The 72,089-nt window shown below is 36.5% G+C and overlaps 3 protein-coding genes and 1 pseudogene across 3 annotated transcripts; 3 read left to right on the top strand and 1 right to left on the bottom strand.

Moving 5' to 3' along the window:
- The first annotated feature begins 10,693 nt into the window (after window positions 1–10,693).
- Window positions 10,694–13,163, top strand: LOC146138667 (ribonuclease inhibitor-like). The gene is made up of 6 exons (XM_083394647.1): window positions 10,694–10,705; window positions 11,325–11,486; window positions 11,875–12,036; window positions 12,269–12,430; window positions 12,569–12,650; window positions 13,024–13,163. Exons 1-6 carry the CDS (start codon window positions 10,694–10,696, stop codon window positions 13,161–13,163), a joined length of 720 nt encoding a protein of 239 aa, XP_083250773.1.
- Window positions 13,164–44,840: 31,677 nt separating this feature from the next.
- Window positions 44,841–56,089, top strand: LOC146138665 (uncharacterized). Its single transcript, XM_083394063.1, has 3 exons — window positions 44,841–44,982; window positions 45,641–45,752; window positions 55,160–56,089. The coding sequence occupies exons 1-3, from the start codon at window positions 44,911–44,913 to the stop codon at window positions 55,960–55,962; spliced, it is 987 nt and encodes a 328-aa protein (XP_083250189.1). The 5' UTR covers window positions 44,841–44,910; the 3' UTR covers window positions 55,963–56,089.
- Window positions 48,703–49,402, bottom strand: LOC146138666 (uncharacterized; annotated as a pseudogene).
- Window positions 55,932–62,233, top strand: LOC146138664 (NACHT, LRR and PYD domains-containing protein 14-like). Its single transcript, XM_083394646.1, has 7 exons — window positions 55,932–56,955; window positions 57,017–57,178; window positions 58,664–58,825; window positions 60,894–61,055; window positions 61,480–61,641; window positions 61,772–61,933; window positions 62,075–62,233. The coding sequence occupies exons 1-7, from the start codon at window positions 56,080–56,082 to the stop codon at window positions 62,231–62,233; spliced, it is 1,845 nt and encodes a 614-aa protein (XP_083250772.1). The 5' UTR covers window positions 55,932–56,079.
- Window positions 62,234–72,089: the final 9,856 nt, after the last annotated feature.

Below are 72,089 nucleotides of genomic sequence, written 5' to 3'. Positions count from 1 at the left end.
AAAAAGTATAGCAAACCATAGACGATAAATCATTTAGAGAGAATGAAAATATTGGCTTTTTAAACATGCTAGCTGACCAAAATGTAATAACATGGCCGTAAGCATTATCTACGTAAATTTTTATTGATCAAATATATGTTTCGATCATTTGCCAAAATCTACGCCATATTTGAACCCCTTTCGCTTCAAAGCCATAAGTTATTATATTATTATACACAACTTATAATTGTGTGTTGATATGTTGGATTGGAGTAACATTCAGAACAGGTGCAAATAGCAAATATTCTCCAAATACGATTTTTTAAATATTCTCCAAATCGTATTTCCTCGTATTGTCGCGGTAATACACAAAGAGGTAAGGCCGTGATTAAAGTTTCACCCACCGTACAATTAACGGAGGAAAGCATTGCGAGTAGAGATGTTCAAAGCAGAATATCGGCGACTCATTTATAATGCTTGCTTTCAATGCGGCGTTAGCTTTTTTTCGGGCGACCAATTACTTCGCGACAAGCATCGCCTAATAATTAAGTGTCAATAGGGTGTATTTACCGCCGCAAGTTTAAATGCGAAATCTTGAGGCAGTGTACGCCTCTCTGTTAGCACCTGTTGTGCATGTTGCTCCAACCAACATACCAATATCAGGCCTAAACAACTAGCAAACTTTCAATTTAATAGGTTGCGTATTAGGCACATAATAGTGTGTTTCATATTGTTCGAAACTACAGATTTAAAGTCTGTTTTAACAGTGATTGCTCGGACCAAGCCATGGTGAAAAGTTACCGAGTAAAAGTTTGCAAAAGTATTGCAAACCATAGGCGTTAAACCATTTTAAGTCTTTAGGAGAATGATAATATTTGCTTTTCAAACACGTGAGCTGGCCAAAATGTAATAAAATGGCCATACACATTATCTACGTAAATTCTATTTATCAAATATATGTTTCGATCATTCCCCAAATACTACGCCATATTTGAACCCCTTTCGCATCAAAGTGGGGAAGTTTTCGGCCCATATCTGTTTTTGCTTGCAGAAACAAGTTAAGGAAAATGAAAAACAAAATATGAAATATATAATATAAAATACACAATACAAAATACAAAATATTAAAAAATAAAAAGTATAAATCAAAAAATAAAAAATAAAAATTTAAAAATGAATATGAAAAACAAAAATTGAAAAAAATAAAAAATAAAAAATAAAATCAATTTAAAAAAAAAATTAAAACAAAATAAAAATAAACACTAAGCCCTGAAAATATACCCCCTGACAAAATATACAACAACCGCACCCCCGTCTAGTTCGTATTTAGTTCTCAATCTCTTAAAGTCGGATGGCGCGGTTAAAATACACATTGTTATGAGACAGTGGGATTTCTTACTAAATAACAACAATTACATTTTATCCCGCTTTAATGTGGATACTTTATGTCAAGTTATTTATGTGCTTATTGAAGTGAGGAAGTAGTGCAGTTTGAAGTGAATATGGTTGCCCCCTCCAAAATAAAAATACCGCCAACTTGCTTGTCGGTTTGCATATTTATATGGGCCAAAAAAGTATTTTCGGGACATATCTTGTTTTTGCCCGAAAATGTTTCAGACTGATTTTTGAAAGCTTTAAAGAAAAAGAGTACATCGTTGAATTCTTAACATTTCAGACAAGACATAGAGTGGTATGTAGGTGTGCATAAGAGGTTTATGAGTCTATACCCTTAGGCACCTTTGATTAGGGGACAAAAAACCTAAAATACTGTGACGTCATCGTTGTAGATTTCGGTAGCTATCGACTACCATCTATAGCGGTATAAAAACTCAATACAGAATTCGGTTACAGTGGCTTGCTTTGTTTAGCTCGCCAAGCGACAGGACACCTGCTGCGCTTTATTGTCCCGCGGTGCGTCTTTCATTGAGCGCAGTGTAGTAAGTCAAGTATACCATAGGCGTTGAACCATCTTAGACATCGTAGAACTTTTAAATTTTCAGACATGCTGTAGAGTGGCATGTAGGTGCGCTGTAGAGGTTTATGAGGCTGCACCCCTAGGTGCCTTTGATTGGGGGACAAAAAACCAATAATGTGACGTCATCGTTTTAGTTCTCTGTAGCTAGGCTTCATTTATATGACGTTGGTGAACTGTCACCAAAAAAGCTCGAAAGTTTTGTTAAAGGTAAAGCTTTAGGCGTCAAGTGCCAGTTTGTCACTGTCTCTGGGAATGCTTTTTGGGGGGATTTTAAGCGGCACAAGTTGAATAAATAAATAAAATATTTTGATTTCAAAATGATTCGGAAATTAGTTTTGCTTAGTCTCTACCAAACTAACGTATATAAAAATAATCCCTGGCAACTACCCTTTTCGCTTCTAAGCCATAAATTAGAGCGGGAAGTTTTCGGCCCATATCTGTTTTTGCTTGCAGAAACAAGTTAAGGAAACTATAGAACATGCAACGCATATGCTGAACCACAAAGTGAAAATAATAGTATTTAGCAATAACTCTGTTAAGTAACGCTATTTTTAACGACCCACTACCCCCCTCCCCCCACACAAAAAATAGAAATAAGCACTAAACCGTGAAAATATATCCACCCAAAAATGTACAACAACCGCACCCCGTCTAGTTTTTTTTACAGTCAAATTTTGTGGCTCAGTTTTGACAAAGAAAACAACTCAGTTAGCACATGAAATTTTCACAACTGTTAGGTATCCTTTCAAACTGTATTCTTATATAAAAATTTAGGCCCAGGATCTAAGAGGTGGTTTTTAGGGGGGTAAAACTTTCATTTTTCGGTAATTTTGGTTTTAAGCACTTTTCAGTGATAAAAAAATGTAAAAAAAATCTGATATATTTATGAATGATGGATACATGTCATATATAATATTAGGTAACAAAAATTTAAACCTTACCCCTGAACTGTTCATCCGGGGGGTTAAAATGCACAACACTTTAGGAAATTTCTATGATATATTTACAATACAAGGAAATGACATCAAAATCTCAAAATTTCACAAATGTAATTAAAACATTTAAAGCTAATGTTAAAATAAACATTTTACCTCTTGGAAAAAGAGGAGTATATTAGGGGGGCAAATATTAAAATTCGGCCGTTTTGGTGTTTGGAGGTGTCTAATAATTTAAAGAAAAAATTGTTAAATATTTTTAATCTATAAAGACAAATTATAGGTTTGCTTCGCAGCAAAATTGACTTTTAACTCAAAATAATTAACCTTTTGGGGTAAATAATTAATCAAAAATATAGAAATTAAAGTGATCTATTGATAGAATATGATTGCAAACAGAAGTGTACACTGCCTTCAGGTTTTGCATTTACCCTTCAGATTTTGCATCTGCGGCGATAAAATATGTTTTCTTAAGAGCAATAATTTATTTTACTAAGAGAAGCCTCTTTCTAAAAAGCAAGTCGCACAGGCCCAATCGCCCAATTTTACTAAGACGTGCCACTTCGCACAATAAACGTTGCACGCGTGGGACACAAAGGCGCAGCAGGATGCCGATCGCTAGATGGACTGAATAAAGCCAGCGATATGAACGAATTCTTTATTGAAGTTTTTCTGCCGCTAGATTGGGGTAGATAGCTGTAAAGATCTAAAACGATTACGTCACACTATTGACTTTTGTCCCCCAACTAGAGGCGCATAGGGGTGACAGAAAAAAATGTTGAATATTTTTTAATTATAAAGACAGATTATAAGTTTGCTTCTCAGCAAAATTTAGACAAAGACCACTGACAACCAATCTTGTAAAAGTTCACAATGTCCAACTAATAACACGCAACTTCGAGCCACATGCGCTTTTGCCTGCTAAAGCACCGAAACAGAAAACACAACATTTGGAGAATATGGACACTGACAAATACGACCCGTTGAAAGAATATAGATTAACTAGGGAATAACCCTGGTAAAATATAGCGGAACCGCACTATACCCCCTGGTAAAATATAGCGGAACCGCACTATACCCCCTGGTATAATATAGTAGAACCACAGTCGCATAATATCCCCCTGATATAATATAGTAGAAGCGCGCTGTACCCCCCTGGTAAAATATACAAACACCGCACACCCTGTCTAGTTCCATGTTTGGTTTTGCACTGGCAACCAGGGCTACAGAGTCGGTTAAAAACAATCCGAGTCCGACTCCGGCCAAATGTGCAATTTCACGAGTCCCGAGTCCGGCTCAGACTCTACAGCAGTGGTTATTAAACTTTTATTTATTTCGCAGCACAAATTAACAGAACAACAATATAGTAACTTTACTATCGTGCTATCTCTCCAGTGTGAATAACAGGTGTTGTTAGTGTGCAACACTTCAAAAAATTCAGTTGAGGAATGAGATATGTATGAGTAAAGAACAAAAGGAGTGATATACAATTCTGACATTGTATAGTAGGGGTTATTTTCGTGACGTCATACTGACGCTTGCAACGTCAAATATGTATCTTCCTAAGGGTTTTTCAAAGCGACGCTATGCTCAAATAGTAAGATAGGAAATTAAAAAGTTGAACAAAATTGGTCTTTTGTAGTAGGTGTGGTAGATCCATACCGCTAATCTATACAAAGTATGAAATCACTCAGAATTGTGTTTCAAAAGTATAATACCAATGATTAGAATGCGACAAGCAGGCATGATATGATTAGTTTCGTATGCTATACACTTTTAGCGTACCAGAAGGCTATAGTCAAGTTATGGACTGATCTCAATTAAAGGAAAACATGTCGTTAAACGAGGCATATCCAAACCACTTATTTAAAACTGTATTTTTAAGAATAATTTGACAAATTCAGACACATTTATCATTGCTGAATATTTGTTTTTCCAATATATAACAGTCCGGAAAAAGCGTACTATCTGACCCCCACAAATATAGAAAAGAAATTCCTTACTTAAAGGCACAGGATTTTATAACTGTCACCAAAGCATTACATTGTAATCTGTTCTATGCGTTGTAGATGAAACATTACGACAATCACTGATGGAAAACATTGATGTTGTCTTTGGATCGCAAAGAATCGAACCGGTTCTGCTCGATGTTATTCAAACAAAACAAAAAACTCAAGAAAAATTCGGCATCAGTGGGGGTTTATTACGTCACAAACACGTTACTAGTGACGCAACATTCCTTACCGTCGAAAATATAGTTCCTTCTGCAAAGCGAAACGCCGAAACACAGTCGGAATTGGAATGCAACAACCAATCTGCAAAACGTAAATTTATCCAAAAACATGGCAACGTTGTGGGCGTGGTTGGTATTGCTGGAATTGGCAAATCTACTTTTGGAAAGCAATTCTTACAGCACATTAAGAGCACACATGAGACGAATGGCGACTGTTATCTATTTCTTATCTTTCTTCGTGATTTCGACTTCAGCATCCCCATCTCCATTCTCCAGCTCCTGCTCCAATCTGCTCTTCCTGAGTGGGAACATATTACAGAAAGCGACAACCAACTTCTAAAACGTATCAGTAAATCGCCCAATACTTACATTGTGTTTGATGGTTTGGATGAAGCACGACTTCCAAATCTTTCCGAAGCTCCATCTGCTATCGGCTTGTTCGATAAGGCGACTCCTGACATAATCTTCAAGAATATTCAAAACGGTCGTGTGCTTTCTGATGCTCACAAGATGCTCATATCACGACCAGGATCATATGACGACCTCTATCATCTCTGCAAACCTATCTTCACAGGCTGTGTAGTTGGGTTGGGTGAAGAATCTCAAGATTTATTGATTCGCAGAAATTCACCAAACGAAGAGGAGTGTAATAAGGTTTTAAATGCTTTGGAGAAAAATCCTTCAGCGAATAGCTTGTGTTTTATTCCAGTGTTTACCAACTTAGTGGTGTTATACGCTCAGCATTGTGATTCGGATATGGAAGGTTTCTCCATTACAGATATATTTACTTCTTTTGTTATTCGCTGCTTTGCATATCCACATTCAGTTCTGGAACCAAATGATCTGCTTAAGCTTTCACAATTAGCACTAAATGGTATGCTTAACAACAAGCTCGTTTTCCAATCTAGAGATCTGATAAGTTGCGGAGTGAACGCTAAGGCTTGGGAAGAATTCATCAATCTTCAATGGAAATTCAGCGATTTAAATTATAAGATTCTGGAAGGCAATAGGAGCTATTTCTTCTCTCACCTTCTTTGGCAGGAATTCTATACTTCTTTGCACTTAATGTTTGACACAGAGATGGACGGATTCATAAGAATCCTTGAGGTTTTAGAGGAGGAAGAGTGGAAGATGGTTTTGCGCTTCCTCTTCGGCCTCATCAATCCAGCAGTCCTCGACAAACTCACATCTCTCAATCCTTCATTGGAAACATGTGATTTCGAAACAAAGAAAATCGTGCTGATGGAAATGTTCACTAGAAAGATTATCGAGTATAAAACTGTATGTTTCTCAGATTACCCAGTGCACATCGATGCTTGTTTTGATTCCGAAACTTTCGGCGTTCTGAAAAAATTTGAATCTCGTGACGACAACGATTCACTTTTTACACTTTGCAGTTTAGCTCACGAATCCAGGTGTGGCGAATTCACGAACTGCCTTGCCAGTTTTCTCCCAGATAAAATTTTAATCTCAGGTGTAATTCTTCCGAATCACGTGACAAGTCTTTGTTACGTGTTACGTGCAACTGACAGGCAAATATCGATCAATATTGGGGTTTATATGGAACGAGCAACTTTCACGGAAAATGGATTACGTCATTTTTTTGACGGAATATCAACAACACGTCATCAGGTTAATACGTTTGACATCTTTATTTTTGTTGTTTATGCAACTATTTTCTTGTTGATTCTAGGTGATTAAGTTTTGCATTGAAAACACTAAGATAACAACTCACGAAATCGACGAAATTATTTCTCATGTTCCACACATGAAAGAACTTGTGTTTGATTCATGCGAACTTTCATGTGAGAGCATCAGAAAAATACTGGAATCCATCAAACTACGAACAAATTCAGTACGTCTAGCCACAGAAGTACATTATAAATTATATTTTTCGTATTTGTATGATATTGTTATACTGTTTGCGTAATGGCATTTTCCAAAAGTCTAACTGGGGTCGCGGTAATTATTCGTTTGTCTGTTGTTATCTAAAAAAAGGCGAACATATGCAGGATATTGCAATTAAGCCGTTTTGTAAGACATTTACGACTGTTATCCAGGCGAAGACTAAACATTTTTTCTGGATAATTGCAAATAGCCTATATTTTTTTACATTTGAAAGGCAATCAAAATGAAAGCTTTGCTTTTTAAAGTAAACCTTTCAATTGGTCAATATAACTTTTAAACGCCATTTTGTTTATTAAAAACTTAGTTACATTGTACAGACTAAACGCTGCACACTTTGCATGATCATTGATGACTTTTGATGTTTTACCAGCTGCAAAGAAACTGTTCTAGCTTACCGATTTTAATTCTTGTAGTCTGTGCCTAAAAAGTGCATTAAGCCTTAATTATTTTAAACGCTTTTTCCATTTAGAAGCAGGTAGTGAAACCGAACCCAAACCAAATTGTAATTTTTTTCTTAATAATATAACCGGTTTTAAGCCAATTTTTTCCGAAACGTAACCGAACCTAAACCGTTTTGTAAGATTTTAGAGAACCGAACAGGAACTCAATCGAATATTTTAAAAGAACCTGAACTTTTATCGAACCCGAACCTGTAAGGAAATCGGTTCACTCCAGCATGACGTTATAACTTGTATTTTACAGAGTCAAGTCATGCTATGTTTGAACTTTCATGGAAAAAAATAACATTTTTCGAAACCACGTTGCTTTTTAATTTTTTAGGTATTTTAGTGATGAGCTGTTTGCTTTTTAATACGCCACGAAACTCGTATTTCATATAAGTTATAATCCAATAATTATTCTCCACATTTATTTATACACATTTTTGGATTTAGCGTAACTTAAATTGAATTCGAACCGGATCTTTATAAACCGGGTTTGAAATAACTGTGGTCCGCAGGGCTGAACCGGAACTTTTAAATTGCTCCGAACCCAAACAGGAACTGAACCGTATTCCGAAAAATCCTTGAACCCGAATCGAACCTGAACCTGAAAAGCCAAACTGTTCGATTCTCTGTTTAGAAGTCCTTTCAACGTACAAAGACAATAACCTACTTCAAATATATTGTTTTGTCACAATTGCTATATTTTGTTCACAATTGCAATCGTCCGACCGAATAGCTTATTTTTGTGTTTTGTTTTTCTGCGGTTTACTGAGACTAACTATCAAAAGGTTAGGAAAATAGTCCCATTAACAACATAGATCGTTGTATTATTATAACATTTGTTCCTCTTTTATGGAAAACAGACTGGTCATGAAATTGTTTTTCGCTGGTTAGTATGGTTCTATTGAACAGATGAATTTTTCACTTATAATAATACACCTACCATAGTTTCATCGCTTAGAAAGATGACAAAAGTATAATGCAAAATGCTTTACGTTTATTGTATTTAATTATAAAGAGGGTTCTTCCGACAATTATTTATTCTGTACCGACGTTTCGATAACCTATCCAGGTAATCTTCATCAGGGCATATAAACTTGTAACCTTGCAGAGGTATATATACAGTGAAGAAAAACGACGAAAAAACAAGGTGACAAAACGAGGCGTTTATTGTATTTGGAACCTTTTTTGGAAAATTACACACATTAAGTAAAGTTATAGCAAAAATATTTAATGTTTTCCTAAATGTTTCAATAGGAAATACGGATAAAAAAATTAATGGAACTCATTCTGTCGCTGAAATCCATTTGACTTAACTTAGGTCTTGTATCCAAAAGTCACGTAAAAATACATATCTCTGTAAATAAAACAGCAAAATGCAAAATATTTTTCTTTAAAAAATAAGGACAAATCTATTTAAACGATGACATATGGGAGCCCTAACGGAAATGGCATTGATTTACCAAAGTCATAAAAAATACACTATTTGTGTTAATCGGATGTGTACAAGACAACCCAAACAAGCCATTTTTTCCTGTTTCTCAACTGAAAATGCGACCCGCATTAATCTTTGTCCACCTTTTTCCGTCAGATTGACATCCTTGATTTGACTGGCCACGATCTGGGCGATGCTGGCGTCACACTCTTATGCCAATGCCTTGAAAAGATTGAAAGATTTGACCTGGAGCAGTGCAATATTACTGACGACCAAATTGAGTGTCTGGCAACGAAACTGCTTGAATGCAGAACTGCGGTAATATTATCTTACTCATTTGCAATCAGATATTCGTTTAATATAAACCTAACATACGGTACCAGTATGTAATTATTTACCGTAGCAAGACAAGAGAAACTATTGGTGAGGTTGTTATATATTTTGTCGGGTTGAATGTATTTTATTTTGTTAGCCTTGTATCGTTAGTTTGTCAGTGCCAGCGGACCGGTATAATAGCTTTATTTACAAGAATTAATTTTAAACATTTCCCATTAGTGTTGTGGTTTAAGGTTCATATAGTGCTTGATACAATTTAGCATGGCTTGTTTTTGCAAGCAAATTAATATTCCACAAAAAGTACCTTTTTATTTTTTATCCCTCTTCCCAAATAATCACCCCGGACCTCTGCACCCCACCAAAGAAATACAACTTGTATAAAAAACATATTTTAATTTGGATCTCCTGTCCAAAACACTTACTTAAGCCATACGACCGAAATAAGAACAACATCAACATCGGAATAAAACGCACTTCGAAATAAGCAAAAATAGAACAAATATCTAATAGTCGAAATCATGTCTCAATCGGAATAAGTCTTAAATCCGTCGTAATGAGACCTCAATGACCATATTCAGGCCTATGCAACTTTTTACCTGACCCCGAACCCCACCCCTAACTACATCACCAACTCGCCTAATAATTTAAACACAAACTCAATTTGTAACACGAAAACATGGGCGTACAAACGTCGACACAAAAACGGCCGATGCCAGACCGACAAACCCTGATCGTCCCATACCATCTCCATACAGTTTCAGGTGCTATTTTGGCCATTTAGGCCTTATTACGATTAATGAACGTATTCCAACTAGTTTACATCTTATTCTGTCGTAGATATATATTAAAAACATAATTTTGATCTCCAACCTAACAAAAAAACTAACCCCTATCACAAACTGCCCCTCGGTCAAAAAATCTCGTAACACCCATACGGAAAATAAAATAATGATAAATATTTTGAACCTCTCCCCTGAAAATAAATCATCGGTCAGTTAAATACAAACTATGATAGTAGTACAGGGGTTTACAACCGGTCAAAGATAAAAAGCTGCATTTTTTATACAAAGAGCCACTCCTTACGCATTTACAGAAATAAATGCAATTTCATTTTTTCCTTCCTCACATACAGCTTAACTTTGTTTCGCATTGAACTTATTATAAATGTTGCCCACTATCCAATATTGCGTATAGGCTACAATTAAGCGAATTTTTATTCACACTACATGACTTCTTAACTAAAGGCCGTTACTTTGTTAAAGTTTCTGAAATATAACTTTACTTTACAAAAAACAATAACTTCTGAGAAGGAATGAACCCAGTAATTTTGTACTATGGCCACTTAAATTTTCGAACCATGCCTCCTTAAATTCCTCTCACACAAAACAAGCATAAATACATTCAAGAAAAGGGAGACAAAATCCGCCCCTTGTAAGTTAGCAAATAACGATGAGAAGCACAGTTAGCAACGTTTTTATGCTGCAAGATTTCGTAAACCGTGCTAAGATATATTGCAAAGTTAAACGTGTTTCGCAAGATGCGCTTTAAATTTTGCAGTTAAATAATTAAAATAGGCCAATATTTAAGCACGCGAAAATTGACACTAAACATCCTAAAAACTTTAATACAATCTGAACGCAATAGCCAGGTTGATGACAATAGACCAGTAACCTAAGTCAATTATTTATTCACAGTTGCATAGTACTCTATTGTTTCTTCACAGTTAAAGCCATTTGGGAAATATCTATAATGCAAGCATTTTTACATAAAATAAATATATAACTACGACGTAGTTACTACGTTATACATTCAAACAACGTTAACTTTCAGACAATTAGCGCATCCAAATTTTGTGTCTTGGTTTTTGGGTCAGGTGTGTCTATTGCAGTTCTCCATATTTTTTACCATATGTGATCAATACGCTTTTGTCGCACATTTGTGCTCCCCTTTAGTTTTCCAAGTGGTATAGAAGGCGGCTCCCGCACTGTAATCTATACTTGACTTGACCACTTGGAAGCCGCATGCTTTTTGCGAGTCGCTTGTTGGCCAGCCCTGAATTAACACAACGTACTTTTCACAGATGAAATTTGTAAATTTGAGCCGAAACAAGATCGGGTCACGTGGCTTTGAGATCATTGCACAAGTTGTTCATAAAATCGAGCAACTTGAATTGGTCGATTGCGACATGAAAGACGACGGTTTGTCAAAGCTGAGCAGTGCCATCACAAATCTGCAACAACCCGTACGTGAGAATGTTTAACGATTGCAACATTTACGTAAAGTTGTTCTTATTTACGAAAACTAAGAGATTAGATAAAATATGCAGCATATTTATTTCTTTGCATAAATTTGGTCCTCAATGGACTCTACGATTTCTAAAAAGTTCCAAAATTATAACTAGCAGCCAATAAGTTTTTCTTTCTAGTAGCTCTTGAGGTAAATTTTAATTGACTACCAGTTTGTTTTGTATTTACTATATAACATCCATAAAAAGTTATATTTTGGCCTCATTTATAGGTTCTTTAACTCGCTTATCTCCTCCTTGGTGAACCTGCCTAGCAGTTTTCCCCGATAGTTTTACAATCAAGTCTTTTTCCAATTTTTTACTTTTTACCTCTTTGCAAATTTAGATTTCGTGGTTGATATTGGATGACAACTCCTTTGGGTCACGTGGTTTGAAATCCTTTTCCGCTTGCGTCAGCAACATTGAAAGTTTATGGCTCAAAAATTGCGGAATTGTTGGACTTGATTTGGAAGATCTTACCAAAGCAATCGTCAAATTAAAGAAGCCGGTAAACATTGTCTTACATTTTTAACTTATAATTTGTGCTATCATACGTTTAATAGTGCTATCATACGTTCTTTTTACTCAAATTACTTTAAATAACTACATTTTATAACGACATAAAGTTTAATTATCTAGGGTTATCATACGGTCGTTTTACATTTTTTTAAATTAAAATTCGTTTATAATTATTACAATATTACAACTACATAAAATGTAGTTATCTTTTTCGTTTAAAGATGCGTATGTTTGATTTATCTGGAAACGCAATTGGTTTAAGAGGTATTGAGTTCGTTTCGACTTGTGCACACAACATTGAGGATCTACGGCTTTACAATTGCGACATCACAGGCTCTGGATTAAAATATTTGACGAACGCGATTGCAAAACTAAAGAGGCCGGTGAGTTTAATATCTAAATTTATATTAAATACATGGTGCAGCAAAGTTTATTTTTTAAACGTGATCACCATCTTTTCTGAGCAACATTTTGTGCATAACTTGAGCCGAGGAAAATAAATATTAAAATGGTATTTACAGATGAACGTACTGGGTGTTGGTAACAACCCACTTGGAGATGAAGGAGGCGAACTACTGGCCTCATGCGCTCATAACATTCAGGGTTTGTCTTGTGATGATTGTGGGATATCGAATGACGTCAAGCAAAATATCATGTTACGCCTTTAAGCTTTGGTACGTCATTTCATACATCATGGCGCTTATATGATTTCTTATCTGCGATTTGTTTGATTTAAGGCTTAAAAAAGAAAAAATCCAGACACTATTTGAAAGAAAGAGAAAAAGTGCGACATCATGTGATTCATGTGATTCATGACATGCCGACTACGCCCCCAAGTGACTGAAAAAAACAATTTGTCGCACGAAAATTAACACCAGCAGCTTTCCAGCCTTTCCTGGAAAATATTGAGTGAAAGGTTCACCAGGACTTGTATTGTCATGAATGGCTATAACAAATATATGTATAATTATTTTAGCTTTTGACACCGTGGCTATCAGGTGGGAAATGAGACAGATTGACCTGCTAAGTCTCTCTTTCTTGCTGATCGCCATCGACCTCATTTTACAAAGTACCAGGAAAATATCACCATTTCAACCCCACAGCCCCTATTTGTAAATCACCCAGGCTTGCCGCCTATAAGCGTACGCCGTTACCTTAACCCTTTTACACCCCCTCTAATTACCACCATATTTCCAACATAATACTGTCAAAAAACATTGAACGTAATAAATAAACATGACCAATGCTAACCGAAATTACTTGCCTTAAATTCATACCCTATACCTCCGCCTTGCAACCGCGTAACTAAACTCCTAACCTAATAACAGTCCACTGTGCGTTGTTGGCAATAGCCTACTATTGTGGTTGTTTGCGTCGTCTTCTGTCATAAGAACTGTTGTGTCCATTACAACTTTGCCCATGCATGGAGCATTTTACGACGTTTGTGTCGCTTTTTCGGCGTGGAACAGACCGCCATATTTTAGAATCAACCCTCCTAGTTGTCCCTTTGCCGTTAAGAGAAATAAATTATCTCTAGTTTAATCATGTTAGACGTCCGCTACGGTCCCTGTGTTGTGAACCCTGGCCATTTGTACAAAGCGTCAAATCACACCTCGCATGTGCATATTCAGTTGAAAATAACTTTTTTCGATTTGTTTTGCAATGTTATGGTAATTCTTTGCTGTCTCACTTTTACATTGTCTCTGAGATGAACTATTCAAGTTTTACGCGCCTCAAAAAATGTTTTGGAACCGTCAATGTATATATTTGTGTGAATCGTTTGTTGTTTTACTTGGCGCCTTTTATTTTACAAAATAATGCTGTAGTTCGATAATCAACGAAAATTTTTTAGTTTTCTACTTACCGTTGTAAATATTATGATTACGATGTTTTGTTAAGGTTTGTTTATCTTGTTATGTAGGTTTGTAGGGGTAACTTTAGTATTGGATAAAATCGTTTGACTTGCTGTTGATTTTGCTTTGGTCTGTGTTATGCTCAATTGATTGCTTGTTCATTCCACAATAAAGGACTCATGTTTTAAAGAAACAGTCACTTGGGCTATATCAGGATTTCACACTTGAATGTGTTTTAACTGTGACTTAGCATAAGTATAGGATACTTGCTCTCTATACTCTATTATTGCGATTCACACGGAAACTATACGTAGCAGATCTGGACAACTGGAAAATTCTAGTTTTCTAATCCAATGAATTAGAGCAAAATTCGGCTAATTGTAATTCCAATCTAGTTTGTAGATTGCTAGTGTTCTCTAATTCTAGTTTTAATCTAATTCGGTTTGCACCAAAATGCTAATTTGTCGAACGGCATTTTTAGTCTCTTAGCCAAAATAAAGAATTTGAAATAAAACTCTTTGGTCGGAACGAGTTGTTGTTGATTTGTACATTCTGAAAAGCATATGGAATGCTAAAGAGCATAAAATTGTAATGCAAATCTATAGTTTAAATTCCAGTTTAAATTCGTTGTTCTAAGAGTTCGGTAATTCTAGTTCCAATTCAATTTGAGGAAAAACTAAAATGATCTAAGTCTAATTCTAATCTAATTTGGAAAAAGCTTAAACGCTCTAATTTTAGTTCTATTCTAATTTTTAAAGGCTAAAATAAATATAGTTCCCCAAGTCAGCTACGCACTGCTGCTTACTATGTGTATCAGCTTTGGATCCGGAAGTCCCATAAGTGCGGGCTTCGTTATCGGTGATACAAAGAACGTTGACTGCTAGTATTAAGACCCACTTATAGGGAAGTAGCAACTGAAATAAAAAGAACTGGTAAATAAACAAAACAATGTTGTGAAAAGGATTGTTTCGCACAAAAGGGGAGATGTTAGGTCAGTAAAATTCGAGTGAAAATTGGCAAAACTTTACGTAAGTAATTATTGCAGATGAAATGTATAACGAGGTTAAGCGCGCTTGTAGAGATTGTTTTGATTTGCAGTTACAATTTAACGTAATATCTCTATACTTTTCGGTTTTCTTTGTCGTTCATTTTTAAATCTTCAGACGTTATTTGACATTCTTCAAAACTCAGTGACATAATAGGTTAATTCTAGAAATGCATTCTGATTAAGAACGACTAAATCCGCTTTCAGATGGTGAAGACACCTAACCACCTGCCACATCGGTAAGCTATTATTATAATCTATGTATCATTTAAATCTAACTCCAAGCAAAAATTGTTTGACGCACTCCCGAAATTTCTCATCATCTGACCATAAAGGCAGGTTGTATGCTGCAGGTTTATTTGTCTATGCCACGCATCGCCAAGCTTTTAGAGCTGAAAGGCCATTTGATCTCGTTTTCTTAAAAAATAATACCTACAAAAAATAATACCTACATGATTCACAAGGTTAAAACTAAAACCTAAACGCCACACCCATATGTAGCATTTAAAAACGAATGCTAAACTTACACGCAAAAAGATTAATCCTACAAAATTGCCATGGCAATGATCATAAAGATCAGTATGGAGTACAAAATCAATCCAGTTTCACGTTTAATGTTTCCTGATGTTTGAAAAAACATAAATGAAAATATGAAAATAAAAAATATAATTTGCTAACCCCCCCTTTGGTTTGGGCTCATCATTGCCCCCCATGTTTTTTACCATTAATTGGGTATTCTTAAATTTTTAACATAAACGAATTTTTGATAAGAGTCTACGGAAAACTTGCTATTTGTGGCAACAAGCTAAAACGTATTTTTGCCAAAAAAAGTGTTGGTTCATTACATAGTAAATGCAAAAATGGCGGCACAAAATCGTTCCATTTCCTCTCAATCTATAGTCAAGGTAAGAGGTCTCAGTCGGTCGAGTCTTACATAAGCGCTGATTTTAAAGCACTTTAATATTGTTCCTACGTATAAAATGGTAACTAGTTAACACTCATTACAATAACGACTTGCTTATCGTCCTAATTACCTATATTTTTTACTTACTTCGTGGCAAATAAGACAATATTAAAGGCTACTAAATGGGATTTAGAATATAAAACTCGAAAATTGTGTAATGTACAACAACCAAATTAAATTTATGAAATACTAACCAAGATAAACAAAAATTACAGTGCGAACCGAGGCGGTTAATTAAGACAAAAATATTTGCGTGTTTCTCCTTTTGATGTGCAGTTTGGAAACATGTGGAATTGGCTGTATTTGGGGGGGGCTTGCGCGCCATTTTTTTATTAGGTCGCCTGCCACATGTTGTACGCGTGCCTCATGCTGGAGACCCCTGTGCTAGGCCTATACATAAATGTTATTATGATTTTTGTTTCGAAGTATTGAAAAATCAAGTGCAACATATCACAAATTGAAAGTTAAAATATTTACAACACAAAGCAGTTTTTTATGCCTTTGAATGGCGAACAGACTGCGGTACATTTCGTTTATATTTCAACAAAGAGAAAACCACCTAATGACACTTTATAGAGCAGCGCGGTAGGCACAATGCACTTTTGCTCGAGTTAATAGGCGAGATGACGTCAAGTAAAACTGTTTATGCGAAGAAACTAAACAGAAATTTACTACGGGCCTGGAACAAGGCGATTGAGGTTGACGTCGTAGACCAGTGGTTCTCAACCTTTTATGCTTCGTGGCCCCCTTTGATAAGCTCTCAACCCTCGTGGCCCCCTTGTTATAAAAAAAAACTAGCATTGCGTTTACGTGTTTTCACTTGTTTTACTTCTCCACGTCTAGAACAAACGACAATTAAACGAAGTCCAACGAATAAACTTACTCACTTTCTAATAAATTGACAAATCTGTTTACTTTAAATTAACGTAGTTAGTAGTCATTGCAAAGCTTATTCTTGTACTCCGCACGGTTTTTTTATTCGACTCTGTTTTGTTTTGGACCATTCGGTTTTATTCACGCAAGATACGAAAATTCAGCTTCGCAAAGATAGTTGTAGTTGCGAACTAAACGCACTTTACGTTCTTGCTGATTAGTGAGTACGAATCTCGAATAGACACAACAATCTTGAGCTAGTACGAGTTTTGAAATTATTTGACAGACACCTAATGATAAGTCGAAAGCTTATCGGTCAATAACTGGCCGTCCCAAAAAAGCTCTAACGCTACATATATGGTTGTATTTGAAGCAGCACAGTAATTGTCTCGCCACAGCGATAGGCGGCTTTAATCCAAACTTTCCGCGATAAAACGAATAAATTATATCGGTTACAATTACCTGACATAAACGGCAGAAGTTTTGTAATACCATGACCTATATAGATTAAAGAGTTATGCCCGTGACCCCCCAATCATCGCTCCGTGGCCCCCCAAGAGGGCCGAGGGCCACGGTTGAGAAACCCTGTCGTAGAGTATAGGGAAATTTTACCTGTTCATACAATAACTAAGTCGCTTTATCATAATGTGATTCGTCGATTTTAAGTTTGGTCTGTTAGACCACCATATAGCGACAACAACAACAAAAATTAGTTCAAATGTCAGCTCGGCGATTTCCAAGTTATGTATTGTGCCATGTTTCAAATTTCTCCTCCCATTTCAACAAGGAAGTCTAAAAGCGAAAGTAAAGCGAGTGAAGCGAGAAAATAATTGGAGGAACTTCCATTGTTTTTGCTACTTTAAAAAATTCCCTGGCGAGAGATGACTGTAAAGCTGCTGCGGAACGTGCTGTGCCAATCACCAACTCAAAAATGACGGGCTCAATTGAAATCAGAACAATTGGTAACTTAAGGTTATAAACCGATAACATTCCAGGAAGTTTTATTGTTGACCGCGCAAAACACTTTACAAATCCCAAAGACGCCCCAGTCAAAGTATTTTGAACATATTTTTGAACAACAAGAAAATCGTTTTTTGAACAACAAGAAATCGTAGTGGGTTGTTTTTGAAAATAAATGACGAACTTTCTGAGACACCAATAATAAAAACAAGAATGTGAAGAGTTCCGCTGCAAATATGAAAAAACGCCTAACACAAAGCGCTTTAATTATTATGCTAAATATTTTATGCTAAAATAAAGTTTGTTGGAGTCAATGACTGGAAACCTCTCTAGAAAACAGTGTTTTACAACCAAACGTATAGAAAGTTGAGCTTGTTTTCATTAATGTAATTTAAGAAAAATAGGCTGACGGCCGGATAGAATTGCGGGCCGTATAGTTTGTTCAACTCTTCCCTAAGCCAAACACGTCCACTTTCAGGAGGTTTAATTTTGTTGCACTTCTAACATGAGGGCCACGAGACCATTCTCAGTTGGCCACAGAGTTATTGAGTAGTTAAAAGTTTTATTGTATCAAAAAATGAATTGTTAGCATCCCAAACTGGCAAAAAATACAGGCAAACTGGCAAAAATACATTAATCTCGAATCAACGGTGTCCAACCTGCGGCCTTTAACAAGTATTCTTTAAAGCATTTGTTGGCGGCCGTGTCCGTGATGGTATGCGTTTATGGTTGATATGCTAAATGCAGCTTGGAAATTTTTACATCTAATCCAAAAAGAAATCAGTGTAGAAGATATGTAACAATTTGGACGGTAATGTCACATCAAGATGAAATAATAATTGATGATTCATACTAATTAACGGCTCATGTGTTATGCAGCTTGAGCGGCAGTAATCGAAAGCCTTGTTTAAACGAATAAGATTGTGTGAGTATTTCTTAAACTGTTATTGAGCAAGTGGGAAGGATGAAATATCCAGACACAAAAAATCTGTATGACGTTAATAGGCCCAAAAAAAAAAAAAAATGATTAAACCATAAACCACAGACAGTTGAAAGAACTTGGTACCAGCCTGGGACTTCGCATGCGCGCCGTTTCGACGATCAGCCGCATAGCTGCGTCACATGACACATTAAAAAACCCAATAAACACATTTTTTCACGCTTCGCGCGATTAGACTATATTTCAGTTATATATTTTTCAAAAGTTCATTAGACAACATCCAGTTTATGTTTTACAATAATTGTTCTATGACGTTTTTCTGGCATTGTTCGTTTAGGTGTCGACGTTTGGGCACCCTAATCTGAGCATTAGGGCGCTGATGTTTTGGCACCGGATTGTTTACCCCTGTTTGGGGTTAGTGGGGGATGGTAGGGGTTAAAAATTGTGTTAGGGTTAAAACTATTACTTGAGTTAGTGATGTACTTAGGGGTGTGGTTTGGTGTTGAGTAAAATGTTGTATAGGCCTGATTCTGACCATAGGTCTTATTGCGACTGATGTAGGACGTATTCTGATTTAAACATTTTTCACGACTATTCGGCTTAGTCCTATTTCGGTCATATTGCGAAGTGTGTTTTTTCGAAGTTGCTGTTTGTCTTATTTCCGTCTTATGGCTGAAGTCCGTCAGAAAAGGGCGACATGTGTTTCGCGGGTGGCAACAGGTGTTATTCATCAGAACACGCTGAACGAATACAAGCATGTAATTAAAATCTAATGTTGAACTTCGCGTTTACTTGCTTTGCACTTCAAAATATTGTGAATAATATTCAACAATTATCGACCGTCATCAAAACGTCCCCCACAATAGTGATTAGAGTTTCAACCTCGCGACTTCGACCACACTGATTGCTTAATTGAATGATGAGCTTATACACAGGCTCAGTTGGAGCTGGTAGGGAAACGATCATAGCACCGTTGCCTATATTGTATCCTGTCGATACATGCAGCTTTATGTTAGGGAATCAACAGCCCGAATTCAGCAAGTTAGCCTCACTCTGCAAAAGTATTACCTATCAACAACTTACGGCAGGGGTCGGCAACCCCTGGCACGCGTGTCAAAAGTGGCACGCGAGATGATTTTGCAGGTCACGCCAAATGGTTTAATGCGCACGTTATATCACCTTGAGAAAGTACATCCTTTACATCACTACCATATCATTAACATATCATTAACGCTACTTAAATGGTTGCACCCACTTTCCAGTTCGATCTTTTGGTCGTGAAAAAATGGTATGCTTAAGAACGAGCTCGTTTTTCAATCTAGAGATCTGATAAGTTGCGGAGTGAACGCCAAGGCTTGGGAAGAATTCATCAACCTTCAATGGAAATTCAGCGATTTAAATTCTAAGATTCTAGAAGGCAATAGGAGCTATTTCTTCTCTCACCTTCTTTGGCAGGAATTCTATACTTCTTTGCACTTAATGTTGGTTGCAGAGATGGACGGATTCATAGGAATCCTTGAGGTTTTAGAGGAGAAAGAGTGGGAGATGGTTTTGCGCTTCCTCTTCGGCCTCATCAATCCAGCAGTCCTCGACAAACTCACATCTCTCATTCCTTCATTGGAAACATGTGATTTCGAAACAAAGAAAATCGTGCTGATGGAAATGTTCACTAGAAAGATTATCGAGTATAACACTGTATGTTTCTCAGATTCCCCAGTGCACCTTGATGCTTGTTTTGATTCCGAATCTTTAGGCGTTCTGTACAAATTTGAATCTCGTGACGACAACGATTCACTTTTTACACTTTGCAGTTTAGCTCACGAATTCAGGTGTGGTGAATTCACGAACTGCCTTGCCACTTTTCTCCCAGATAAAATTTTAATCTCGGGTGTAATTCTTCCGAATCACGTGACAAGTCTTTGTTACGTGTTACGTGCAACTGACAGGCAAATATCGATCAATATTGGGGTTTATATGGAACGAGCAACTTTCACGGAAAATGGATTACGTCATTTTTTTGACGGAATATCAACAACTCACCATCAGGTTAATACGTTTGACATCTTTATTTTTGTTGTTTATGCAACTATTTTCTTGTTGATTCTAGGTGATTAAGTGTTGCATTGAAAACACTAAGATAACAACTCAGGAAATCGACGAAATTGTTTGTCATGTTCCACATATGAAAGAACTTGTGTTTCTGTCATGCGAACTTTCATGTGAGAGCATCAGAAAAATACTGGAATCCATCAAACTACGAACAAATTCAGTACGTCTAGCCACAGAAGTACATTATAAGTTATATTTTTCGTATTTGTATGATATTGTTATACTGTTTGCGTAATGGCATTTTCCAAAAGTCTAACTGGGGTCGCGGTAATTATTCATTTGTCTGTTGTTATCTAAAAAAAGGCGAACATATGCAGGATATTGCAATTAAGCCGTTTTGTAAGACATTTACGACTGTTATCCAGGCGAAGACTAAACATTTTTTCTGGATAATTGCAAATAGCCTATATTTTTTTACATTTGAAAGGCAATCAAAATGAAAGCTTTGCTTTTTAAAGTAAACCTTTCAATTGCTCAATATAACTTTTAAACGCCATTTTGTTTATTTAAAACTTAGTTACATTATACAGACTAAACGCTGCACACTTTGCATGATCATTGATGACTTTTGATGTTTTACCAGCTGCAAAGAAACTGTTCTAGCTTACCGATTTTAATTGTTATAGTCTGCGCCTAAAAAGTGCATTAAGCCTTAATTATTTTAAACGCTTTTTTTATTTAGAAGCAGGTAGTGAAACCGAACCCAAACCAAATTGTAATTTTTTTCATAATAATATAACCGGTTTTAAGCCAATTTTTCCCGAAACGTAACCGAACCTAAACCGTTTTGTAAGATTTTAGAGAACCGAACAGGAACTCAATCGAATATTTTAAAAGAACCTGAACTTTTATCTAACCCGAACCTGTAAGGAAATCGGTTCACTCCAGCATGACGTTATAACTTGTATTTTACAGAGTCAAGTCATGCTATTTTAGAACTTTTATGGAAAAAAATAACATTTTTCGAAACCACGTTGCTTTTTAATTTTTTAGGTATTTTAGTGATGAGCTGTTTGCTTTTTAATACGCCACGAAACTCGGATTTCATATAAGTTATAATTCAATAATTATTCTCCACATTTATTGATGAACATTTTTGGATTTAGCGGAACTCAAATTGAATTCGAACCAGATCTTTATAAACCGGTTTTGAAATAACTGTGGTTGAACCGCAGGGCTGAACCGGAACTTTTAAATGCAAAATGCTTTACGTTTATTGTAGTTGTAACCTCTTTTGGAAAATTACACACATTAAGTAAAGTTATAGCAAAATTATTTAGTGTTTTCCTAAATTTTTCAATAGGAAATACGGTTAAAAATTAATGGAACTCATTCTGCCTCTGAAAATCCATTTGACTTAACTTAAGGTCTTATATGCAAAAGTCACGTAAAAATACATATCTCTTGTAAATAAAACAGCAAAATGCAAAAAAAAAACAGCAAAACTTTTTTAAATAAGGACAAAACCATTTAACGATGACATATGGGAGCCCTAACGGAAATGACATTGATTTACCAAATTCATAAAAAATACACTATTTGTATTAATCGGATGTGTACAGGACAACACGAACAAGCCATTTTTTGCTGTTTCTCAACTAAAAATGCGACCCACATTAATTTTTATTCAACTTTTTTCCGTCAGATTGATGTCCTTGATTTGACCGGCCACGATCTGGGCGATGCTGGCGTCACACTCTTATGCCAATGCCTTGACAAGATTGAAAGACTTGACCTGGATCGTTGCAATATTACTGACGACAAAGTTGAGTGTCTGGCAACGAGACTGCTTGAATGCAGAACTACGGTAATATTATCTTACTCATTTTGCAATCAGAAATTCGTTTAATATATACCTAACATACGGTTCGTAATTATTTACCGTAGCAAGACAAGAGCAACTATTGGTGAGGTTGTTATATATTTTGTCGGGTGGTATATATTTTAATTTGTTAGCCTTGTATCGTTGGTTTGTCAGTGCCAGTGGGCAGGTATAATAGCTTTATTTACAAGGGTTAATTTAAAAAAATTATCATTGGTGTTTTGATTTAGGCTTCATATAGTGCTTGATACAATTTAGCATGGCTTGTTTTTGCAAGCAAATTAATATTTCACAAAAAGTACCTTTTTTATTTTTTATCCTTCTTCCCAAATAACCATCCCGGACCTCTGCACCCCACCAAAGAAATACAACTTGTATAAAAAACATATTTTAATTTGGATCTCCTGTCCAAAAAACTTACTTAAGCCATTCGACCGAAATAAGAACAATATCAACATCGGAATAAAACGCAGTTCGAAATAAGCCAAAATAGAACTAAAACCTAATAGTCGTAATACCGTCTAAATCGGAATAAGTCTTAAATCCGTCGTAATGAGACCTCAATGACCATATTCAGGCCTATGCAACTTTTCACCTGACCCCAAACCCCACCCCTAACTACATCACTAACTCCCCTAATAATTTAAACACAAACTCAATTTGTAACACCAAAACATGGGCGTACAAACGTCGACACAAAAACGGCCGATGCCAGACCGACAAACCCTGATCGTCCCATACCATCTCCATACAGTTTCAGGTGCTATTTTGGCAATTTAGGCCTTATTACGATTAATGTTGAACGTATTTCAACTAGTTTACATCTTATTCTGTCGTAGATGTATATTAAAAATATAATTTTGATCTCCAACCTAACAAAAAAACCAACCCCTATCACAAACTGCCCCTCGGTCAAAAAAATCTCGTAATACCCATACGGAAAATAAAATAATGATAAATATTTTGAACCTATCGCCTGAAAATAAATCATCGGTCAGTAAAATACAAACTATTATTGTAGTACAGGGGTTTACAACCGGTCAAAGATAAAAAGCCGCATTTTTTATACAAAGAACCACACCTTACACATTTACAGAAATGAATGTAACTTCATTTTTTCTTTCTTAGTTACATACAGCGTAACTTTGCTTCGCTTTGAACTTATTATAAATGTTTCCCACTATTCAATATTGCGTATAGGCTACCTAAGTCAATTATTTATTCACAGTTGCATAGTACTCTATTGTTTGTTCACAGTTAAAGCCATTTGGGAAATGTATACAATGCAAGCATTTTTACATAAAATGAATGTTAAAGTAGTTAACAACATTAACTTTCAGACGATTAGCGCATCCAAATTTTGTGTCTTGGCTTTTGGGTCAGATGTGTCTATTGCAGTTTTCCATATTTTTTTTGTAATTTTGTCTACTTTACCCGTAGGTTTAATTTTGTGTCACCAGGGTACTTCGAGTTATAAACCATATGCGATCAATACGTTTTTGTCGCAGATTTGTGCTCCCCTTCAGTTTTCCAAGTGGTTTAGAAGGCGGCTCCCGCACTGTAATCTATACTTGACTTGACCACCTGGAAGCCGCATGCTTTTTGCGAGTCGCTTGTTGGCCAGCCCTGAATTAACACAATGTACTTTTTTTAGATCAAATTAGTAAATTTGAGCCAAAACAAGATCGGGTCACGTGGCTTTGAGATCATTGCACAAGTTGTTCATCAAATCGAGCGGCTTCGGTTGAACGATTGCGGCATGAAAGACGACGATTTGTCAAAGCTGAGCAGTGCCATCACAAACCTGCAAAATCCCGTACGTGAGAATGTTTAACGATTGCAAAATTCACGTTAAATTGTTCTTATTTACGAAAACTAAGATATCAGATAAAATATGGAGCATATTTATTTCTTAGCTTACATTTGGTCTGCCTTGGACTCTACCGTTTCTAAATTTCATCAGGTCATTTTTTTTAATTTTTCTAAAACTTAAGTCCCAAAATTACTAGTAGCCACTAAGGTTTTCTTTCTAGCAGCTCTTGAGGTAATTTTTAAATGACTAACAGTTTGTTTTGTATTTACTATATAACATCCATAAAAAGTTATATTTTGACCGACCTCATTTAAAGGTTCCTTATGTCGCTTATCTCCTCCTTGGTGAGCCTGCCTAAAAATTTTGCCTGTTTTCTGCCTGCTTTAATAAAACAGGAATAACTAAGTCATAATTTTTATTTCTGTTTTCTAGAAAGAAAGGCGAAAAATCATAAGGAATTTCACTTTTTACTTCTTTGCAAATTTAGATTTCGTGGTTGATATTGGATGGCAACTCCTTTGGGTCACGTGGTTTGAAATCCCTTTCTGCTTGCGTCAGCAACATTGAAATGTTGTGGCTTTATAAATGCGGAATTGTTGGACTTGATTTGGAAGATCTTACCAAAGCAATCGTCAAATTAAAGAAGCCGGTAAACATTGTCTTACATTTTTAACTTTTAATTGGTAAGGGCTAACATACGATCTTTTTACGATTTTTTTTAAATTAAAATTCGTTTATAATTATTACAATATTACAACGACATAAAATGTAATTATCTTTTTCGTTTAAAGATGCGTAAGTTTAATTTATCTGGAAACGAAATTAGATCAAGAGGTGTGCAATTAATTTCGTCTTGCGCACACAATATTGAGGATTTACGGTTGAACAATTGCGGCATCACAGACTCTAGATTAAAATATTTGACGAACGCGATTGCAAAACTAAAGAAGCCGGTGATTTCAATATACATATTTAGTGTATAAAATTGATGGTGTAAAAACGTTCAATTTTTTAACGTGGCCACCATATTTCCTGAGCAACATTCTGTACATACTTTGTGCCGATGAAAATAAATATTAAAATGGTATTTACAGATAAAAGTACTGGATGTTAGGAACAACTCACTTGGAGATGAAGGAGGCGAACTACTGGCCTCATGTGCTCACAACATTCAGGTTTTGTATTGTGATGATTGTGAGATATCGAATGACGTCATGCAAAAAATCACGTCACGCCTTAAAGCTGTGGTACGTCACTTCATACATCATGGCGCTTACTTGACTTTTTATTTGCGATTCGTTTTGTTTAAGGCTCAAGAAACAGAAATCTCAGACAGTATTTCAAAGAAAAAAAAGTGCGACATAATGTGATTCAGGACAAGGCTAATACGCCCTCAAGTTACTGAAAAACCTCAATTTGTCGCACAAAAATATAAACGCTCAGCTTTCTGCATTTCCTGGAAAATATTGTGCGACAGGTTCACCCAGTCTTGTTCAGCCAAGAATGGCTGTATAAATATATAACATTATTTTGGCTTCTGACACCGTGGCGATCAGGTGGGGAGTGAGACAAGGTGACCTGCATGTCTCACTTTCTTGCTGGTCGCCTTCGACCTCATTTAACAAAGTGAAAATATCACCATTTCAACCCACCTGCCCCTAATTGTAAATTACAGGGCTTGTCGCCTATAAGCGGACGGCATTAACTTAACCCTTTTACACCCCCCTAACTACCAGTACTTTTCGAAACCCTTACCAAATTTGAAAATATAACGGTCGCACAGAAAGAAAGCAAACTATACCCGGTCCGTTCCCCCTCATAAAAAACATCCCTTGGAGAAACTGGATATCAATATATCCACTTATTATCCTAATGGGTGCAACCCAAATTCAACAGGAAAAAATGAAATACAAAGTTAAAGCCAGATCTTGCAAATTTGACATCTTTAACGGAAAAGCAATCCATTGTATAACCCTTCGTCTTCCACACTTTATTCAGCTATGTTACATCTAGTACCACCCAAACCGATTCCAAATTTGATTAAACGAAAAACTGTTGAAATAGGTTATAGGCCCCTGTAATCCAACTATACCCGTAATCACCTTGGCGGAAAGTCGTCCCCACGGTGGTTACTCGATCGTCTTCATTACCTTTTATCTCGATGTACACTTAAAACGTATAATCAGCCTCCTTTTTCATTATCGATCCTTATACACTTCCCATATTTCAGATAATTGAGTTCCCCTTGATAGTCACGCTACCCAGTAAATACAACCTTTGAGTACAAAACTCCCTCCCCCAGCACACCATTTTCCAACATAATACTATAAAACAATTGCACCTAATTGATAAATAAGATCCAATGCTAACCGAAATTACTAGTCCTAAATTCATACCCCTATACCTCCGCCTTACAACCGCGCAACTAAACTCCTAACCTAATAACAGTCCACTGTGCGTTGTTGGCAATACTCTACTCTAGTGGTTGTTAGCGTCGTCTTCTGTCATAAGAACTGTTGTGTCCATTCCAACACGTTGTTTAAATTTTTAACACTTTTCTATTTTTGCCTTATGAATTTCCTTTTCTCATGCATAGAGCATTTTACGTACAGTTACGTTTGTCTCGCTTTTTGTATTAAGTATTTTCTTTGCCCATGCATAGGGCATTTTACGACTTTTTGGCGTGTAGCACTCAGCCATATTTTAGAATCAACCCTCCTAGTTGTCCCTTTACCGTTAGGAAAAATAAATTATCTCTAGTTCAAACATGCTAGACGTCCGCCACTGTAGGCTACCAGTGCTGTTAACCCAGGCCATTTGTACAAAGGGTCAAATCACACCTCGCATGCGTATATTTGTTTTAGTTGAAATAACTCTATTTTGGCTTGTTTGGCAATGTTATGCTTTTGTTTGCTGTTTCACTTTTACGCTGTCTCTGATATGAGCTACTTAACTTTTTTTTTAAAGTTTATGAAACGATCAATGGAAATATTTGTATGTATCGCTTGTTTTAAACAGAGTTTTGTTTACTGGGCTTCTTTTATTTTACAAAATATTGCTGTAAGTGTAGTTCGATAATGTGTAATTTTCAATTTCTGCTTACTTTTGTAAATATTATGATTACGGTGTTTTGTTAGGTTTGTTTTGTATAGGTTTGTAGTGGTAATGCTGTAGTTCGATAATAATGGATCATTTTTTAGTTTTCTACTTACCGTTGTATATATTATGATTACGATGTTTTGTTAGGTTTGTTTGTCTTATTAAGTAGGTTTGTAGTGGCAAATTTTAATATTGGATAAATACGTTTGACTTGCTGTTCATTTTGGTTTGGTCTGTGTTATGCTCAATTGATTGCTTGTTTACTCCACAATAAAGGACTCATGTTTTAAAGAAACAGTCACCTGGGTTATATCAGGATTTTCACACTTGAATGTGTTTTAACTGTGACTTAGCATAAGTATAGGATACTTGCTCTCTATACTCTATTATTGTGATTCACACGGAAACTATACGTAGCAGACCTGGACAACTGAAAAATTCTAGTTTTCTAATCCAATGAATTAGAGCAAAATTCGGCTAATTGTTATTCCAATCTAGTTTGTAGATTGCTAGTGTGCTATAATTCTAGTTTTAATCTAATTCGATTTGCACCAAAAATGCTAATTTGTCGAACGGCGATTTTAGTCTCTCAGCCAAAATAAAGAGATTGAAATAAAACTCTTTGGGTGGAACGAGTTGTTGTTGATTTGAACATTCCGAAAAGCATATGCAATGCTAAAGAGCATAAAATTGTAATGCAAATCTATAGTTTAAATTCCAGTTGAAATTCGTTGTTCTAAAAATTCGGTAATTCTAATTCGAATTCAATTTGAGAAAACTAAAATGATCTAAGTCTAATTCTAATCTAATTTGGAAAACGCTTAAACGCTCTAATTTTAGTTTTATCCTAATTTTTAAAGGCTAAAATAAATGTAGTTCCCCAAGTCAGCTACGCACTGCTGCTTACTATGTGTATCAGCTTTGGATCCGGAAGTCCCATAAGTGCGGGCTTCGTTATCGGCGATACAAAGCACGTTGACTGCTAGTATTAAGACCCACTTATAGGGAAGTAGCAACTGAAATAAAAAGAACTGGTAAATAAACAAAACAATGTTGTGAAAAGGATTGTTTCGCACAAAAGGGGAGATGTTAGCTCAGTAAAAATCGAGTGAAAATTGGCAAAACCCCACTTAAGTAATTATTGCAGATAAAACGTACAACGAGGTTAAGCGCGCTTGTAGAGATTGTTTTGATTTGCAGTTACAATTTAACCTAATATCGCTATACTTTTCGGTTTTCTTGTCGTTTATTTTTAAATCTTCAGACGTTATTTGACATTCTTCAAACCTCAGTGACATAATAGGTCAATTCTAGAAATGTATTCTGATTAAGAAAGACTAAATCCGCTTTCAGATGGTGAAGACACCTAACCACCTGGCACATCGGTAAGCTATTATTATAATCTATGTATAATTTAAATCTAACTCCAAGCAAAAATTGTTTAACGCACTCCCGAAATTTCTTATCATCTGACCATAAAGGCAGGTTGTATGCTGCAGGTTTATTTGTCTATGCCACGCATCGCCAAGTTTTTAGAGCTGAAAGGCCATTTGATCTCGTTTTCTTAAAAAATAATACCTACAAAAAATAATACCTACATGATTCACAAGGTTAAAACTAAAACCTAAACGCCACACCCATATGTAGCATTTAAAAACGAATGCTAAACTTACACGCAAAAAGATTAATCCTACAAAATTGCCATGGCAATGATCATAAAGATCAGTATGGAGTACAAAAACAACACAGTTTCACGTTTAATGTTTCCTGGTGTTTGACAAAACATAAATGAAAATATGAAAATAAAAAATATACAAGACAAAGACTTTCAAAAAATTATTGGGTATAGTGATTAAATATTTTTGTTACATAACTAGCGGTAAATTTATTTAGTCATAAGGTCATTTTAATTTAGAAATCATTTTAACGTAACTGGAAACCGGCCATTATGGTATCGCCATTTTGGAATCGATTGTTTCCATGTTTTTTACCATTAATTGGGTATTCTTAAATTTTCAACATAAACGAATTTTTGATAAGAGTCTACGGAAAACTTGCTATTTGTGGCAACAAGCTAAAACGTATTTTTGCCAAAAAAAGTGTTGGTTCATTAGATAGTAAATGCAAAAATGGCGACTCAAAATCGTTCCATTACCTCTCAATCTATAGGCAAGGTAAGAGGTCTCAGTCTGTCGAGTCTTACATAAGCGCTGATTTTAAAGCACTTTAATATTGTTCCTACGTATAAAATGGTAACTAGTTAACACTCATTACAATAACGACTTGCTTATCGTCCTAATTACCTATATTTTTTACTTACTTCGTGGCAAATAAGACAATATTAAAGGCTACTAAATGGGATTTAAAATATAAAACTCGAAAATTGTGTAATGTACAACAACCAAATTAAATTTATGAAACACTAACCAAGATAAACAACAATTACAGTGCGAAACGAGGCGGTTAATTAAGACAAAAATATTTGCGTGTTTCTCCTTTTGATGTGCAGTTTGGAAACATGTTGTATTGGCTGTATTTTGGGGGGGCTTGCGCGCCATTTTTTTACTAGGTCGCCTGCCACATGTTGCACGCGTGCCTCATGTTGGACACCCCTGTGCTAGGCCTATACATAAATGTTATTATGATTTTTGTTTCGAAGTATTGAAAAATCAAGTCACAAAATTACCATATCCATAGGCAACATATCACAAATTGAAAGTTAAAATATTTACAACACAAAGCAGTTTTTTATGCCTTTGAATGGCGAACAGACTGTGGTACATTTCGTTTATATTTCAACAAAGAGAAAACCACCTAATGACACTTTATAGAGCAGCGCGGTAGGCACAATGCACTTTTGCTCGAGTTAATAGGCGAGATGACGTCAAGTAAAACTGTTTATGCGAAGAAACTAAACAGAAATTTATTATGAGCCCGGAACAAGCCTTTGCAGTACGAAATGAAATGTCAAAAGAATAAGGGAACTTTTAGAAATAAAGTTTGGGGAACGATTGAGGTTGACGTCGTAGACCAGTGGTTCTCAAACTTTTATGCTTCGTGGCCCCCTTTGATAATATCTCAACCCTCGTGGCCCCCCTGCTTATAAAAATAACTAGCATTGCATTAACGTGTTTTCACTTGTTTTACTTCTCCACGTCAGGAACAAACAACAATTAAACGAAGTCTATCGAATAAACTTACTCACTTTCTAATAAATTGACAAATCTGTTTACTTTAAATTAACGTAGTTAGTAGTCATTGCAAAGCTTATTCTTGTACTCCGCAAGGTTTTTTTATTCGACTCTGTTTTGTTTTGGACAATTCGGTTTTATTCACGCAAGATACGAAAATTCAGCTTCGCAAAGATAGTTGTAGTTGCGAACTAAACGCACTTTACGTTCTTGTTATTAGTGAGGACGAATCTCGAATAGACACAACAATCTTGAGCTATTACGAGTTTTTTTGACAGACACCTAATGATAAGTCGAAAGGTTATCGGTCAATAACTGGCCGTCCCGAAAAGCTCTAACGCCACATATATGGCTGCATTTGAAGCAGCACAGTATTTGTTTCGCCCCAGCGATAGGCGGCTTTAATCGAATAAATTATATCGGTTACAATTACCTGACATAAACGGCAGAAGTTTTGTAATACCATGACCTATATAGATTAAAGAGTTATGCCCGTGACCCCCCAATCATCGCTCCGTGGCCCCAAGAGGGCCGAGGGACACGGTCGAGAAACCCTGTCGTAGAGTATAGGGAAATGTTACCTGTTCATACAATAACTAAGTCGCTTTATCATAATGCGATTCGTCGATTTTAAGTTTGGTCTGTTAGATCACCATATAGCTACAACAACAACAACAACAACAAAAATTAGTTAAAATTTTAGTCAGGTCGGCGATTTCCAAGTTATGTATTGTATCATGTTTCAAATTTCTTCTAATATTTCAACAAGGAAGTCTAAAAGCGAAAGTAAAGCGAGTGAAGCGAGAAAATAATTGGAGGAAATTCCATTGTTTTGCTACTTTAAAAAATTCCCTGGCGAGAGATGACTGTAAAGCTGCTGCGAAACGTGCTGTGGCCAATCACCAACTCAAAAACGACGGGCTCAATTGAAATCAGAACAATTGGTAACTTACGGTTATAAACCGATAACAGTGCAGGAAGTTTTATTGTTGACCGCGCAAAACACTTTACAAATCCCAAAGACGCCCCAGTCAAAGTATTTTGAACATATTTTTGAACAACAAGAAAATCGTTTTTTGAACAACAAGAAATCGTAGTGGGTTGTTTTTGAAAATAAATGACGAACTTTCTGAGACACCAATAATAAAAACAAGAATGTGAAGAGTTCCGCTGCAAATATGAAAAAACGCCTAACACAAAGCGCTTTAATTATTATGCTAATTATTTTATGCTAAAATAAAGTTTGTTGGAGTCAATGACTGGAAACCTCTCTAGAAAACAGTGTTTTACAACCAAACGTATAGAAAGTTGAGCTTGTTTTCATTAATGTAATTTAAGAAAAATAGGCCGCCGGCCGGATAGAATTGCGGGCCGTATAGTTTGTTCAACTCTTCCCTAAGCCAAACACGTCCACTTTCAGGAGGTTTAATTTTGTTGCACTTCTAACATGAGGGCCACGAGACCATTCTCAGTTGGCCACAGAGTTATTGAGTAGTTAAAAGTTTTATTGTATCAAAAAAGGAATTGTTAGCCTCCCAAACTGGCAAAAAATACAGGCAAACTGGCAAAAATACATTAATCCCAAATCAACGGTGTCCAACGGCGGCCTTTAACAAGTATTCTTTAAAGCATTTGTTGGCGGCCGTGTCCGTGCTGGTATGCGTTTATGGTTGATATGCTAAATGCAGCTTGGAAATTTTTACAACTAATCCAAAAAGAAATCAGTGTAGAAGATATGTAACAATTTGGACGGCAATGTCACAGCAAGATGAAATAATAATTGATGATTCATACTAATTAACGGCTCATGTGTTATGCAGCTTGAGCGGCAGTAATCGAAAGCCTTGTTTAAACGGATAAGATTGTGTGAGTGTTTCTTAAACTGTTATTGAGCAAGTGGGAAGGATTAAATGTCCAGACACAAAAAATCTGTATGTCGTTAATAGGCCCAAAAAACAAAAATGATTAAACCATAAACCACAGACAGTTCAAAGAACTTGGTACCAGCCTGGGACTTCGCATGCGCGCCGTTTCGACGATCAGCCGCACAGCTGCGTCACATGACACATTAAAAAACCCAATAAACACATTTTTTCACGCTTCGCGCGATTAGACTATATTTCAGTTATATATTTTTCAAAAGTTCATTAGACAACATCCAGTTTATGTTTTACAATAATTGTTCTATGACGTTTTTCTGGCATTGTTCGTTTAGGTTTCGACGTTTGGGCGCCCTAATCTGAGCATTAGGGCGCTGATGTTTTGGCACCGGATTGTTTACCCTTGTTTGGGGTAAGGGGGGGATGGTAGGGGTTAAAAATTGTGCTAAGGTTAAAACTATTACTTGAGTTAGTGATGTACTTAGGGGTGTGGTTTGGTGTTGAGTAAAATGTTGTATAGGCCTGATTCTGACCATAGGTCTTATTGCGACTGATGTAGGACGTATTCTGATTTAAACATTTTTCACGACTATTCGGCTTAGTCCTATTTCGGTCATATTGCGAAGTGTGTTTTTTCGAAGTTGCTGTTTGTCTTGTTTCCGTCTTATGGCTGAAGTCCGTCAGAAAAGGGCGACATGTGTTTCGCGGGTGGCAACAGGTGTTATTCATCAGAACACGCTGAACGAATACAAGCATGTAATTAGAATCTAATGTTAAACTTCGCGTTTACTTGCTTTGCACTTTATAATATTGAGAATAATTGTCAACAATTGCCGACCGTCATCAAAACGTCCCCCACAATAGTGGTTTTAATTTTACGCGAAATATTTGCTGGAGGTGGACATCACTCCGCGATTACTGAAACGTTTTTAAAGTCGCACAAATGGCATTTTTATTGACGAAATTAACCATATGTTCTCTATTTGCGGACCTCCCGAAATGGTTTCCCAGCTAGTAGCAAAAACTGATCTATAGACAATTATACTTTATACTTTAAACCACGAGACGTTTAGTCAACTGTATTCTCTGTACCTTTCATTATTCAGGCTGGAGGCACTACAGTTTACGCTGAGCACGTTTACTTTGGCGAAGTAAATCAATTCATACACCACCAAGATTGTCACAGATCATTTGATATTGTGGAAATCATTGAACTCGGTAAGGTCTCTATGTATCAGTTAGTAGTGCAACAGTTAAAGTGCTATGATGCTGTGGCAAAACATAAGATAGGGGCGCTCATATATTCCAGGATTGATTTGCTTATCCGACACGTTTGGTGAAAAGGACATTATAGTTCAAATTTATACGTTTTTTTTAACCTTCGTCTTTCTTTTGAACAAAGTGTGGCTTAAGCCGCTTAAAAGTCCTAGTATTTACTAGGTGCGTTGCTAATGTGCAAGTTCAATGGCCTAGTACTATTCATCAACTTAACGTAATTAATCTTTGAAATCCACATGGGAATATACTGTAATTTTGCCCTGAAATAATATGCTAACCAAGACTGCGGTATACCGTACTCATAATAACATAACGGTTGACTTTGAAAGGATTTTCGAAATCAGTCAGCTTTATCACAATATAGTTTATAAGGCAAAGTTAGAGTTTCAACCTCGCGACTTCGACCACACTGATTGCTTAATTGACTGATGAGCTTATACACAGGCTCAGTTGGAGCTGGTCGAGAAACGATCATAGCACCGTTGCCTATATTGTATCCTGTCGATACATGCAGCTTTATGTTAGGGAATCAACAGCCCGAATTCAGCAAGTTAGCCTCACTCTGCAAAAGTATTACCTATCAACAACTTACGGCAGGGGTCGGCAACCCCTGGCACGCGAGATGATTTTGCAGGACGAAAAATGGTTTAGCGCGCACGTTATATCACCTTAAGAAAGTGCATCCTTTACATCACTACCACATCATTAACATATCACTAACGCTAACTAAATGGTTGCACCCACTTTCCAGTTCGATCTTTTGGTCGTGTCACAGATTAGTGTCTTAACTGTTGTGTTTAACATTATTTTTTGTGGTCGTTAAACTTTGTTGTTTACGATTTTTTTTAATAAATTCAACATTGATTTAACAAGTTCAACATTGTATCCCTTTGTAACAAACTTGCCCATTATTTTTTTGTCAAACCATGTGAAAATGTTTTGTGGAAAATGAATTTATTTAAGTAAAAAATGTTTTTAAGTGGAAATGAATTTGCTTAAGTAAAAATAATATCAGCATAATATGCCAAGTCGAAAATGTGCGACTACTGCTTTACAGTTGCAGTCATTAAAGTTTAGGAAAAAAACATCTTTAAAGCTAAAATACACGTCATCAGCGTCGTTCATCCGCTATGTCACAGTCGGGCGCACAACCGCTCGACCTTAAAACCGCAGCTGATGTCTTGAATAGTTTCTTATGCTCTGTTGCGGGCTAAAATGCTCTTTGGTTGGCGGCATTTTGGTAAAACTGATGCCTGACCGAGCGGGCGTCCAGAAAAATACCGAGTGATGTAATCTGATTTATGTTTGTAGTTGCGTACAAACTGAAGTTGATGTGATTCTATAGCAGCCTTTCTCAGCCTTCCTCACTTTAGGGGGTAAATTAGCTATCAATCAAAATATCCACATCAGCTGAAGAGACAGAAAAATAGTGCCAGCTGTAGGTATTGGTTGCATAGTTTCCTAGAACAGCTTTTTTGAAGCTAGTTGATTTTTTATCGCCTTGTATCAATAACGTTATGCTTCGCTAATTGATCATTTTTTTAGTTTCTTTACAATATTCTTATCTTTCAGTTACTTCATTAATACGTCATTTACTGTTTGCAAGATCAGGTTCTTCGGCAGTCACGGCATAGATTAAGGCAGTGGTCTCCAATCGTGGGTCGCGACCCCAAGTGAGGTCGCCTAACATTTTTGTGGAGTCGCCATAACTCACCATATTCGTGTCAACTTTAGTTTTAGTACAATTCATGTATTTAGTTTTCTTTACAATGAGGTCCCACTAATAAACGTGAATGAGTGCATCTTCTACATAAAAATTGCTGTTTTTAACTCTTAAAGAGCTGCTATGTCAGTTAACGTACATTTCACAAAATTTTTGTTTTTTGATTTAGCGCGGCAAATGTCGCACTTTTTCTAAAACCACAGCAAGTTACATGTACAAGTGTGTCAAACGTAGACAGTAGACGGAGATGTGTAAAATCGTCCCTCTTTTGTAACATCATAACAAATGCTGTTGATTTCTAGTAAAACATCCGCGTTTTCTGAGGTTGCATTCCACAGGGCAAATTAGAAAGCATATCCACTTAGAAACACAAACAGGCGAAGAGGCTTATCACTGAAAACAGTTTTACTTTTCATTATGAATACATTACCCGACGAAGGAGGTGCCCGTTCTGCTGCATTCCAGCACTTGTTTTAACATTGCCAATAATTGTCTCCAAAATGAGGTCGCAATGTAAATTATGATTACATCTTATTTAAATTGGGGTCGCTTAATTCAAAGATTGGAGACCACTGTAGAACGTGTCTGTGAGCAGTTTTCAAAGTTCCAATACACTTTTTCAAATGTCAGTGCTGGTTATACATGTGATTGCCTAATTTTGTCACTGGGTACGGCTTAACTGGCCAAGCTAGTTTAAGAAGGTTGATCTTTTTAGTCCAACGATTAAGGCTTTAAACAACTCATTGACTGATCATTATAGTCTGTAAGAGTAACACAAAATGTAATCTTAAAAATGGCGTGAACGAAGAGAAAGTACCAAAAAATATATTTTAATTTTAGATTTTCACATTTTATTGAGACTGGTCTTTAAGTTCCTCAGTGTGTCCAGTGGTTGGAAACATTTTTAAACAGTACCATGAAACCGTCTCCTTTAAAAAGGCACCTAGCAAATTCTCATCCAATTATGATGAGCAAAAACTGGCGTTAAATAGACCAAACTGGAATTTTTTGACAACAACTCGTTGCCAAACGCAAGCGAACGCGTCGCATTGATTATATGTGATGTAATTTGTTACTTTCCTTATTCTAATAGATTGAGAAGTAAATCTAATATTCATCTTTGTTAAAGGGGTAAAACATACAAATAAGGTTGAGAACCCCTGTTCTATAGGGACCTCCAACGAAGACTAAGAGGGGAACATGACATCGCCAAAACAAAGCCAAACCATTATTATTTATTGCTCCATTTAAATGACTTTTTCACTAAAAATAAAATTGCCAAACAGCAGGGCAATGATGAGCCCAAACCAAAGGGAGGTTTAGCAAATTGCCAACCTCACCAACCTCGGAAAAAATATGTAAAGAATAGTGTAACATACTAAACGGAATGAATTACGCTTAATGGGTGCTGCAAGCTTCGACGCGCTTGCTATTAAACAACAAAGTTTGTTTATTGCTACACTACCATGAAAACGTATTCGCAAGGATTAGGAAGAATCAATATTTTGAATTTAAACTGGAAAAAATCATTACACAAAAGTTGCAAAACGTTTCGCTTGCGATGGTAAAACATAATGGACAATTAAAAAGGTAGTTAGTCTTTGAAAATATTGCCACAATATTTCGTGGTACCGGACATTTCGTTAAGCACCAACAGATTTCACGACAAAATCTGTTTGATGTCGTCCCCTGTAATGAACAAGTCAAACGAAACAGAACCAACTAAACGGGTTGGGCATGTCTTCTTGTTTTCAAAGAACTAAACCAATTTGCCGCTATCTCCCAAGTGGAACCTGCACGAAATGTTCGTGGACTTTTACTTAAAATAATTCTGACCTATCGTGTGTATTTTGACAAAATTTTGACTTTTTTTGACAAGTCAAAAAATCATAGCCCTAATTATCTGTCATCATTATTGTCTTTAGTTATGCTTTGTTATTCCGTCATATAGCGTGTTACATGGTGTCTCTTGTGACGTCAAAGCCTATGTAATGCTATACTACCTGTTATAAACGAATTGTTCAGTTAACGATATAATTGAATAGGCGAGGTTATGCGTTGCCTTAAATCAGCTAGGCTAGACGTTGTTTGGATAAAGCTATGCTTGAATGAGGTTGTTGTGTAGCATATTGCTTTTCATTCGGGTATTGTACATGCCAGGGTGTACCAGAATTATTAAAGGGTGTACCACATTGATGGGGTGTACTAGGGTGTACAAAATACCACATAGCAATAAGCCTATGGTTAGGTATCATAATAAATAAACGGGTTTATTACCACACTGACTGGTAACCAAAATATTTCTCTTGGTTTTCGTTATTGTGAGGTACTTTACTGCATTTCTGGGGTGTACAAGTTATATAGTAAACGTAACTACGTAAGAGTGTGTACTGTTCCAAAAAAGGTTGACAAGCACTGGTGTAGCAGCCGAGCTCAATCGAACGTGAATTTTACTGTAACCACGAGGAATAGGATATTTTCTTTGGGCTTGTCGAGGGATATATTTTCCGCTCGCTCGACCATCAGATATTTTGTCTCTTCGGCAGAGAATGAAATAAGGAAATGTTCTGTTGAAGACAAGCTTTATATTTGCCAGCCAGTCTGTATGTTGATTTAGATGGTTGGTAAGACTGAAGCAAATGATTTTAGCATAGTCTTTATAAAAACAACATAACAGAAAATGTATCTCTTGGCTAACTTTTCCATTTGCATCAGTATATAGGAGAAGGCAATTTTCGGCCCATATCTGTTTTTGTTTGCAGAAACAAGTCAAGGTAAAGTACAACTTAATGTAAACCGTAAAACCAACAAACCACAGTGTAATATATAATATTACAAGAAATAACCTAGTAAATAAATATTTTTAGTGACCAAACTATACTGAAAAATATCACCCTGAAAAATACCCCTCGAAAAAATATACAACAACCGCAACCCCGTCTAGTGTTCTGTTGTTAATGCCTTTACAGAAGTAATTTAAAATCTTAATTTAAACTGTGTAAAGTTATATTTGCTGTGTACTTGAAAGTTAAGCTATTTTGTGGTAAATGTTGTGTTGACTGTTGCAGATGTACATGCAAACATTAACTCAGTGTGTTGTGTAGTAATTTCAAAAAAATCGTCGTTATTGTTCATTGTTACGGCGATTGTTTTCATTGTGCCAACTATAAGTAGCCTAAATATAATATAATATTGACAGTGAAACTTCGTAGTGACACATATTTAATTGAAGATCCAGTCACAAACTTTTCTGTGAGATTTGTGCTATTTGTTGTTTGGTGTTGCAAAATGTGTATATAATGCGCCCATTCGTTGATTTTAGAAACCGTTCACTCGCCTACATACTTGCTCATCCTGCCAGTTGAAGCATTTAAAGCAGAGGTTGGCAAGTTATAAGGGGGGCGTTTTGGGTCTTTTTCTCATTTGGGGGGGAACTGAAGTCACATAAGGAGGTGTTGCATAAAAGTACTTTTCTAAAACCTTTATAAAAGTATTATATAAAAATAATAACAAACAATGCAGTAATATGTAACACTTAAGCTTAAACTTGTAGTATTTCCGTCCATTGTTAACTTCAGGCGTAATAATTGGCTTTGGTATGTAAGGTTATTTGCTGTTGTTGCGATTTACCATTTTATGCGCGGAAAATGTTTGTAACTAACAGGGGCTGGCAACCTACGGGCCGGATTCGGCTCGCCGCCTCTTTGACAAACTAGACACGAGTCCATATCGAATACTTTTTTACCATTTTAACTACTAAAGTGCGAAAAATTTTCGAATGATCTTTCTGCGTCCGGTTTGTTTACGTTTTGATGCTATCTTTTGAGCTAGATCAGCGCTTCTTTACCGTTGTGCCGTGGAAGGCTGCTAAGTGCGTCGCGGGCAAACGGAAAACGTATTAAGAAAAATTGGACATATATTTTTTTACTATTTGTTTTCGGCAAGGTAATAAAAACTAGCGAGAAATTTAAAAGAAATGCCAGTGTAATAAAAAAAACGAGCTCGCTTCGCTCGCCAGGTACGCCCGCATTTCAAAAGGTTAACAAACACTGAACTAGATTAACTATTAAGGTGGCCGCATTTCCTCAAAGTAGTTCTATTACACTTTCCACTAGTAGTAGGGATGACGACATGTGGACTCGAATTTTAAACCAATCAAACGCTTTTTTTGTCGCGCTTTGCGCCAGCACTATACTGCCTCCTTAAATGTAATTAAACACGTTTTTTTTAAATTTTGTTTGGTAATGACATAACCTTGTGAAATAATGTATGTATATTAGGAATTGGTCTTTGTTATGAAACATGTGTTAAATCGTCAGCCATTTATTTGCGCAGTAGTTTGCACCAATGTGTTCGTGGATTTTTACTTAAAATAATTCTGACCTATCGTGTGTATTTTGACAAAATTTTGACTTTTTTTGACAAGTCAAAAAATCATAGCCCTAATTATCTGTCATCATTATTGTCTTTAGTTATGCTTTGTTATTCCGTCATATAGCGTGTTACATGGTGTCTCTTGTGACATCAAAAAGCCTATGAAATGCTATACTACCTGTTATAAACGAATTGTTCAGTTAACGATATAATTGAATAGGCGAGGTTATGCGTTGCCTTAAATCAGCTAGGCTAGACGTTGTTTGGATAAAGCTATGTTTGAATGAGGTTGTTGTGTAGCATATTGCTTTTCATTCGGTTATTGTACACGCCCGGGTGTACCAGAATTATTAAAGGGTGTACCACATTGATGGGGTGTACGGGGGTGTACAAAATATCACATAGCAATAAGCCTATGGTTAGGTATCATAATAAATAAACGGGTTTATTACCACACTGACTGGTAACCAAAATATTTCTCTTGGTTTTCGTTATTGTGAGGTACTTTACTGCATTTCTGGGGTGTACAAGTTATATAGTAAACGTAACTACGTAAGAGTGTGTACTGTTCCAAAAAAGGTTGACAAGCACTGGTGTAGCAGCCGAGCTCAATCGAACGTGAACTTTACTGTAACCACGAGGAATAGGATATTTTCTTTGGGCTTGTCGAGGGATATATTTTCCGCTCGCTCGACCGTCAGATATTTTGTCTCTTCGGCAGAGAATGAAATGAGGAAATGTTCTGTTGAAGACAAGCTTTGTATTTGCCAGCCAGTCTGTATGTTGATTTAGATGGTTGGTAAGACTGAAGCAAATGATTTTAGCATAGTCTTTATAAAAACAACATAACAGAAAATGTATCTCTTGGCTAACTTTTCCATTTGCATCAGTATATAGGAGAAGGCAATTTTCGGCCCATATCTGTTTTTGTTTGCAGAAACAAGTCAAGGTAAAGTACAACTTAATATAAACCGTAAAACCAACAAACCACAGTGTAATATATAATATTACAAGAAATAACCTAGTAAATAAATATTTTTAGTGACCAAACTATACTGAAAAATATCACCCTGAAAAATACCCCTCGACAAAATATACAACAACCGCAACCCCGTCTAGTGTTCTGTTGTTAATGCCTTTATAGAGGTAATTTAAAATCTTAATTTAAACTGTGTAAAGTTATATTTGCTGTGTACTTGAAAGTTAAGCTATTTTGTGGTAAGTGTTGTGTTGACTGTTGTAGATGTACATGCAAACATTAACTCAGTGTGTTGTGTAGTAATTTCAAAAAAATCGTCGTTATAGTTCATTGTTACGGCGATTGTTTTCATTGTGCCAACTATAAGTAGCCTAAATATAATATAATATTGACAGTGAAACTTCGTAGTGACACATATTTAATTGAAGATCCAGTCACAAACGTTTCTGTGAGATTTGTGCTATTTGTTGTTTGGTGTTGCAAAATGTGTATATAATGCGCCCATTCGTTGATTTTAGAAACCGTTCACTCGCCTACATACTTGCTCATCCTGCCAGTTGAAGCATTTAAAGCAGAGGTTGGCAAGTTACAAGGGGGGCGTTTTGGGTCTTTTTCTCATTTGGAGGGGCACTGAAGTCACATAAGGAGGTGTTGCATAAAAGTACTTTTCGCAAACCTTTATAAATGTATTATATAAAAATAATAACAAACAATACAGTAATATGTAACACTTAAGCTTAAACTTGTAGTATTTTTCCGTCCATTGTTAACTTCAGGCGTAATAATTGGCTTTCTTATGTAAGGTTATTTGCTGTTGTTGCGATTTACCATTTTATGCGCGGAAAATGTTTGTAACTAACAGGGGTTGGCAACCTACGGGCCGGATTCGGCTCGCCGCCTCTTTGACAAACTAGACACGAATCCATATCGAATACTTTTTTACCATTTTAACTACTAAAGTGCGAAAAATTTTCGAATGATCTTTCTGCGTCCGGTTTGTTTACGTTTTGATGCTATCTTTTGAGCTAGATCAGCGCTTCTTTACCGTTGTGCCGTGGAAGGCTGCTAAGTGCGTCGCGGGCAAATGGAAAACGTATTAGGAAATATTGGACATATATTTTTTTACTATTTGTTTTCGGCAAGGTAATCAAAACTAGCGAGAAATTTAAAAGAAATGCCAGTGTAATAAAAAAAACGAGCTCGCTTCGCTCGCCAGGTACGCCCGCATTTCAAAAGGTTAACAAACACTGAACTAGATTAACTATTAAGGTGGCCGCATTTCCTCAAAGTAGTTCTATTACACTTTTCACTAGTAGTAGGGATGACGACATGTGGACTCGAATTTTAAACCAATCAAACGCTTTTTTTGTCGCGCTTTGCGCCAGCACTATACTGCCTCCTTAAATGTAATTAAACACGTTTTTTTTTAATTTTGTTTGGTAATGACATAACCTTGTGAAATAATGTATGTATATTAGGAATTGGTCTTTATTATGAAACATGTGTTAAATCGTCAGCCATTTATTTGCGCAGTAGTTTGCACCAATGTGTTTAAACCTTAACGCAATTATTGTCGTATGTAAATTTTATGTTGTGTTACCACAAGACCTAATTTTTTAAGGTATAAGCACGTATGCGTAGGCAAACCACAATATAATTAATTCTTGAAATTGTATAACGTCACAAAACACGTACTACGGTATGTAGCATCTACAGTATGTTATGTATTCTTCACTAAAAGCTTACATTGTATAACCTTGTAGCCCTAGTATGATATAGCTCGTTTTAAGTAAATCGTTGCAGAATTCCATTCTGGTTTAAATGTTTAATTAAAGCAATAATTGGAAAATGTTTTCAAATGTATAATCGTTTTTTCAAATATAATATCAGCAAAGTATGTCAATTGCAGTCTTGCGATTTTGAGAAAATCAATTTTAAAATAAAATACAATTTATCAGTGTCGTTCATCCGTTATGTCACGATTGAGCGCACAAACATTTGTCGTCAGTCTGTAGGAGTTTCTACTGCTCTGGCCGTCCTAAACAGACACCGTGCAACGCAGTGGTCGGCAAACTTTTTTTGTCGCGGCCCGAAGTATTTTTTTACAGCTCTTTTTTTGCATTTTTTTTTTGTATTGAAGGCCCACTACGAAACAGGCGGATTTCGAATATATTTGATTTTAAGATGAAATACTACACAGCGCCTTTATGCCCAAAACTCTGCCATACCATAATATAACATTTTTTCAATTACACATAGTTAAAGTTGGCAAAAATATAGTTCGACTGGCTGTTAGCGTCACATTTGCTACGTGGCCGATTTAAACTGAGCCAAATTAAAAATCCTATGCCACACCAACTTTCAAATAAAGTGCTATGAATGTACGACTATCACGCGGCACACAATTACATGATAACACTAAACTTTTTAAAAGTAACTCACGACCCAATAAAATGGTATGTGGCCCACGTAACGCAATCTGATTTCTGTTTATTGTCGCGTACAAACTACAGTGATGTGGTTCTAGTGACCTCCAATGCACACAGGGGAACGAAAATATGTAATGAATATTAAAACATACTAAAAAAATGAACTAGGCTACGCTTAATCGCTGCACTGCCATGAAAACACAATTATTCGCAAGGATTAGGAAGAACTAAAATTTTAAATTTTAATTGGAAAAATTATTTACACAAAAACTGCAAAACTTTTCGCTTGCAATGGTAGAATATAATGGGCAATTGTAAAATAAATTCAGTCTTTGAATATAATGCCACAAATTTTTGTGGTCTTGGAAATTTCGTTAAGCACCAACAGGTTTAACGACAAAACCTGGTGGATATCAGCCCCCTGTAGTAAACAATTGCTAACGAAACAGAACATATTTAACGGTTTAAACCTGTGTTCTTGTTTTAAAAAAAAACTTGCCGCAATTTTACTAGTGGAACATGCATTTATTGTCTTATAAATGTACCGAATAAAATAATTTCACTTTTAGACAAAACACACACCTTAATCTCCATTACCAGGATTAGCATTTAAACCGCAAAGGCTTGGCATATGTTATGTTAAACGTTGAATATTGGACAAGATCAATTATAGGTGTGTGGTATAACTTTAACGTTTTGTACAGCTGTTTGGAATATAATTTAAATAGCCATAATTATAGGTTAAAAGGAAAAAATTGTGGATGCTGTCTCGCGCTAATAATTGCCAAAGGGGCACTTTGATTGCAGCGAAACAGCGTTGTATAAATTTGCGTGCATGTCCGTTTGGTTGTAACTGTGGTAAGCGGAAAACGAACAACGCTCAGAAACAAACGCTCCTATTTATAAATCGATAACGCGCCCACCGCTGAACTCATACACGAGTTACCATATACAGTATGTTGGTAACGACATAACGACGTCCGTCAGTAAATTTGCCCAAAACACACATAGAACGTCTCGGCGCTGCTCCATCGAGACCCTAAAACATATTTTGACAGCATATCACTGGGCGTTATATAGGGGCATAGGGCGGGCGCGCTTTTTCTAAAAAGGTCTTTCACGGCCGTTCAAGGATATAAATTGGCCAGCGGTGCAAGTTTAAGTTGAGTCTAACTGAAGCATCGAAGCCTAACGACAATAATACGATTATATCGACTCCATAGCTACCGGCAGGAACCGGCAGGAAAGTTGACGCGGATCGGCGGTTGAGAACCGCTGATGTAGAGAGCATGGGTGGACCAATGCTTTTTTCATAGATTCCATTACAAGTTTACATGCAAACGTTACGTCACAAAGTTGGGCTTAAACGTGTGTTCTAAAATAATTAAGGTTAAGAAACCATTTATTTGTTTATTTGCTTAAAGTTAAATTACAAAATCAACTATTTACAGCTTTTTACGTAGATTTCATAACTCTATAGTCGCTGTTAACATGTCCAACAGTTAAAGTGCTGTAAAGGATAACTCGTAAAATGTCTTCCAACCAAGAAAGACAGTCGGATACCCCTCCACTTGGGGAAAGCAACGAACTGCCCGGCACATCGGTAAGCTTATGCTTTAATCTTTTAAATCTAATTCCAATAATCCAAGCTTTATTTTAATGTTTTGCTCCGTTTTACATAAAATACCACTTTGATTACATAAACAAAATCTTAGGGTCTTGTACGTATATTCGTGCACCAAAGTCAAATCTAGCAAGGTATTTGCAGGCTGTAATTCATTTTCTCCACACGATTTTATAAAAATGTAATAATTTTGGCATTTTTATAACTTTTAACTCAACGTTATTGTTTCTACATGAATAAAGATTTCTATAAATTTTAAATACATAAAAAAAAATGGAAATCTATTGCAATATATTGAAGTAGATGCTATAAGTGTGACAAGACTTGTAAAGAACTCCTAATGTAGAAGCCTCTTTTAATTGAGCTACGCAGGTTTGTAGTTATTTAACCACTTCTTTTCCTGTAGATACCTAAACAGGTTAACAGCAATTTGCGCAACATTAAATTGAATTTGTGTAATGTAAAGCAAGAATGTTGAAATACGTTTTCTGGGTAGGCCTACCGGTATACTTAGGATTTCTTTGCCCTGACAAAGTTTTTCCAAAAGTTAGCGAGCACCTGTTTTGGGGAACAGTTAAATTTATGAACGAACACTTTTTGTCACGTTTTTTAATCATACTTGTGTTGTTATATTCAGGCTGGAGGCAATCCAGTTTATGCTGAGCACGCTTACCTTGGTGAAGTTAATCAATATTTTCATCACCAAGATCGTCATCAATCTTTCACAACTTCAGAAATCATTCAACTCGGTAAGGTTTGTTTAGATTTAAAAAAAACAAACAGTGGCTGTAGCTGTTTAATCCAGGGCTGCAGAATCGGTTCAACTACTCGACGACAGTCTTGGACAACTAGATTTATTTTCGCTTTTTAAACTTAGATTAGAATTAAAATTAGAGCATTTTGAATTTTCTCAAATTACATTAGAATTAGAATTACCGAATTATTAAAAAAACGAATTTGAACTAGAATTTAAACTAAAATTACATTTTATTATTCACAATCAATTACATTTAAATCGAAAACTATTTTAATAGGAATGTGCATGTCAATTATATGTGTGCTAATTTTTAATCATTTTAGCATAACATATGATTTTTAGTCCGTGAAAATTACGTTCCAACCAAAGCATTGAATTCAAATTCTTTGTTTTTACTGAGAGACTAAAAATGTCGTTGGACAAAGTAGAATCTTTGGTAAAATCCGAATTAGATTAGAACTAGAATTATAGCACAGAAGCAATTCCCAAATTAGATTAGAATTAGAATTAGCCGCATTTTGCTCTAATTCATTGAATTAGAAAACTAGAATTATCTAGTTGTCTGCTCGACGGGGTCGGTTTGCTTGGTAAAATGCTGATTCGGGACTCGAGTTGTTTTAAACTGTCTCCACAGCCCTGGTTTAAACACATGATTACTGTATTTACAGCTGTTTTGTTATAGATTTCCTATTTACAACAAGCAATGATAAATGTTGTCTACCCAATGAAAATTGTAGATGGAAATTTTTGTTCAATTCCCGATGTGTTATACAAATGTAAAAATTATTTTAAACCAAAATTAAATTCCGCCTTCTTAATCTTCTCCATGGCCTAACTTATATGTTCAATCAGTGAGTGTAAAATATCCGACACTGCACCAAAGTTTTAAAATTTCACAATCAGTTTTGCTGATAACATTTTGTGTTGGGAATAGTATTCTGCATACGTAGGTATATATAATGTTCATGTTTTATACTTGATCTTTCTGTATTTTAAGGAAATCCACGGTGTTATTGGCTTAGTTGAAAGTTGAAACTTATGAATTGCAAACTTTTTCATTTTGTATATATATTTATGAAAAATAGACATTTTTTGTGTTTGTTTAGGCCTAATTGTTGCATTTTTTTCTCTGCCTTTCTGTTTATTCGTCAAAAAAGAAGGAGCGAAGTCAGTCTAAGTTTAACCAGCGTTGATATACCCGTTCGATGCCAAAATAATGTGAGGGCTGTGTATTTTAGTCAGACAGATTTCAAAACGAAATTAGCTCCAATTATTGTGTCACGAACACAAATAATGTGCCCGCTATTTGGGAAATACTTCGACGCTTTTCAGCTTAGTTACCCAGAAGTGTTACCTTTCAGTTAGCTTTCTGAAGCACATAAAAACACACGTGATTTCACTGCCACGTTTAATTGTAGAATGACCGGTTTTAACCGGTAAACATCACGCCATTTTTGGGACATTATGACGTAACACGAAGGCTAGTCGTAAACAAAATAACAAGTTTATCGCATAGGAAAAGAATGTTACATACAATTGTTTATATACTAATTTGTGACATCAACCCCAATTCAAGAGAAATTATCCCAATTTATGTCAACAGTAAACAATTTACAAGACAACAAAAACACTACGAAGCGAAAACAACTAAAGCACATCACACACGATATATAGTATATACCGTAACATTATTCAGTTAAGGCGACTCATAGAGTCTGCGCCAACGTTATCCACACCCTTAATTCATTCGTATTTAATACGATAATTTTGCATCAGCAAAGCACCTTGTCCTTGTCGGACGCGTCAGTGCGCAATACAAATGGTTTACTGATGTCCGGTAAATGAAGTATGGGGTCGCTTAACAGACTGCCCTTCAGTGAACGTAATGCGGCCTCCAGTGCGTCTCCCCAGTTCACCACGTTCGGTTGACCTTTCTTTGTCAGGTCGGTCAAGGGAGAAGCAACCGCTGCATACTGTGGAATAAAATCCCGGTAGTAACCGGTAAGCCCGAGAAACGATCTAACTTCTTTCTTAGTCGATGATCGTTGCGCCATTTTAATCTTTTTGACATTGTCATTGTGGAGTCCCATAACGCCCTGGTCTGTGCCTCAGAAAATCGACGTTATCTGTACCAACCACGCACAATTCGATGGCTTAATAGTGACACCTGCGTCACGAAGTCGCTGGAATAAGCTGTCTAGAGAGCAGTCAGGTGCTACTCCCACGCCGTAGAGTGGACGATGATCATCAATATAACTTTCCACGTTATTAAGTCCTTGTAGCAAAATCCTCATAGCCCGAACAAATGTGGCACCTGAGTTCATCATACCAAACAGCATTTTAAGAAACTCAAAACTTCTATCGGTGGTCACAAGGTCCTTTGTGTATCATCTTTTGCAACAGGAACCTGTCTACAGCCCTTCTTCAAATCAATCTTTGTAAAAAAACGATCACCTCCCAGTTTTTTTAAAAACATGCGCTGCTGTCGTCATCGGCTCTGGGTCAAATGTTGTCACTTTGTTAAACTTCCGATAGTCTACATAAATTATGTTAGTCCCATCTTTCTTTACAACCACCACGGGGGAGGCTTATGCTGAATCGGATCGCCTAATTACGCCCAACCGTAGCATTTCGACCATGTCCTTTTTTAAACTGTCGCGTAACTTGTACGGGACAGCGTATAAGGTTTAGAACGAACTGGTCGTTCCTCCGTTAACCTTACGTGTTGAACGAAGTTAATGTTGCCAGGTACGTAGCTAAACACACTGCTGTAATTCGTAGCCAGTGCAGCTGCCTCTGATACCTGCGTGTCCGTCAAGTTTTTGTCGCAACTCACGTCATGCACAGTTCCTTTCGCGGAAAATGAACACAGCTCCAGTAAATCGTCATCATTTTCTACTTCATCCGTGAGCGTCGCGCAACATGTGTCAACATTTTTTAGCTTAATCAGCTGGTTGGTCAATTCGCGCGATGTATTGCATCAACAAATTAATGTGAAACGTCTTCCTTTTTCCCCCAACATCCAGCACGTAGTCGCCAAGTCTGTTCCTAATTTGCAGTACAAATGGACCCTTCCACTGCATAAGTAGTTTGTTGTTATCTGTTGGCAACAACACAAGGGCCTAATCACCTTCTTCCAAACTTCTGAGCTTTGATTTTTTGTCAAAGTACTTTATATACTTCTCGTGTGACTTTTCCAGCTCGGCCTGTGCAATTTTTAGTGTGTCCTCCATACGCTGCTTTAAAACAAAACAATTCCTTCATCACAGGCGCCTAAGCATTCTCTCCAATGTTCCATTAAACTTTCTCACCCGCCCGTTACACATCGGGTGATACGGAGTCGTTGTCACATGACTTATTGGCATATGTCACACGACCTACAAAACCGCTTGACGTTATCCTTGAGACCAGGCCAATAGAAATCGGAAAGGATTTTATCAGCCGTCTTTTTAATGCCCATGTGTCCTCCCACCATGGCCTCGTGAGCGAGCTTCATTACTTTCCGGCGCAAGCTACTTGGTAAACCAGCTGTCTGATCCACCTTCCACCATTAACTTTTGGGTACTGGTGATTCCTATACAGTAACCCTTCATCCATTCCAAATACAGTAACCTGTTCACCTTTGACCCTTTCTTCATCCATTTCTTCAAGGCTTGCAAAGTTGTGTGGTCGTTTTGTGCGACCTCGAACCAGGCCCTATCAATAACAGAACATTCTTTTTAACTTGGCACACTTAATGGTTTACGCTCCTGCTGCGTTTTCTGTGAACGAGTCTTTGCGGCGCAACCTTCGTTCCACATTGGATTGGGACCGTCAGGGTCCCCGGCACCCGGTACATTTTCTATTATCAAATCGTGCAAAGCGTCTGGCAAACACAACGCATCCACATCTCCTTTAAAGTATGGCGAATCGATATGAATTCGAGCCACATCTGCCTTCACCGTACTAGAGTGCAACAACGTAACAAAACCACTGTGCCCCGTCAGTTGACCGTCTTTAACAAACTTCCTTTTAACCACAACCCCAGTGCAGCCTGTATTATGCAAAGTTTGAACCACATGATCTCCCACAAGTCCTTTGCGCACTGGTAGCGTCCCAACCTCTACGGGTTATTCTTGCGGCGTCACAAACGGCTGTATGTCGGCTTTCTGACGTTGATATCATCCTAAGGGGTTGAACCAACTCCTCCACTTTGCTTAACTGGCCATGACGGCGCCACACGTGATCTGCAGTCTCTCGCCAAATGCCCAGTCTTACCACAAATAAAACATTTTCTGAAATTACGGGAATCCCCTTTCAACCGTGGACACTCTCTTGCTAAATGTCCACGTTGTTTACAATTTAAGCATACGTCCAGGGTTTTTTTAAGGTTTGGTTTGGGTGACCGCTAAGTAGTTTTAAGAGACCGTAAGTGTTTCATTTAAACACCAAAAAGTTGCAAGTTCAAAATTTGGGAAACCGCTGGAGAAATTTGGGGGACCGTTTTCATTTACAAAGGCAGTAAAGTGTTGACGCAAAGCGCGAAAAAAAACGTTTGCTTGATTTAAAATTCGAGTTCACACGTTCGTTATCCATACTATTAATGAAAAGTATGATAAAACTACTTCGAGGTTAATCTAGCTCAGTGTTTGTTAACCGTTTTATGGCAAGGCGCACCTGGCGAGCGAAGCGAGCGCGATTTTTTTAATATACCCGTATTTCTTTTAAACTGTTGCAAGTTCTTATTACATTGCTGAAAATAAAAAAATAAAAAAAAATGTTAAAAAATATATGTCCAATATTTTTAATATGTTTTCCGTTTTTACGCGACGCACTTGGCAGCCTTCCACAGCGCAACGGTAAAGAAGACCTGATCTATCTGAAAAGGCAGCATTAAAACGTAAACAAATCGGACGTAAAATAAACATTCGCGCGAAGCGCGAAAATTTTATAGACTCGTGTCTAATTTTTAAAAGAGGCGGCGGGTCGGATGAATTCCATCGGATCCGGCCCGCGGGCCGTAGGTTGCCGACCCCTGCTCTAGGGGGCATTAGCCTTTTTCAAGGGGGCCATGAAAAGTTTAAAAAATGATATTTTTTGTTTATTATCTCAAAGTGGCCGTAAGAACTGACGGCAACCCGATTGAGCTTTGAGAAAGATAGTTTGACCACATTTTTGGCAAAATAAGCAAACCGTACCCTAAGCTCAAGGAAATTGCGATGCCCTTGCTGTTACCTTTCCCATCAACATAACATTGTGAATGTGGGGTTTCAACAATGCTACTTGTGAAGACAAAACAGCGCAGTGTCTTGTATATTCAATATGACATGCGACTGGCTCTTTCAACCACTAAACCAGCAATTAAGATATTTTCAGAGTAAAACAATCTAAATCACCACATTAACTGAATATATCATTTTATCATTCTAACTACGGGTTACTGTATAAACCAGTTTTTACTTAAAACGACGTTTTTTTATTTTTTTAAAAGGTTGGAAAAAAATAGAGGGTCAAAAAAAAAATTATATTAAAGAAAAAAAAACATTAAGCCCTGAAAATAACCCCTTGACAAAATATACAACAACCGCACCCCCGTCTAGTTATATGGGCCGAAAATTTATTTTCGGGACATATCTTGTTATATGGGCCGAAAATAAATTTTCGGGACATATCTTGTTTTTGCCCGAAAATGTTTCAGACCGATTATTTTCCGGAGCTTTATAGAAAAAGTATACATCGTAGAACTTTCAAATTTTCAGACATGGCGTAGAGTGGTATGAAGGTGCAATGTCGAGGTTTATGTGGCTGCACCCCTAGGTGCCTTTGACTGGGGGGCAAAACCTGAAATATTATGTTTTAGCTCTCTGTAGCTAACGACTGCCATCTAGCAGCAGAAAACCTCCATACAGAATTCGTTCATATTCGCTTGCTTTGCCCATCTCGTGAAGTGACGAAGCGACAAGACGCCTGCTGCGCTTTATTGTCCCGCGCGTAAGACTTTCATTGTGACTCGTCCAAAACTGGGCGCGTGCGACTTGCATTTTAAAAAGAGGCTTCTCTTTCGAAAAATTATTCAATGCTCTTAAAAAACAACATATTTTACCGCCGCAAATTTAAATGCGAAATCTGGTGGCAATGTACACCTCTCTATTTGCACCTGTTTTGCATATTACTCCAATCCAACATATCAACACCAGGCCTACACAACTTAAAATTGTGTGCTGATATGTTGGAATAGGGTAACATACGAAACAGGTGCAAATAGCAAATATTCTCCAAATACGTTTTTTCCAATATTCTCTAAATCGTATTTCATTTTATTGTCGCGGTAATACACAAAGAGGTAAGGCCGTGAATAAACTTTCACCCACCGTGCAATTACCGCAGGGAAAAAAGCATTGCGAGTAGGGATGTGTAAAGCAGAATGACGGCGACACATTTATAATGCTTGGTTTATATGCGGCGTCAGCGTTTTTTCGGGCGACCAATACTTCGATAAGCTTCGCCCCATAATCAAGTGTCAATAGGGTCTTATTGGGTGAGCGAGCGTCTAGCGCTGGGGTGGGCATTTAGTTTGTTACTGCAGGACACGCGAGAAACATCAAATGTTGTGGTAGAGTCACCTCTAATTTGGGAACATAAAACAATGACGTCATCGTTTTAGTCCTTTACAGCTATTTACTCCTATGTATAGCGGCAGAAAAACTTTAACAGAGTATGCGTTCATATCACTTGCTTTATTTAGCTCGCAAAACGACGGCGGCTGGCATCCTGCTGTGCTTCATCATCCCACAGCAAAATAACTTATTGCTCTTACTGAACAGCATGTTTTACTGTCTCAAATTTAAATGCGAAACCTTAGGGCAGTGTACACCTTTCCGTTTGCACCTGTTTCGTATCTTACTTCAATCAAACATATCAACACCAGGCCTGCACGACTTTGTACAAGGGCGCAGCGAACAAACTACTCAAGTTTATGGCATTTTCAGCGACGACGTTACGCAGTCACGTCATAACATGGTGCCTTTCAAAAATAAGTCTTAAGAACACTGCGTTTATTTGGTTTAAATTTGCCGAATTTTTGATTTAAAAGGTGGCATATTAGGCACATAAAAGAGGTTTGCATATTGCTCGAAACAAAAGATTGAAACTCTCTTTTCAAAGTGATTGCATGGACCAATGCATGGTAAAAATTTACCGAATAAAATTGGCAAAAATGAAGCAAAATGATAGGTGGTAAACCGTTTTAAGAGAACGATTATCAGAGTGGCTTTTTAAACATGTTAGCTGGCCGAAATTTAATAACATGGCCGTACGCGATATCTACGCAAATTCTATTTAACAAATATATTTTTCGATCATTTCCCAATTACCTCGCCGTATTTCAATTCATTTTTGCGGTAATGCATAAAGAGACAAGGCCATGTATTAAAGTTTCACCAATCGTAGAAAACAGGGAGGCATTGCGAAAGGCTTCATTTATTATATGACGTTGGTGGGGGGGGTTAAGCGGCACAGATTAAATGAACAAATAAAATATTTTAATTTCAAAATGATTCTGAAATTAGTTTTGCATAGTTTTTACCAAACTAACGTATTTAAAAAAGAACCCCTGGCAACTACCCTTTTCGCTTCTAAGCCATAAATTAGAGCGGGAAGTTTTCGGCCCATATCTGTTTTTGCTTGCAGAAACAAGTTAAGGAAACTATAGAACATGCAACGCATATGCTGAACCACGAACCAAAGTGAAAATAATAGTATTTAGCAATAACTCGCTATTTGTAACGGTCCACTACCAAAAAATAGAAATAAGCACTAAACCGTGAAAATATATCCTTCCAAAAATTGTACAACAACCCCAACACCGTCTAGTTTTTTTTTACAGTCAATTTTTTTGTGGCTCACTTTTGACAACGAAAACAACTTAGTTGGCACATGCAATTTTCACAACTGTTAGATAGCCTTTGAAAGTTGTTTCTAATATAAAATTTTTGTACCCAATAATTAAGGGGTGAATGAACTTTGCACGCGCGGGACAAAAACACGCAACAGAAAGCCAGCCGCTTCGCGACCTGAATAAAGCAAGCGATATGAAGGAAATATGTATTGAAGGTTTTCTGCCGCTAGAAAGGAGTACAAAACTGTAAAAGAACTAAAACGATGATGTCACAGTATTGACTTTTGTCCCCCAATTAGAGGCGCATAGGGGTGGAAGACAAAATTGTTAAATATTTTTTAATTATAAAGACAAATTATAGGTTTGCTTTGCAGCAACATGTTGACAAAGACCACTGGCAACCTATCTTGTAAAAGTTCACAATGTCCAACTTATAACACACAACTTCGAGCCACATGCGCTTTTGCCTGCTAAAGCACCGAAACAGAAAACACAACATTTGGAGAATATGGACACTGACAAATACGACCCGTTGAAAGAATATAGATTAACTAGGGAATACCCCTGGTAAAATATAGCGGAACCGCACTATACCCCCTGGTATAATATAGTAGAACCGCACACCCTGTCTGGTTCTATGTTTGGTTTTGCACTGGCAACCAGGGCTACAGAGTCGGTTAAAAACAATCCGAGTCCGACTCCGGCCAAATGTGCAATTTCATGGGGTCCCGAGTCCGGCTCAGACTCTACAGCAGTGGTTATTAAACTTTTATTTATTTCGCAGCACAAATTAACAGAACAACAATATAGTAACTTTACTAGTGTCCTATCTCTCCAGTGTGAATAACAGGTGTTGTTAGTGTGCAACGCTTCAAAAAATTCAGTTGAGGAATGAGATATGTATGAGTAAAGAAGAAAAGGAGTGATATACAATTCTGACATTGTATAGTAGGGGTTATTTTCGTGACGTCATACTGACGCTTGCCACGTCAAATATGTATCTTCCTTAGGGTTTTTCAAAGCGACGCTATGCTCAAATAGTAAGATAGGCAATCAAAAAATTAACAAAATTGGTCTTTTGTAGTAGGTGTGGTAGATCCATACCGCTAATCTATACAAAGTATGAAATCACTCAGAATTGTGTTTCAAAAGTATAACACCAATGATTAGAATGCGACAAGCAGGCATGATATGATTAGTTTCGTATGCTATACACTTTTAGCGTACCAGAAGGCTATAGTCAAGTTATGGACTGATCTCAACTAAAGGAAAACATGTCGTTAAACGAGGCATATCCAAACCACTTATTTAAAACTGTATTTTTAAGAATAATTTGACAAATTCAGACACATTTATCATTGCTGAATATTTGGTTTTTCCAAGATATAACAATCTGGAAAAAGCCTACTATCTGACGCCTACATATTAATACAAATAAAAAAAAGAAATTCCTTACTTAAAGGGCACAGGAGTTTATAACTGTCACCAAAGCATTACATTGTAATCTGTTCTATGCGTTGTAGATGAAACATTACGACAATCACTGAAGGAAAACATTGATGTTGTCTTTGGATCGCAAAGAATCGAACCGGTTCTGCTCGACGTAATTCAAACAAAACAAAAAACTCAAGAAAAATTCGGCATCAGTGGGGGTTTATTACGTCACAAACACGTTACTAGTGACGCAACATTCCTTACCGTCGAAAACATATTTCCTTCTGCAAAGCGAAACGCCGAAACACAGTCGGAATTGGAATGCAACAACCAACCTGCAAAACGTAAATTTATCCAAAAACATGGCAACGTTGTGGGTGTGGTTGGTATTGCTGGAATTGGCAAATCTACTTTTGGAAAGCAATTCTTACAGCACATTAACAGCACACGTGAGACGAATGGCGACTGTTATCTATTTCTTATCTTTCTTCGTGATTTCGACTTCAGCATCCCCATCTCCATTCTCCAGCTCCTGCTCCGATCTGCTCTTCCTGAGTGGGAATATAGTCCAGAAAGCGACAAGCAACTTCTACAACGTATCAGTAAATCGCCCAATACTTACATTGTGTTTGATGGTTTGGATGAAGCAAGACTTCCAAATCTTTCCGAAGCTCCATCTGCTATCGGCTTGTTCGATAAGGCGACTCCTGACATAATCTTCAAGAATATTCAAAACGGTCGTGTGCTTTCTGATGCTCACAAGATGCTCATATCACGACCAGGATCATATGACGACCTCTATCATCTGTGCAAACCTATCTTCACAGGCTGTGTAGTTGGATTGGGTGAGGAATCTCAAGATTTGTTGATTCGCAGAAATTTACCAAACTAAGAGGAGTGTAATAAGGTTTTAATTGCTTTGGAGAAAAATCCTTCGGCCAATAGCTTGTGTTTTATTCCAGTGTTTACCAACTTAGTGGTGTCATACGCTCAAGATTGTGGTTCGGATATGGAAGGTTTCTCCATTACAGATATATTTACTTCCTTCGTTATTCGCTGCTTTCAATATTCACATTCAGTTCTGGAACCAAATGATCTGCTTAAGCTTTCACAACTAGCACTAAATGGTATGCTTAAAAACGAGCTCGTTTTCCAATCTAGAGATCTGATGAGTTGCGGAGTGAACGCTAAGGCTTGGGAAGATTTTATCAACCTTAAATGGAAATTCAGCGATTTACATTCTAAGATTCTAAAAGGCAATCGGAGTTACTTCTTTTCTCATCTTCTATGGCAGGAATTCTATACTTCTTTGCACTTAATGTTTGTCACAGAGATGGACGGATTCATAGGAATCCTTGAGGTTTTAGAGGAGAAAGAGTGGAAAATGGTTTTGCGCTTTCTCTTCGGCCTCATCAATCCAAAAGTCCTCAACAAACTCACATCTCTCATTCCTTCATTGGAAACATGTGATTTCGAAACAAAGAAAATCGTGCTGATGGAAATGTTCACTAGAAATATTACCGAGTATAAAAGCTTATGTTTCTCAGATTACCCAGTGCATCATGATGCTCGTTTTGATTTCGAATCTTTAGATGTTCTGTGCAAATTTGAATCTCGTGACGAAAACGATTCACTTTTTACACTTTGCAGTTTAGCTCACGAATCCAGGTCTGGTGAATTCACGAACTGCCTTGCCACTTTTCTCCCAGATAAAATTTTAATCTCGGGTGTAATTCTTCCGAATCACGTGACAAGTCTTTGCTACGTGTTACGTGCAACTGACAGGCAAATATCGATCAATATTGGGGTTTTTGTGGAACGAGCAACTTTCACGGAAAATGGATTACGTCATTTTTTTGACGGAATATCAACAACTCACCATCAGGTTAATACGTTTGACATCTTTATTTTTGTTGTTTATGCAACTATTTTCTTGTTGATTCTAGGTGATCAAGTGTTGCATTGAAAACACTAAGATAACAACTCACGAAATCGACGAAATTGTTTCTCATGTTCCACATATGAAAGAACTTGTGTTTGATTCATGCAAACTTTCATGTGAGAGCATCAGAAAAATACTGGAATCCATCAAACTACGAACAAATTCAGTACGTCTAGCCACAGAAGTACATTATAAATTATATTTTTCGTATTTGTATGATATTGTTATACTGTTTGCGTAATGGCATTTTCGAAAAGTCTAACTGGGGTCGCGGTAATTATTCGCTTGTCTGTTGTTATCTAAAAAAGGCGAACATATGCAGGATATTGCAATTAAGCCGTTTTGTAAGACATTTACCACTGTTATCCAGGCGAAAACTATACATTTTTCCTGGATAATTGCAAATAGCCTATACTTTTTTTTTTACATTTGAAAGGCAATCAGAGTGAAAGCTTTGCTTTTTAAAGTAAACCTTTCAATTGGTCAATATAACTTTTAAACGCCATTTTGTTTATTAAAAACTTAGTTACGTTATACAGACTAAACGCTGCACACTTTGCATGATTATTGATGACTTTTGATGTTTTACCAGCTGCAAAAACTGTTCTAGCTTACCGATTTTAATTCTTATAGTCTGCGCCTAAAAAGTGAATTAAGCCTTAATTATTTTAAACGCTTTTTCCATTTAGAAGAAGGTAGTGAAACCGAACCCAAACCAAATTGTAATTTTTTCTTAATAATATAACCGGTTTTAAGCCAAATTTTTCCGAAACGTAACCGAACCTAAACCGTTTTGTAAGATTTTAGAGAACCGATCAGGAACTCAATCGAATATTTTAAAAGAACCTGAACTTTTATCGAACCCGAACCTGTAAGGAAATCGGTTCACTCCAGCATGACGTTATAACTTGTATTTTACAGAGTCAAGTCATTCTATTTTCGAACTTTTATGGAAAAAAATCACATTTTTCGAAACCACGTTGCTTTTTAATTTTTTAGGTATTTTAGTGATGAGCTGTTTGCTTTTTAATACGCCACGAAACTCGGATTTCATATAAGTTATAATTCAACAATTATTCTCCACATTTATTGATACACATTTTTGGATTTAGCGTAACTTAAATTGAATTCGAACCAGATCTTTATAAACCGGTTTTGAAATAACTGTGGTCGAACCGCAGGGCTGAACCGGAACTTTTAAATGCAAAATGCTTTACGTTTATTGTATTTGTAACCTCTTTTGGAAAATTACACACATTAAGTAAAGTTATAGCAAAAATATTTAGTGTTTTCCTAAATTTTTCAATAGGAAATACGGTTAAAAATTAATGGAACTCATTCTGTCTCTGAAAATCCATTTGACTTAACTTAGGTCTTATATGCAAAAGTCACGTAAAAATACATATCCCTTGTAAATAAAACAGCAAAATGCAAAAAAAAACAGCAAAACTTTTTTGAAATAAGGACAAAACTATTTAACGATGACATATGGGAGCCCTAACGGAAATGGCATTGATTTACCAAAGTCATAAAAAAATACACTATTTGTATTAATCGGATGTGTACAGGACAACCCAAACAAGCCATTTTTTTCCTGTTTCTCAACTAAAAATGCGACCCGCATTAATCTTTATCCACCTTTTTCCGTCAGATTGATCTCCTTGATTTGACTGGCCACGATCTGGGTGATGCTGGCGTCACACTCTTATGCCAATGCCTTGATAAGATTGAAAGACTTGACCTGGATCGTTGCAATATTACTGACGACCAAGTTGAGTGTCTGGCAACGAAACTGCTTGAATGCAGAACTGCGGTAATATTATCTGACACATTTTGCAATCAAATATTCGTTTAATATATACTTAAAATACGATACCAGTTCGTAATTATTTACCGTGGCAAGACAAGAGCAACTATTGGTGAGGTTGTTATATATTTTGTCGGGTGGTGTTTATTTACAGATGTTAGCTTTTAGATCGTTAGTTTGTCAGTGCCAGCGGACCGGTATAATAGCTTCATTTACAAGGGTTAATTTAAAAAATTTATCATTGGTGTTTTGGTTTAGGCTTCATATAGTGCTTGATACAATTTAGCATGACTTGTTTTTGCAAGCAAATTAATATTTCACAAAAATAATATTTTTTATTTTTTATCCCTCTTCCCAAATAACCATCCCGGACCTCTGCATCTCACCAAAGAAATACAACTTGTATAAAAAAACATATTTTAATTTGGATCTCCTGTCCAAAAAACTTACTTAAGCCATACGACCGAAATAAGAACAATATCAACATCGGAATAAAACGCAGTTCGAAATAAGCCAAAATAGAACTAAAACCTAATAGTCGTAATACCGTCTAAATCGGAATAAGTCTTAAATACGTCGTAATGAGACCTCAATGACAATATTCACTCCTAACTACATCACTAACTCCCCTAATAATTTAAACACAAACTCAACTTGTAACACCAAAACATGGGCGTACGAACGTCGACACAAAAACGGCCGATGCCAGACCGACAAACCCTGATCGTCCCATACAATCTCCATGCTGTTTCAGGTGCTATTTTGGCAATTTAGGCCTTATTACGATTAATGAACGTATTTCAACTAGTTTACATCTTATTCTGTCGTAGATGTATATTAAAAACATAATTTTGATCTCCAACCTAACAAAAAAACTAACCCCTATCACAAACTGCCACTCGGTCAAAAAAATCTCATAACACCCATACGGAAAATAAAATAATGATAAATATTTTGAACCTCTCCCCTGAAAATAAATTGTCGGTCAGTAAAATACAAACTAATATTGTAGTACAGGGGTTTACAACCGGTCAAAGATAAAAAGCTGCATTTTTTATACAAAGAGCCACTCCTTACACATTTACAGAAATGAATGTAAATTTTTTCTTTCTTAGTTACATACGGCGTAACATTGCTTCGCATTGAACTTTTTATAAATGTTGCCCACTATCCAATATTGCGTAGGCTACAATTAAGCAAATTTTTATTCACACTACAGGACTTCTTAACTAAAGGCCGTTACTCTGTTAAAGTTTCTGGCATATAATGACTTCACTTTATAGAAAAGAATAACTTTTGAGAAGGGATGAACCCAGTAATTTTGTACTATGGCCACCTTAATTTTCGAACCATGCCTCCTTAAATTCCTCTCACAGAAAACAAGCATAAATACATTCAAGAAAAGGGAGACAAAATCCGCCCCCTTGTAAGTTAGCAAATAACGATGAGAAGCACAGTTAGCAACGTTTTTATGTTGCAAGATTTCGTAAACCGGGCTAAGATATATTGGAAAGTTAAACGTGTTTCGCAATATGCGCTTTAAATTTTGCAGTTAGATATTCAAAATAGGCCAATATTTAAGCACGCGAAAATTGACACTAAACATCCTAAAAACTTTAATACAATCTGAACGCAATAGCCAGGTTGATGACAATAGACCAGGAACCTAAGTCAATTATTTATTCACAGTTGCATAGTCTATATTGTTTCTTCACAGTTAAAGCCATTTGGAAAATTTATATAATGCAAGCATTTTTATATAAAATAAATATATAACTACGACGTAGTTACTACTTTATACATTCAAACAACGTTAACTTTCAGACAATTAGCGCATCAGAATTTTGTGTCTTGGTTTTTGGGTCAGATGTGTCTATTGCAGTTTTCCATATTTTTTACCATATGTGATCAATACGCTTTTGTCGCAGATTTGTGCTCCCCTTCAGTTTTCCAAGTGGTATAGAAGGCGGCTCCCGCACTGCAATCTATACTTGACTTGACCACCTGGAAGCCGCATGCTTTTTGCGAGTCGCTTGTTGGCCAGCCCTGAATTAACACAACGTACTTTTTGCAGATCAAATCAGTAAATTTGAGGCGAAACAAGATCGGGTCACGTGGCTTTGAGATCATTGCACAAGTTCTTCATAAAATCGAGCGACTTTGGTTGGATGATTGCGACATGAAAGACGACGATTTGTCAAAGCTGAGCAGTGCCATCACAAACCTGCAACATCCCGTACGTGAGAATGTTTAACGATTGCAAAATTCACGTTAAATTGTTCTTATTTACGAAAACTAAGATATCAGATAAAATATGCAGCATATTTATTTCTTAGCTTACATTTGGTCTGCCGTGGAATCTACGGTTTCTAAATTTCATCAAGTCATTTTTTTTTCAATTTTTCTAAAGTCCCAAAATTACTAGTAGCCATTAGGGTTTTATTCTAGCAGCTCTTGAGGTAACTTTGAAATGACTAACAGCTTTTTTTTTTGTATTTACTATATCCAATGCATAAAAAGCTATGTTTTGACTGACCTCATTAAAAGGTTGTTTAACTCGCTTATCTCCTCCTTGGTGAGCCTGCCTAGCAGTTTTCCCCGATAGTTTTACAATCAAGTCATTTTACAATTTTTTACTTTTTACCTCTTTGCAAATTTAGATTTCGTGGTTGATATTGAATGACAACTTCTTTGGGTCACATGGTTTAACATCCCTTTCTGCTTGCGTCAGCAACATTGAAATTTTGTGGCTTGGTAAATGCGGAATTGTTGGACTTGATTTGGAGGATTTTACAAAAGGAATCGCAAAATTGAAGAAGCCGGTAAACATTGTCTTACATTTTTAACTTTTAATTGTTAAGGGCGACCATACTGTCTTTTAACGTTTTTTTTTATTTTAAAATAACTACAATATTATACCGACATAAAATTTAAATATTTATTTCATTTAAGATGCGTATGCTTAATTTATCTGGAAACGCAATTGGTTCAAGAGGTGTTCAATTTATTTCGACTTGCGTACACAATATTGAGGATTTACGGCTGGACAATTGCGGCATCACAGACTCTGGATTAAAATATTTGACGAACGCGATCGCAAAACTAAAGAAGCCGGTGAGATCAATATCTAAATTTAGTGTATTAAATATATGGTGCAGCAGCATTTACTTTTTTAAACGTTTCCATCCTATTCCTGAGCAACATTTTGTGCATAACTTGAGCCGAGGAAAATAAATATTAAAATGGTATTTACAGATGAAGGTACTGGGTGTCGATAACAACCCACTTGGAGATGAAGGAGGCGAACTACTGGCCTCATGCGCTCACAACATTCAGGGTTTGTCTTGTGATGATTGTGGGATATCGAATGACGTCATGCAAAAAATCATATTACCCCTTGAAGCGCTTATTTGACTTCTCATCTGCGAATTTGTTTTATTTAAGGCTCAAGAAACAGAAATCCCAGACAGTATTTGAAAATGGAAAAAGTGCGATATAGTGTGATTCATGAACAGGCTACTACGCCCCCAAATGACTGAAACCCCCCAATTTGTCGCACAAAAATAAACACGAGCAGCTGTCCAGCCTTCCTGGAAAATATAATGGCTGTAAAAATATATATATAACATTATTTTGGTTTCTGACACCGTTGCGATCAGGTGGGCAGTGAGACAAGGCGACCTGCTAAGTCTCACTTTCTTGCCGGTCGGCATTGACTTCATTTTAAAAAGATCCAGGAAAATACCGCATTTTCCACCACACATCCCCTATTCGTAAATCACCCAGGCTTGCCGCATACGCGGAAGGCGTTACCTTACTCTTTTTACACCCCACTATAACTACCAGCACTTTTCGAAACCCTATTTAAATTTGAAAATATAACGGATTCCACTAAAAGAAAGCAATACTCGGTTTGTTCCCCCTCATAAAAACGTCCCTCGGGGAAACTGAATACCATTGCATCAACTTATTATCCTAATGGGTGACCCAACCCAAATTGATCTGACAGGGCAACAAATACACAAAGCTATAGCAAGATCTTGCGAATTAAACACCTTCACCCAACCTTTGACAGAAAAGCAATCAATTGTAAAACCTTCCTTTCAAACGCTTTCCGTTTCCAAAAAAAATTGAAATATGTTATAGGTCCCTGTAACCCAACTGGGAACCTAAACACCTTGGCGGCAAGTCGTCCCATGGTGGTTACTCGGTCGCCAATATTAACTTTCTCGGTGTCCATTTAAAACGTATAATCAGCTTCTTTTTTCATCATCGAACTTTATACACTCCCTCACAAACCCAATTTCAGATAATCGAGCTTCGCTTAATAATCCTGCTACCCTGTAAATACAACTTTAGAGTACGAAACTCCCTCCCCAGCAAACCATATTTCCAATATAATACTGTCAAAAAAAATTGAACGTAATAAATAAATATGACCAATGCTAACCGAAATTACTTGCCTTAAATTCATACCCTCTACCTCCGCCTTGCAACCGCGCAACTAAACTCCTAACCTAATAACAGTCCACTGTGCGTTGTTGGCAATAGCCTACTATTGTGGTTGTTAGCGTCGTCTTCTGTCATAAGAACTGTTGTGTCCATTACAACTTTGCCCATTTGCCCATGCATAGAGCATTTTACGACGTTTGTGTCGCTTTTTCGGCGTGGAGCAGACCGCCATATTTTAGAATCAACCCTCCTAGTTGTCCCTTTGCCGTTAAGAGAAATAAATTATCTCTAGTTTAATCATGTTAGACGTCCGCTACGGTCCCTGTGTTGTGAACCCTGGCCATTTGTACAAAGCGTCAAATCACACCTCGCATGTGCATATTCAGTTGAAAATAACTTTTTTAGATTTGTTTTGCAATGTTATGGTAATTCTTTGCTGTCTCACTTTTACATTGTCTCTGAGATGAACTATTCTAGTTTTACGCGCCTCAAAAAATGTTTTGGAACCGTCAATGTATATATTTGTGTGAATCGTTTGTTGTTTTACTTGGCGCCTTTTATTTTACAAAATAATGCTGTAGTTCGATAATCAACGAAAATTTTTTAGTTTTCTACTTACCGTTGTAAATATTATGATTACGATGTTTTGTTAAGGTTTGTTTATCTTGTTATGTAGGTTTGTAGGGGTAACTTTAGTATTGGATAAAATCGTTTGACTTGCTGTTGATTTTGCTTTGGTCTGTGTTATGCTCAATTGATTGCTTGTTCATTCCACAATAAAGGACTCATGTTTTAAAGAAACAGTCACCTGGGTTATATCAGGATTTCACATTTGAATGTGTTTTAACTGTGACTTAGCATAAGTATAGGATACTTGCTCTCTATACTCTATTATTGCGATTCACACGGAAACTATACGTAGCAGACCTGGACAACTGGAAAATTCTAGTTTTCTAATCCAATGAATTAGAGGAAAATTCGGCTAATTGTAATTCCAATCTAATTTGTAGATTGCTAGTGTGCTCTAATTCTAGTTTTAATCTAATTCGGTTTGCACCAAAAATGCTAATTTGTCGAACGGCGTTTTTAGTCTCTCAGCCAAAATAAAGAATTTGAAATAAAACTCTTTGGTCGGAACGAGTTGTTGTTGATTTGTACACTCTGTAAAGCATATGCTATGCTAAAAGGCATAAAAATTGTAATGTAAATCTATAGTTTAAATTCCAGTTTAAAATCGTTGTTCTAAAAATTCGGTAATTCTAATTCGAATTCAATTTGAGAAAACTAAAATGATCAAAGTCTAAAATCAAATGCTCTCAATTTAGTTTTATTCTAATTTTAAAGGCTAAAATAAATATAGTTCCCCAAGTCTGCTACGCACTGCTGCTTACTATGTGTATCAGCTTTGGATCCGGAAGTCCCATAAGTGCGGGCCTCGTTATCGGTGATACAAAGAACGTTGACTGCTAGTATTAAGACCCACTTATAGGGAAGTAGCAACTGAAATAAAAAGAACTGGTAAATAAACAAAACAATGTTGTGAAAAGGATTGTTTCGAACAAAAGGGGAGATGTTAGGTCAGTAAAAATCGAGTGAAAATTGGCAAAACCCCACGTAAGTAATTATTGCAGATAAAACGTATAACGAGGTTAAGCGCGCTTGTAGAGATTGTTTTGATGTGCAGTTACAATTTAACGTAATATCTCTATACTTTTCGGTTTTCTTTGTCGTTTATTTTTAAATCTTCAGACGTTGTTTGACATTCTTCAAAACTCAGTGACATAATAGGTTAATTCTAGAAATGTATTCTTATTAAGAAAGACTAAATCCGCTTTCAGATGGTGAAGACACCTACCCAACTGGCACATCGGTAAGCTATTATTATAATTTATGTATCATTTAAATCTAACTCCAAGCAAAAAATGTCTGACGCACTCCCGAAATTTCTTATCATCTGACCATAAAGGCAGGTTGTATGCTGCAGGTTTATTTGTCTATGCCACGCATCGCCAAGTTTTTAGAGCTGAAAGGCCATTTGATCTCGTTTTCTTAAAAAATAATACCTACAAAAAATAATACCTACATGATTCACAAGGTTGAAACTAAAACCTAAACGCCACACTCATATGTAGCATTTAAAAACGAATAATAAACTTACACGCAAAAAGATTAATCCTACAAAATTGCCATGGTAATGATCATAAAGATCAGTATGGAGTACAAAATCAACCCAGTTTCACGTTTAATGTTTCCTGATGTTTAAAAAAACATAAATGAAAATATGAAAATAAAAAATATACAAGACAAAGACTTTCAAAAAATTATTGGGTATAGTGATTAAATATTTTTGTTACATAACTAGCGGTAAATTTATTTATTCATAAGGTCATTTTAATTTAGAAATCATTTTAGCGTAACTGGAAACCGGCCAATATGGTATCGCCATTTTGGAATCGACTGTTTCCATGTTTTTTACCATTAATTGGGTATTCTTAAATTTTTAACATAAACGAATTTTTGATAAGAGTCTACGGAAAACTTGCTATTTGTGGCAACAAGCTAAAACATATTTTTGCCAAAAAAAGTGTTGGTTCATTAGATAGTAAATGAAAAAATGGCGGCTCAAAATCGTTCCATTTCCTCTCAGTCTAAAGGCAAGGTAAGAGGTCTCAGTCGGTCGAGTCTTACATAAGCGCTGATTTTAAAGCACTTTAATATTGTTCCTACGTATAAAATGGTAACTAGTTAACACTCATTACAATAACGACTTGCTTATCGTCCTAATTACGTATATTTTTTACTTACTTCGTGGCAAATAAGACAATATTAAAGGCTACTAAATGGGATTTAGAATATAAAACTCGAAAATTGTGTAATGTACAACAACCAACTTAAATTTATGAAATACTAACCAAGATAAACAAAATTTACAGTGCGAACCGAGGCGGTTAATTAAGACAAAAATATTTGCGTGTTTCTCCTTTTGATGTGCAGTTTGGAAACATGTTGTATTGGCTGTATTTTGGGGGGCTTGCGCGCCATTTTTTATTAGGTCGCCTGCCACATGTTGTACGCGTGCCTCATGGTGGAGACCCCTGTGCTAGGCCTATACATAAATGTTATTATGATTTTTGTTTCGAAGTATTGAAAAATCAAGTAACAAAATTACCATAACCATAGGCAACATATCACAAATTGAAAGTTAAAATATTTACAACACAAAGCAGTTTTTTATGCCTTTGAATGGCGAACAGACTGCGGTACATTTCGTTTATATTTCAACAAAGAGAAAACCACCTAATGACACTTTATAGAGCAGCGCGGTAGGCACAATGCACTTTTGCTCGAGTTAATAGGCGAGATGACGTCAAGTAAAACTGTTTATGCGAAGAAACTAAACAGAAATTTACTACGGGCCCGGAACAAGGCTTTGCAGTACGAAATGAAATGTCAAGAGAATAAGGGAACTTTTAGAAATAAAGTTTGGGGAACGATTGAGGTTGACGTCGTAGACCAGTGGTTCTCAAACTTTTATGCTTCGTGGCCCCATTTGATAATATCTCAACCCTCGTGGCTCCCCTGCTTATAAAAATAACTAGCATTGCATTAACGTGTTTTCACTTGTTTTACTTCTCCACGTCAGGAACAAACAACAATTAAACGAAGTCTAACGAATAAACTTACTTACTTCCAAATCTGTTTACTTTAAATTAACGTAGTTAGTAGTCATTGCAAAGCTTATTCTTGTACTCCGCACGGTTTTTTTATTCGACTCTGTTTTGTTTTGGACCATTCGGTTTTATTCACGCAAGATACGAAAATTCAGCTTCGCAAAGATAGTTGTAGTTGCGAACTTAACGCACTTTACGTACTTGCTGATTAGTGAGTACGAATCTCGAATAGACACAACAACTTGAGCTATTACGAGTTTTTTTTGACAGACACCTAATGATAAGTCGAAAGGTTATCGGTCAATAACTGGCCGTCCCAAAAAGCTCTAACGCCACAAATATGGTTGTATTTGAAGCAGCACAGTAATTGTTTCGCCCCAGCGATAGGCGGCTTTAATCGAATAAATTATATCGGTTACAATTACCTGACATAAACGGCAGAAGTTTTGTAATACTATGACCTATATAGATTAAAGAGTTATGCCCGTGACCCCCCAATCATCGCTCCGTGGCCCCCCAAGAGGGCCGAGGGCCACGGTTGAGAAACCCTGTCGTAGAGTATAGGGAAATGTTACCTGTTCATACAATAACTAAGTCGCTTTATCATAATGTGATTCGTCGCTTTTAAGTTTGGTCCATTACACCACCATATAGCTACAACAACAACAAACATTAGTTCAAATGTCAGGTCGGCGATTTCCAAGTTATGTATTGTGCCATGTTTCAAATTTCTCTTACCATTTCAACAAGGAAGTCTAAAAGCGAAAGTAAAGCTAGTGAAGCGAGAAAACAATTGGAGGAACTTCCATTGTTTTGCTACTTTAAAAAATTCCCTGTTGAGAGATGACTGTAAAGCTGCTGCGGAATGTGCTGTGGCCAATCACCAACTCAAAAATGACGGGCTCAATTGAAATCAGAACAATTGGTAACTTACGGTTATAAACCGATAACAGTCCAGGAAGTTTTATTGTTGACCGCGCAAAACACCTTACAAATCCCAAAGACGCCCCAGTCAAAGTATTTTGAACATATTTTAGAACAACAAGAAAATCGTTTTTTGAACAACAAGAAATCTTAGTGGGTTGTTTTTGAAAATAAATGACGAACTTTCTGAGACACCAATAATAAAAACAAGAATGTGAAGAGTTCCGCTGCAAATATGAAAAAACGCCTAACACAAAGCGCTTTAATTATTATGCTAAATATTTTATGCTAAAATAAAGTTTGTTGGAGTCAATGACTGGAAACCTCTCTAGAAAACAGTGTTTTACAACCAAACGTATAGAAAGTTGAGCTTGTTTTCATTAATGTAATTTAAGAAAAATAGGCCGCCGGCCGGATAGAATTGCGGGGCGTATAGTTTGTTCAACTCTTCCCTAAGCCAAACACGTCCACTTTCAGGAGGTTTAATTTTGTTGCACTTCTAACATGAGAGCCACGAGACCATTCTCAGTTGGCCACAGAGTTATTGAGTAGTTAAAAGTTTTATTGTATCAAAAAAGGAATTGTTATCTTGCCAAACTGGCAAAATATACAGGCAAACTCGCAAAAATACATTAATTCCCAAATTAACAAGTATTTTAATAAGCATTTGTTGGCGGCCGTGTCCGTGCTGGTATGGTTGATATGCTAAATGCAGCTTGGAAATTTTTACAACTAATCCAAAAAGAAATCAGTGTAGAAGATATGTAACAATTTTGACGGTAATGTCACAGCAAGATAAAATAATAATTGATGATTCATACTAATTAACGGCTCATGTGTTATGCAGCTTGAGCGTCAGTAATCGAAAGCCTTGTTTAAACTAATAAGATTGTGTGAGTGTTTCTTAAACTGTTATTGAGCACGTGGGAAGAATTAAATGTCCAGACACAAAAAATCTGTATGTCGTTAATAGGCCCAAAAAACAAAAATGATTAAACCATAAACCACAGACAGTTGAAAGAACTTGGTACCAGCCACAGCATCCAGTTTATGTTTACAATAATTGTTCTATGACGTTTTTCTGGCATTGTTCGTTTAGGTTTCGACGTTTGGGCGCCCTAATCTGAGCTTTAGGGCGCTGATGTTTTGGCACTGGATTGTTTACCCTTGTTTGGGGTAAGTGGGGAAAAAAAAAATTTGTGTTAGGGTTAAAACTATTACTTGAGTTAGTGATGTACTTAGGGGTGTGGTTTGGTGTTGAGTAAAATGTTGTATAGGCCTGATTCTGACCATAGGTCTTATTGCGACTGATGTAGGACGTATTCTGATTTAAACATTTTTCACGACTATTCGGCATAGTCCTATTTCGGTCATATTGCGAAGTGTGTTTTTTCGAAGTTGCTGTTTGTCTTATTTCCGTCTTATGGCTGAAGTCCGTCAGAAAGGGGCGACATGTGTTTCACGGGTGGCAACAGGTGTTATTCATCAGAACACGCTGAACGAATACAAGCATGTAATTAAAATCCAATGTTAAACTTCGCGTTCACTTGCTTTGCACTTCAAAACATTGAGAATAATTGTCAACAATTACCGACCGTCACCAAAACGTCCCCCACAATAGTGATTTTAATTTTACGCGAAATATTTGCTTGAGGTGTACATCACTCCGCGATTACTGAATCGTTTAAAGTCGCACAAATGGCATTTTTATTGACGAAATTAACCATATGTTCTATATTTGCGGACCTCCCGAAATGGTTTCCCAGCTATTAGCAAAAACTGATCTTTAGACAATAATACTTTATACTTTAAAGCACCAAACGTTTAGTCAACTGTATTCTTTGCACCCTTCATTATTCAGGCTGGAGGTACTACAGTTTACGCTGAGCACGCTTACTTTGGCGAAGTAAATCAATTCATTCACCACCAAGATTGTCACAGATCATTTGACATTGTGGAAATCATTAAACTCGGTAAGGTCTCTATGTTTTAGTTAGTAGTGCAACAGTTAAAGTGCTATTATGCTGTGGCAAAACCTCCGATAGGGGCGCTCATATATTCCAGGATTGATTTGCTTATCCAACACGTTTGGTGAAAAGGACATTTAGTTCAAATTTATACGTTTTTTAACCTTCGTCTTCCTTTTGAACAAAGTGTGGCTTAAGCCGCTTAAAAGTCCTAGTATTTACTAGGTGCATTGCTAATGTGTAAGTTCAATGGCCTAGTACTATTCATCAACTTAACGTAATTAATCTTTGAAATCCACATGGGAATATACTGTAATTTTGCCCTGAAATGATATGCTAACCAAGACTGCGGTACCGTACTCATCATAACATAATAACATAACGGTTGACTTTGAAAGGATTTTAGAAATCAGTCAGCTTTATCACATTATAGTTTATAAGGCAAAGTTAGAGTTTTAACCTCGCGACTTCGATCACACTGATTGCTTAATTGACTGATGAGCTTATCCACAGGCTCAGTTGGAGCTGGTCGGGAAACGATCATAGCACCGTTGCCTATATTGTATCCTGTCGATACATGCAGCTTTATGTTGGGGAATCAACAGCCCGAATTCAGCAAGTTAGACTCACTTTGCAAAAGTAGAAAGTAGCACCTATCAACAACTTACGGCAGGGGTCGGCAACCCCTGGCACGCGTGTCAAAAGTGGCACGCGAGATGATTTTGCAGGTCACGCCAAATGGTTTAATGCGCACGTTATATCACCTTGAGAAAGTGCATCCTTTACATCACTACCACATCATTAACATATCACTAACGCTACTTAAATGGTTGCGCCCACTTTCCAGTTCGATCTTTTGGTCGTGTCACAAATCAGTGTCTTAACTGTTGTACCGTATTTGACATTATTTTTTGTGTGGTCGTTAAACTTTGTTGTTTACGATTTTTTTTTAATAAATTAAACATTGATTTAATAAATTAAACATTGTATCTCATGCGGCCCTTTGTAACAAACTTGCCCATTATTTTTTTTTCAAACCATGTGAAAATGTTGAAAATAAACGTGAAATGAGTGCATCTTCTACATAAAAATTGCTGTTTTTAACTCTTAAAGAGCTGCGATATCAGTTAACGTACATTTCACAAAAATTTTGTTTTTTGATTTAGCGCGGCAAATGTCGCACTTTTTCTAAAACCACACCAGGTTACATGTACAAGTGTGTCAAACGTAGACAGTAGACGGAGATGTGTAAAATCGTCCCTCTTTTGTAATATCATAACAAATGCTGTTGATTTCTAGTAAAACATCCGCGTTTTCTGAGGTTGCATTCCACCGGGCAAATTAGAAAGCATATCCACTTAGAAACACAAACAGGCGAAGAGGCTTATCACTGAAAACATTTTTACTTTTCATTATGAATACATTACCAGACGAAGGAGGTGCCCGTTCTGCTGCATTCTAGCACTGGTTTTAACATTGCCTATAATTGTCTCCAAAATGGGGTCGCAATGTAAATTCTGATTACTTCTTATTTAAATTGGGGTCGCTTAATTCAAAGATTGGAGACCACTGGAGAACGTGTCTGCGAGCAGTTTTCAAAGTTCCAATACACTTTTTCAAATTTCAGTGCTGGTTATACATGTGATTGCCTAATTTTGTCACTGGGTACGGCTTAACTGGCCAAGTTAGTTTAAGGTTGATCTTTTTAGTCCAATGATTAAGGCTTTAAACAACTCATTGACTGATTATTATAGTCTGTGAGAGTAACAAAAAATGTAATCTTAAAAATGGCGTGAACGAAGAGAAAGTACCAAAAAAAATATTATAATTTTAGATTTACACATTTTATTGAGACTGGTCTTTAAGATCCTCAGTGTGTCCAGTGCTTGGAAACATTTTTAAACAGTACCATGAAACCGTCTCCTTTAAAAAGGCACCTAACAAATTCTCATCCAATTATGATGAGCAAAAACTGGCGTTAAATAGACCAAACTGGAATTTTTTGACAACAACTCGTTGCCAAACGCAAGCGAACCCGTCGCATTGATTATACGTGATGTAATTTGTTACTTTCCTTATTCTAATAGATTGAGAAGTAAATCTGATATTAATCTTTGTTAAAGGGGTAAAACATACAAAAAAGGTTGAGAACCCCTGTTCTATAGGGACCTCCAACGAAGACTAAGAGGGAAACATGGCATCGCCAAAACAAAGCCAAACCATTATTATTTATTGCCCCATTTAAATGTCTTTTTC

The sequence above is a fragment of the Ascidiella aspersa genome, chromosome 7 (genome assembly GCF_963924565.1).
Source record: "Ascidiella aspersa chromosome 7, kaAscAspe10.2, whole genome shotgun sequence".
NCBI classification, from domain to species: domain Eukaryota; kingdom Metazoa; phylum Chordata; class Ascidiacea; order Phlebobranchia; family Ascidiidae; genus Ascidiella; species Ascidiella aspersa.
Note: the sequence above shows the minus strand (reverse complement) of the source record. Positions and strands in the feature narration are given on the sequence as shown.

What these genes read in the sequence shown, in the direction of transcription:
- LOC146138667 (XM_083394647.1), top strand. An exon ending in TCACAAATCTGCAACAACCC is followed by an intron (nt 11,487 to 11,874) that starts GTACGTGAGAAT and finishes TTGCAAATTTAG; the next exon opens with ATTTCGTGGTTGATATTGGA. An exon ending in ATGCGCTCATAACATTCAGG is followed by an intron (nt 12,651 to 13,023) that starts GTTTGTCTTGTG and finishes TAATTATTTTAG; the next exon opens with CTTTTGACACCGTGGCTATC.
- LOC146138665 (XM_083394063.1), top strand. Translation starts at nt 44,911, where the DNA reads ATGTCTTCCAACCAAGAAAGACAGTCGGATACCCCTCCACTTGGGGAA. An exon ending in ACGAACTGCCCGGCACATCG is followed by an intron (nt 44,983 to 45,640) that starts GTAAGCTTATGC and finishes TGTTATATTCAG; the next exon opens with GCTGGAGGCAATCCAGTTTA. An exon ending in TTCAGAAATCATTCAACTCG is followed by an intron (nt 45,753 to 55,159) that starts GTAAGGTTTGTT and finishes TATGCGTTGTAG; the next exon opens with ATGAAACATTACGACAATCA.
- LOC146138664 (XM_083394646.1), top strand. Translation starts at nt 56,080, where the DNA reads ATGGAAGGTTTCTCCATTACAGATATATTTACTTCCTTCGTTATTCGC. An exon ending in TATCAACAACTCACCATCAG is followed by an intron (nt 56,956 to 57,016) that starts GTTAATACGTTT and finishes TGTTGATTCTAG; the next exon opens with GTGATCAAGTGTTGCATTGA. An exon ending in TCGCAAAATTGAAGAAGCCG is followed by an intron (nt 61,642 to 61,771) that starts GTAAACATTGTC and finishes ATTTCATTTAAG; the next exon opens with ATGCGTATGCTTAATTTATC.